We start from the raw sequence: 68,379 nt of genomic DNA, 5'->3' as shown, positions 1-68,379 counted from the left end.
TGGGTTTCATCCTCGATTCTCTTCAGGTCAAGTGGAATCTTCGTCCTGCCCAGGTGTGGACACTGTGGTTGTGAGAATGCAGCAGATATGGGACCAAGTGGTGGATAAATTGTCACTCTCTCAGGAAAAGGCCCAGCATTTTTCCAACCGGCATAGGACCATTGGTCCCCGGTTTAAAGTGCGTGATATGGTTTGGTTGTCGTCTAAGTATATTCCTATGAAGGTTGCATCTCCAAAATTTAAGCCAAGATTTATTGGACCTTATAGGATTTTGGAGACTCTTAATCCTGTTTCTTTTCGATTGGCTCTTCCAGTTACGTTCAAAATCCATAAGGTATTTCACAAATCACTGTTGAAGAGGTTTGTTGAGCCAGTAGTTCCTGTGGCGGCACCTCCTGACCCTGTATTGGTTAAAGGCAATATGGAATATGAGGTAGAGAAAATTTTGGATTCTCGTTTGGTTAGACGGAGACTCCAGTATTTGGTCAAATGGAAGGGTTATGGCCAGGAGGATAATTTTTGGGTCTCTGCCTCTGATATTCATGCCAATAAATTGGTTTGTGCTTTTCACCGGGCCCATCCTGATCGGCCTGGTGGCATGGATGAGGGTTCGGTGACCCCTCCTCAGGGGGGGTACTGTTATGAGCTCATTTTCTGCTCCACCAGTTGACAGTTCTCCTTCTGTTCTCCCTCTGGTGGTGACAGGAGGTAGTGAGGTTGGTTTAATTGGTAGTGATCTGCCACCTGGTGAGGAAGATAACGATTGGATCTCTGGAGTATCAGACTGGATATAAGACAGCCGATGCCCTATCCTGGTGCTGGTGATTCAGTCTGCTTCTCAGGTCTTCGACTCAGCTCTGTTCCAGTCTTCTCAAGTTAAGTTTGTTTTTGCTAATGTTCACACTTGCTCTTGTTGGTCAATTCAGTTTTCTGTGTGGTCTGCCAGGCCGGCTGGGCTGTGCTGAATTTTCATTCTTATTTATCTGTATTTGCCAATTTGCCTTTTTTTGTCCCTTATTAGATTGGCCTCTTTTTGCTCTGTCTCAGAATATTTCAGAGTGCTGATGTGGGAGAAGTCTAGTGACTTCAGGGTTAATTTTGCTATCAGTTGTGTTGGACATTATTTTTGGTAGGGTTTTTGGCAGATTGCAGACAGTGTCTTTCCTTTCCTGTCCTTTCTAGTTTGTTTGGCCCCATCGTTTGCTCAGCCTATTTTCTTGCCTTTGTTTGTGTTTTCATCTTGTTTCACTGTCAATACAAGTGGGGGGCTGTATTTCCTTTGGGGTCTGCTCTGGGGCAGTTAGTTTTCCACTTTTCCTGCTTTAGGCTTATTTAGCTCTCTGGTTGTGACGAGGCATCTAGGACCACTGTAGGAACGCTCCACGACTGCTGCTAGTTGTGTGGTTAGGATCAGGGGTCTGCAGTCTGCATAGTTACCAACCTTTTTGATTTTCTGAGACTTAGCTTGTGTTGTTTTTTATTTCCTCCTCGGCGACTCATTCATAACAAGTGTCCTTAAGAACACACTGACAACCCCAACTCACCACAGACCCAGATTTCCAATCCAAAACTGGATTATGAGTTTGCAACCAGGGAAAACCCAGAACAATAGTATCATGCAAATTATGCAGCACCAAAAATTTACAATTTTCTTGGTTGTCTGGGGCAACTCGCATTATCACCTGGGTCCAAAACTGAGGTTTATTCTCAAAGGAGTAGCATCAATATCCCTCAAAGGAATAGGCATCCGCAGAGGCGTCATGGAAAAACCAAGTTTAGCAAAGTCCATATCCATCAGATTCAACGCTGCTCCTGAATCCGCAAAAGCCTTAGTGGAAAACGTGGATAAGGAGCAGATCAGAGTAATTGCCAAAAGGAACTTAGGTTGTACACTGCCCACAGCAAATGTGTGTGCAAAACGTTTCTCTCGTTTAGGACAGACAGAAATAGTATGAGAGGCATCTCCACAGAAAAAACACAGCTTATTACGCCTTCTAAACTCCTGACGTTGCGCCCTAGACAAAAACCCCATCACATTGCATAGGTTCAGATGTTTCTTCAAAAGGTGGGAGCGCCTCCCGTGTAGTTTTACATTCACGTAAACGCCGATCAACTTGAATGGCTAATGACATAGAATCATCCAGACCAGAGGGAACAGGAAATCCCACCATAACATCCTTTACGGTCTCTGATAAACCCTTCCGAAAGAGAGCTGCCAAGGCACCATCATTCCATGTAGTAAGGACCGCCCACTTTCGGAATTTTTGACAGTATAACTCTGCAGAATCCTGACCCTGGTTTAATGCCAACAGGGTTCTCTCAGCTTGATCAACAGCACTAGGTTCATCATACAACAACCCCAATGCTTGAAAAAATGCATCCACATTAGTCAGAATAGGATTTTCAGGTGTCAGAGAAAACGCCCAATCCTGGGGATCACCGCGCAGCAAGGAGACGACAATTTTAACCTGCTGCACAGAGCTCCCCAATGAGTTAGGCTTCAAGGCAAGAAATAATTTACAATTATTCTTAAAATTCAGAAATTTAGACCGATCCCCAGAAAACACATCAGGAGTAGGGATCTGTGGAGATGCCTCTCATATTATTTCTGTCTGCCCTAAACGAGAGAAACGTTTTGCACACACATTTGCTGTGGGTGGTGTTCAACCTAAGTTTCTTCTGGCAATTACTCTGATCTGCTCCCTGTCCACATTTTCCGCAAAGGCTTTTGTGGATACGGGAGTGGCTCTGAACCTGATGGACTTGGATTTTGCTAAACGTTGTGGGTTTCCTATGACACCTTTGCGTACACCTATCCCTTTGAGGGGTATTGATGCTACTCCTTTGGCGAAGAATAAACCTCAGTTTTGGACCCAGGTGGTAATGCGGGTCGCCCCAGACCATCAAGAAAATTGCAGATTTTTGGTGTTGCATAATTTGCATGATACCATTGTTCTGGGATTTCCCTGGTTGTAAATCCATAATCCAGTTTTGGATTGGAAATCTGTGTCTGTGGTGAGTTGGGGTTGTCGGTGTGCTCTTGGTGACACTCCTGTTTTCTCCACCTCTCCCCTGTCGCATGATGTTCCTGACTATTTGGCTGATTTTTATGATGTATTTAGTGAGAATAAGTCTGCGTCTTTGCCTCCTCATAGGAGTTATGACTGTGCAATTGAGTTGAGCCCTGGGTGTAAATTTCCCAAGGGTCGACTTTTCAATTTATCTGTACCCGAGCACGAGACTATGCGATCTTATATTAAGGAGTCATTGGAGAAGGGTCATATTAGACCATCCTCTTCACCCTTGGGTGCTGGTTTTTTTTTCGTGGCCAAGAAAGATGGTTCATTAAGGCCTTGTATTGACTATCGTTCCCTCAACAAAATTACTGTTAAATATCAGTATCCGTTATCCCTGATTTCTGATCTATTCTCCAGAGTTAAAGGTGCTTGCTGGTTTACCAAGCTTGACCTCAGGGGGCGTATAATCTTATTCGTATTAAGCATGGGGATAAATGGAAGACGGCGTTTAATACTCCGGAGGGACATTTTGAGTACCTGGTGATGCCTTTTGGGCTCACTAATGCCCCTTCTGTCTTCCAGTGCTTCATGAATGATATTTTCCGGGACTTTGTGGATAAATTTTTGATCATCTATCTGGATGATATTTTGATCTTTTCCAGGGATTGGGACTCTCATGTGGAACATGTTCGGACTGTGTTCCGGATTTTGAGGAACAATTCCCTGTATGTTAAGGGATCGAAATGCCTTTTTGGTTTACAGAGGATTTCATTTTTGGGATTTATTTTGTCTCCGTCGACTATTGAAATGGACCCGGCCAAGGTACAGGCCATTTAAGATTGGGTTCAGCCCACTTCTTTGAAGGCCCTCCAGAAGTTTTTGGGTTTTGCTAATTTTTATCGCAAATTTATAGCTAATTTTTCTGGTATTGCCAAACCATTGACTGATTTGACTAAGAAGGGTGCTGATGTGCTGAATTGGTCTCCAGAGGCTGTTTCTTCCTTTCAGGAGCTGAAGAGGAGGTTCACTTCTGCTCCGGTTTTGCGGCAACCTGATGTCTCACTCCCGTTTCAGGTAGAGGTTGACGCTTCTGAGATTGGTGCAGGAGCTGTTTTGTCCCAAAAAGATCCTGTAACATCTAAAATGAATCCCTGTGCTTTCTTTTCCCGAAAGTTCTCCCCATCCGAACGCAACTATGATGTGGGGAATCGGGAACTGTTAGCCATGAAATGGGCATTTGAGGAGTGGAGACATTGGTTGGAGGGAGCTAAACATCAAGTCGTGGTCCTTACTGACCGCAAGAATTTGATTTACCTTGAGTCGGCCAAACGCTGGAATCCTAGACAGGCTAGATGGGCCTTGTTTTTCACACGTTTTGATTTTGTGGTCTCTTTTCTTCCGGGCACTAAGAATGTCAAGGCAGACGCCCTCTCTAGGAGTTTCTTTGCTGATTCTCCTATTGTGACCAAGCCTGCTACCATCTTAGGTGAGGGGGTATTTCTTTCTGCCATCTCGCCCGATTTGAGACGTGCCCTGGAAGAGTTTTAGGAGGACAAACCTGAGCATTGTCCCATTGGAAAATTGTATGTTCCTGACCAGTGGAGGAAGAGAGTAATGTCTGAAGTTCATTGCTCCGCATTGGCTGGTCATCCAGGTATTTTTGGTACTAGAGATTTGGTGAGTCAGTCTTTTTGGTGGCCCGCCTTGTCTCGTGATGTCAGGAATTTTGTGCAGTCCTGTGGGACTTGCTTCCGGTCTAAACCTTGTTCTCGCTCTAGTGGGTGGTTGATGCCTTTGCCTTTGCCCAGGAGGCCATGGACACATATTTCAATGGATTTTATCTCTGATATGCCTGTCTCTCAGAGAATGACTGTTATTTGGTTGATTTGTGATAGATTCTCTAAGATGGTCCATCTTGTACAACTCCCTAAGTTGCCATCTTCCTCAGAGTTGGTGCCCTTGTTTTTGCAACAGGTGGTTCGCTTGCACAGGATTCCTGAGAACATTGTATCTGACAGAGGAGTTCAGTTTGTTTCTAGATTTTGGAGGACTTTCTGTTCCAAGCTGGGAATTCAGTTGTCCTTCTCCTCTGCATTTCACCCTCAGACCAATGGGCAGACGGAGAGAACAAAGCAGACTTTGGAGTTGTATTTGAGATGTTTTATTTCTGCTGATCAGGATGATTGGGTTTCATTTTTGCCCTTGGCTGAATTTGCTTTAAATAATAGTGCTAGTTCTGCCACTTTGATGTCACCTTTTTTTTGTAACTTTGGGTTTCATCCTCGATTCTCTTCAGGGCAGGTGGAGTCTTCTGCCTGCCCAGGTGTTGACACTGTGGTGGAGAGAATGCACCAGATCTGGGACCAAGTGGTGGATAAGTTGTCTCTCTCCCAGGAAAAGGCCCAGCGGTTTTCCAATCGGCATAGGACCATTGGTCCCCGGTTTAAGGTGGGTGATATGTGGTTTGGTTGTCATCAAAGAATATCTCTATGAAGGTGGCTTCTCCAAAGTTTAAACCTAGATTTATTGGACCTTACAAGATTCTGGAGATTCTTAATCCGGTCTCTTTTCGATTGGCTCTTCCTGTTACATTCAAGATCCATAACGTGTTTCATAAGTCTCTGTGAAAGAGGTTTGTTTAGCCAGTAGTTCCTGTGGTGGCACCTCCTGAACCTATATTGGTTGAAGGTAATGTGGAATATGAGGTTGAGAAGGTACTGGATTCTCGTCTGGCTAGACGGAGACTCCAGTATTTGGTTAAATGGAAGGTTTATGGCCAGGAGGATAATTCTTGGATCTCTGCATCCGATATTCATGCCGAAAGATTGGTTCGTGCTTTTCATCGGGCCCATCCTGATCGCCCTGGTGGCGTGGATGAGGGTTCGGTGACTCCTCCTCAAGGGGGAGGTACTGTTATGAGTTCATCTTCTCCTTCACCTCTGATGTCTGATGAACTCCCTCTGCTGGTGAAAGGAGGTAGTGAAATTGATCTGGATGGGAAGAACCTGTCATCTGAACAGGTGGAGTGTAATTGGACATCTGGAATCTCGGAGTGGATATAAGGCAGCCGACGCCCTGCAGGGTTGCTGGTGATCCTTTCTGCTCTGAGCTCTGGTATCCAGTTTAGTTCCTGTCTACTAAAAGCTAAGTTTTTGCTCTGCTATTTTTCCATGAGATTTTGTCTGTTTACTTAGTGTTTGTGTTCAGCCTGCCCTAGTTGGGACGGGCTGAACTCCATTTTTGTCTCTGATCAGTTGATCTCTTTGCTCTGTCTTCAGAATATACCTGAGTGCTGATATAGTGATTTTAAAGTCTAGTGACTTCAGGGCCTTTTCTATCAGACATGTTGACATTATTTTTGACAGGGTTTTTGCGGATTGCAGCCAGCATCTTTTCTGTCCTTTCCTATCTAGTTAGTTGGGCCCCATCGTTTGCTCAGCCTGTCTTTCTGTCTGTGTTTGTGTTTTCATCTGTTTTTCACCGACAATACATGTTGGGGGCTGTCTATTGCTTTGGGGTCTGCTCTGGGGCAGTTTAGATTTCCCCCTTTCTTTCTTTAGGCTTATTTAGCTCTCCGGCTGTGTCAAGGGGTCTAGGGCACTGTAGGAACCCCCACGGCTGCTGTTAGTTGTGGTGAATAGGATCAGGGGTCTGCAGTCCGCTAGCTACCAACCTCTCCGGTTTTCTCGACTTAGCTTGTGTTTTTGTTTTTTCCTCCTCCGGTGACTCATTCATAACAGATACGGATGGATGCACACAAATAGGAGAATGAGTAATGAGCTGCAATTAAAGAAAAATATGTATGAGGCAGTGACGCATGCTGAGCGGCCTACAACCAGACGTAGCTGCAAGACACACTACAGCATGAGCTGCACTCACACACAGAGACCTCTCAGACAGCTGTGAACAGTGCAGATAACTGGGCACTAGCACTGAAAGGCTGCAGAGAGGCTTCGCTGTCTACTCCTATAGTGTTTGCAACCAACGTATATGGATACGGATGGATGCACACTAATAGGAGAATGAAAAATGAGCAGCAATAAAAGAAAAATATGTATGAGGCAGTGACACACGCTGAGCGGCCTACAACCAGATGTGGCTGCAGGACACACTACACAGCATGAGCTGCACTCACACAGACCTTGCAGACAGCTGTGAACACTGCTGCAAGGCAAAAGAAAGCTACAGTGGTTGATTATGTAGCCTGGGTAAAGCACAATATGATTTGGAAAATCGCTATCTCTAACTGTCCCTCAGAGTCTTGAACAGCAGCCTGTCCCTAATTGAATTCACAGCAGAGTGAACCCGAAATGGCGGCGGCGGCTTTTATAGTGCATCAAGACATCATTTCAGCAGCCAATCACTGCCATGCCATTAGTTAACATGCCTACATGCTTAACAAGATAACAAGATGTGCCCACATTTCTGAGGATTGTCATTGGCTGAATCAAATCAAACTGGCTCATAGCATTATGGGAACTTCTGATTCCGGTATTCGATATGATAAAAGTATGGGAACTCAGTATCGGAATTCCGATACCGCGAATATCGGCCGATACCCAATATTTGCGATATCGGAATGCTCAACACTACCCATGACTTCTGAGGGAGACCCAGCTTTCTCACACTGGGCCCTACATTACGCTGAAAAACTTGTTGGTAGACTTCTGACTTCATAATGCCATGCACACAGTCAAGCAGTCCAGTGCCAGAGGTAGCAAAGCAACCCCAAAACATCAGGGAACCTCCGCCATGTTTGACTGTAGGGACTGTGTTTTTTTCTTTGAATGCCTCTTTTCTTCTCCTGTAAACTCTATGTTGATGCCTTTACCCAAAAAGCTCTACTTTTGTCTCATCTGACCAGAGAACATTCTTCCAAAACGTTTTAGGCTTTTTCAGGTAAGTTTTGGCAAACTCCAGTCTGGCTTTTTTATGTCTCAGGGTAAAAAGTGGGGTCTTCCTGGGTCTCCTAACATACAGTCCCTTATCATTCAGACGCCGATGAATAGTACGGGTTGACACTGTTGTACCCTCAGACTGCAGGGCAGCTTGAACTTGTTTGGATGTTAGTCGAGGTTCTTATTCCAACATCCGCACAATCTTGCATTGAAATCTCTTATCAATTTTTCTTTTCCATCCATATCTAGGGAGGTTAGCCACAGTGCCATGCGTTTCAAACTTCTTGATGACACTGCGCACGGTAGACACAGGAACATTCAGGTCTTTGGAGATGGACATGTAGCCTTGAGATTGCTCATGCTTCCTCACAATTTGGTTTCTCAAGTCCTCAGACAGTTCTTTGGTCTTCTTTCTTTTCTCCATGCTCAATGTGGTACACACAAGGACACAGGACAGAGGTTGAGTCAACTTTAATCCATGTCAACTGGCTGCAAGTGTGATTTAGTTATTGCCAACACCTGTTAGGTGCCACAGGTAAGTTACAGGTGCTGTTAATTACACAAATGAGAGAAGCATCACATGATTTTTCGAACAGTGCCAATACTTTTGTCCACCCTCTTTTTTATGTTTGGGGTGGAATTATATCCAGTTTGGCTTTAGGACAATTCTTTTTGTGTTTTTTTCATTTAAGACAAATTAAATGAAGATAATAATACCAAAGAATTTGTGTTTGCAATCATTTTCAGGTAGAAACTGAGTATTATCTGACAGAATTGCAGGGGTGTCAATACTTTTGGCCACAACTGTACATAGAGCAGTTACGGGAGTAGCTACAATTATTACCTAATATCATAAAAGAGAGCAGGAAGCAGGGGCTTGTGGGAAATGTAATGTCACATTCAGGACCACCATCAGAGCATTACCATCCTTACTTGTGTTTGAGGCCCTGTCAGCAGAAGCAAGGAGGGGCCCTGGAGTGGCTTAGACACACTGGCAGCATGTCTCGCACAGTCTGGGCCTCATCTCTTTTACTTCTACACACCGGTCCCCAGGGGCAGAGGTGGCATTATGAGCTGGCTGTATCACTCCTGTCTGACATGGCAGCACTCATTGCAGCAGACTCCATGCACAAGGTCCTCAACACTAATTCTGTGCAGAGCTTGACGCCGCCTCCATCTTCTCTCACCTTCCTCCTACTCCTGACCTCGACAGCAGCAGCGACCGGTGCTCAGGAAGAACAGATTGGAGCCAGAAAAGGTCAGCAATTCTGTGCTGTCACCATGCTGCCTCCTAGTAGCTCTAGAACTAGGGCTGGACCCCCAGGCCCCACTATTCCTGTGGGAACAAGCTGCCAGCACTGCACTGCCCTACACTGTCCTGAATAACAATAGTACTGGTTAGAATTCTGCTGTGCAAGATATTTTCCCGTACTCACATCACCAAAGACAGTCTGGACCAGGGTAGGGGAAGGGGTGAACCAGTGTCTGCACTGGAAGATGAAACAGTCGCTCATAGTCTTCTGCTTTACTGGGGACTCGTGAAATTTGCCCTGGTTTTTTGCTGTCCTGGGTTGATGGGGCAGGTGGTGAAAGCCCTGCTGCAGCATAGGAAAGTATATACAGTATAATAATGTGAGTATGATAGTGGATGTATACAGTGTATGTCATATATAGTGTACAGTATATATGTTTCCTTGTTTGTTAATGAGTGTGTATGGTTATACTGCATATGATCCTTTTATATGTCATTGTAACGGGCTGGGTAGTGGAACCACTGTGCCAAAGCCCAAGAAATGACTAGGAGCTAACGACACCGAGATTGGAGGATAGACAAGGGAGGTGGTCCAGATGCTACTCCTGGACTGACCTTGGGTAGATGGCAACTGACCCCTAGGAACAGGAAGCTGGGGTGGCCAGATGGAATGTCCTACAGATTCAGGGAGGCAGAGTAAGATGACAGGAACCACAGATGAAGACAGGACCGGCTGTCAGAGAGATGAACACTGGCACATGCAACTGGACCTGCTGCCGCTGTGGTGAACACTGGTTGGTGCAACTGGACCGGCTGAACTTGAGGTGAGCACTGGCAGGAGCAGATGGCTCAGCTGCAGTTGAGGTGAGCACTGGCTGGAGCAGAAGGCTTGGCTGCCATTGAAGTGAGCACTGGCGGGTGCAAACAGACTGGCTGCCTTTGAGGTGAACATTGGCAAGTGAACTGGACCGGCTGCCATTGAAGTGAGCCCTGGCGGATGCATCTGGACCGGCTGCCATTGAGGTGAGCACTAGTCGGTACAACTGAACTGGCTACCATTGAGGTGACAAATGGAGGGTGCAGCAGGCTCGGATGCCATTGAGGGGAGCACTAGCGGGTGCAACTGGACCTTCTGCCATTGAGATGAGCACTGGCGGAAGCAGCGGGACTGGCTGCCATTGAGATGAGAACTGGTGGGTGCAGTGGAACTGGCTAACCTTGAGATGAGCACTGGTAGGTGCAACTGAGCCGGCTACTGTTGAGGTGAACACTGGCAAATGCAACTGGACTGTCTGCTGTTGAGGTGAGCGCTGGTGAGTGCAACTGGACCGGCTGCAAGCACTGTTGGGTGCAGCAGGCTTGGCTGCTATTGAGGTGAGCACAAGTGGGTGCAATTTTACCGGCTACTGTTGAGGTGAGCACTGGCGGGTGCAGCAGTCTCAGCTGCCGTTGAGATGAGCACTGGCAGGTGCAACTGGACCGGCTGCCGTTGAAGTAAGCTCTGGTGGGTGCAACTGGGCCGGCTGCAATTGAGATGAGCACTAGTGAGTGCAATTTGACCTGCTGCCATTGAGGTGAGCACTGGAGGGTACAACTGGACTGGCTGCCGTTGAGATAAACCCTGGCAAATGCAACTGGACCGTCTGCCGTTGAAGTAAGTACTGGTGGGTTTAACTGGGCCAGCTGCCATTGAGGTGAGCTCTAGCGGGTGCAGCTGGAGCGGCTGCCATTGAGGTGAGCTCTAGCGGGTGCAACTGGACCGGCCGCCGATGGGGTGAACCCTGGCGGCTGCAGCAGGCTTGGCAGCCATTGAGGTGAGCACTATCTGATGCAACTGGATCAGCTGTCGTTCAGGTGAGTGATGGCGGGTGCAGCAGGCTCGGCTTTATTGATGTGAGCACTAGTGGGTTCTACTGCCATTAAGATGAGCACTGGTAGGTGCAACTGGATCAGATGCTGTTAAGGTGAACCTGGCAAAAGCAACTGGACCAGCTGCCGTTGATGTAAGCGCTGGTGGGTGCAGCAGGCTTGGCTGCTATTGAGGTGGGCACTAGTGAGTGCAATTTGACTGGCTGCCATTGAGGTGAGCACTGACGAGTGCAGCAGGCTTAGCTGCCATTGAGATGAACACTGGTGGATGCAGCGGAACTGACTTCCATTGAGATTAGCACTGGTAGGTCAGCTGGACCGGCTGACGTTGAGGTGAACTCTGGCGAATGCAACTGGACTGGTTGCCATTGAAGTAAGCACTGGTGGGTACAAATGGGCTGGCTGCCATTGAGGCGAGCACTAATGGGTGCAGCGGGACCGGCTGCCGTTAAGGTGAACACACACTGGTGAGTGAAATTGGACCGGCTGCTTTTGAAGTGAGCAATGGTGGGTGCAGCAGACTCGGCTGCCATTGAGGTGAGAACTAGCGGGTGCAGCAGGCTTGGCTGCTATTGAGGTGAACTCTAGTTGGTGCAATTTAACCAGCTGCCATTGAGGTGAGAACTGGAGGGTGAAGCAGACTCAGCTGCTGGTGAAATGAGCACTGGTAGGTGCAACTGGACCCACTGTCATTGAGGAGAACATTGGCAAAGGCAACTGGACCAGCTGCCGTTGAAGTAAGCGCTGGTGGGTGCAACTGGGCCTGCTGCCACTGACGTGAGCTCTGGCGGGTGCAACTGGATCGGCTGCCATTGAGGTGAGCTCTAGCTGGTGTAACTGGACCAGCTGCCAATGAGGTGATCACTACCCGATGCAACTGGATTGGCTGCTGTTCATGTGAGCGATGGCAGGTGCAGCAGACTCAAATGCCATTGATGTCAGCACTTGTGGTGTTAGGCGTCGGGTTCCTGTCGCTGCACAGCAGGAATCCCGAGCTTTGCCTTCTGCGGTCTCCCATTCCTCTCCGGCCGCAGTGGGGCCTACTCAGCGGACTCGTCGATCCCAGCGCTCTGCTCACACCAGCATTGTAAGTTTGGTTGCTGCCGCCACCTCTGGTCCAGCTATAGCAACGCATGTTGGTCAGCAGCAAGCAACTCCGGGGACTAAGTCCTCCTGTCAGTCCACTGAGCATGCCCATGGGACGATCTCTCATTGGAGATCGGAGTTCACATGCTCAGGTCCTTCTCCAGCTCAGATTGGACCATCAGGAAGGTCAGGAAGGTCCCGGAAGGACACTGCTATAAAAGGTTCACATGGACGCTTGGCCATGCGCTAAAATAGACTTTTGTTGAGACTTGTGTGAGTGATGGCTGATGCATGAAACTGGTGACTGACTCATTAAATAACCCCTTCCTTTGATACGTATGTGTTAGGGTTAGTTTAGCCTGAGTCAGCCTCATGGTGGCAAAGCATGTGCCACAGTGCTCCAGTCCAGCACAAAGGTTAGCGCCATAGTGTCACCATATCTCCCATACCTCTGGGTGGTGCGAGTTTATCCACTGTTCCCCGTGACAGCTAACAGGGCACAGCACTTTCCTAGCGTCACTCTCTAGCGCCGCTTCAGCAGCTCTGTGCGCAAGTGAGTCTAGCAGGACTCTGACTCCATGTCTCTGGGCAGAGTTCTGTGACCACATCGCTTGCGCTCACATTATATTAGTGCGACCTTCTGAGGTAACAGGGTTCGCCTCGCACACTCTGAGTGAGGTAACCTGAGCATGCTACTATTCGCCGTTGTCTAGCAGCTGATTTCATCACTGCACGGTGGACCCCAGGCTGCGAATGCACCTCAATAACTTCTATATTGTTTGGTGCGTTCCGCCAGCCTAACAAGCGGGTGCAACTGGACCAGCTGCCATTGAGATGAGCCCTGGTAGGTGCAATTAGACTGGCTGCCATTGAGGTAAACATTGGCAGGTTCAGCAGGCTCACCTGCCATTGAGGTGAAAACTGGCGAGTGAAACTGGACCGGCTGCTTTCAAGCTGAGCTCTGGTGGCTGCATCAGGCTCGGCTGCCATTGAGGTGAGCACTATTGGGTAAAACTGGACCAGCTGTCATTGAGGTGAAAACTAGCGGGTGAAGCAGGCTTGGTTGCTATTAAGGTGAGCAATAGTGGGTGCAATTTGACCGGCTGCTGTTGAGATGAGCTCTGGCAGATGCAGCGGGACCGGCTGCCGTTGAGTTGAGCACTGGTAGGTGCAACTGAAGCAGCTGCTGTTGAGGTTAACACTGGCGGGTTCAGCAGGCTTGGCTCCTATTGAGGTGAGCACTAGTGGGTGCAATTTGACTGGCTGCCATTGAGATGAGCACTAGCAGATGCAGAGAAACCGGCTGCCTTTGAAATGAGCTCTGGCGGGTGCAACTGGACTGGATGCTGTTGAGGTGAAAACTGGCGGGTGAAACTGGACCGGCTACCTTTGAGGTGAGCACTGGTAGGTGCAGCAGGCTCGACTGCCATTGAAGTGAGCAGTAGCGGGTGCAACTGGACCTGCTGCTGTTGAGGTGAGCACTGGGGGGTGCAGCAGGATCCGCTGCCATTTAGATGAGCACTGGTGGATGCAGCGGGGCCGGCTGCCATTGAGATGTGCATTGATAGGTGCAACTGGACCATCTGCCATTGAGGTGAACAATGGCAAATGCAACTGGACAGGCTGCCATTGAAGCACTGGTGGGTGCAACTGGGCAGGCTGCCTTCAAGGTGAGCTCTGGCGGGTGCAACTGGACCGGCTGCCGATGAGATGAGCACTTGCGGCTGCAGCAGGCTTTGCGAGCACTACCCTATGCAACTGGATCGGCTGCTGTTCATGTGAGCGATGGCGGGTGCAGCAGGCTGAGCTGCCATTGATGTGAGCACTAGCGGGTGCAACAGGACCGGCTGCCGTTGAGATGACCACTGGTAGGTGCAATTAGGCCGGCTGCAGTTGAGGTGAACACTGGTGGATTCAGCAGGCTCGGCTGCCATTGAGGTGAGCACTGGTGGGTGCAACTGGACCGGCTGCTGTTGAGGTGAAAACTGGTGGGTGAAACTGTACTGGCTGCCTTTGAGGTGAGCACTGGTAGGTGCAACAAGCTCTGCTGCCGTTGATATGAGCACTGGTAGGAGCAGAGTGACCGACTGCCATTGAGGTGAGCTCTGGTGTGTGCAGCTCGACAGGCTGACCTTGAGATGAGAATTAGTAGGTGCAACTGGACCGGATACCATTGAGGTGAACACTGGCAAATGCAACTGGATCGGCTGCCGTTGAGGTGAGGGCTGGCGGGTGCAGCATGCTCGGCTGTCATTGAGGTGAGCATTAGCCGCTGCACCTGGACCGGCTGCCGTTGAGGTGAGCAGTGGTGAGTGCAACTGTACCGGCTGCCATTGAAGTGAGCAATAGCGGGTGCTGTTGTGAGTTCATTCTCTGGTCCATCAGTAATGAGTTCTCCTTCCAGACTCACTCTGGTGGTAACAGGAGGTAGTGAGGCTGATTTAATCAGTAGAGATCTACCACCTGATAATGAGGATGACGATTGGACCTCAGGAATCTTAGACTGGATTTAAGACAGCCGACGCCCTAGTCAGTGCTGGTGATTGCTTCTGCTTTCCAGGTCTTGGTTTTCAGCTCTGTTCCAGCCTTTTCAAGCTAAGTGTTTTTGCTAATGTTCACACTTGATTTTGTTGGTCTATTCAGTTTTTTGTGTGTTCAGCCAGCCCCGGCTGGGGCTGTGATGAATTTCTACTCTTATTTATCTGTATTTGCCAATTTGCTTTTAGTCCCTTACTAGATTGGCCTCTTTTTGCTCTGTCTCAGAATATTTCAGAGTGCTGATATAGAGGGAGAAGTCTAGTGACTTCAGGGTTAATTTTGTTATCAGAAGTGTTGGACATTATTTTTGTAGGGTTTTTTGGCAGATTGCAGACAGTGTCTTTCCTTTCCTATCCTTTATAGTTAGTTTGGGCCCCATCGTTTGCTCAGCCTATTTTCCTGCCTGTGTTTGTGTTTTCATGTTGTTTCACCGTCAATACATGTGTGGGGGCTGTCTATTCCTTTGGGGTCTGCTCTGGGGCAGCTAGTTTTCCCCTTTTCTTGCTTTAGGCTTATTTAGCTCTCCGGTGGTGACTAGGCCTCTAGATCATCGTAGGAATGCTCCACTGCTACTGCTAGTTGTGTGGTTAGGATCAGGGATCTGCAATCTGCATAGTTACCAACCTCTCTGGTTTTCTGGGACTTAGCTTTTTGTTGTCCTCCTTGGTGACCCATTCATAACAGGGTGCACCTGGACCTGCTGCCGTTGAGGTGAGCGCTGGCAGGTGGAGCATGCTTGGCTTCCGTTGAGGTGAGCACTAGCCGGTGCACCTAGACTGGCTGCCGTTGAGGTGAGCGCTGGTGAGTGCAACTCTACCGGCTGCCAACTGGGTGAGCACTGGTGAGTGCAGCAGACTCGGCTGCCATTGAGATGAGCTCTAGTGGGTGCAACTTGACCGGCTGCCATTGAGGTGAACACTGGCAAATGCAACTGGACCAGCTGCCATTGAAGTAAGCATGGTGGATGCAATTGGGCCGATTGCCATTGAGGTGTGCTCTGGCGGGTGCAACTGGGTGGGCTGCAGATGAGGTGAGCACTGGCAGCTGCAGCAGGCTTGGCTGCTGTTGAGGTGAGCACTACCCTATGCAGCTGGATCAGCTGCCGTTCATGTGAGCGATGGTGATTGCAGCAGGCTCGGCTGCCATTGATGTGACCACAAGCAGGTGCAACCTGACCGGCTCCCGTTGAGATTAGCACTGGTAGCCGCAATTAGACCGGCTGCAGTTGAGGTGAACCCTGGCGGATTCAGCAGGCTCAGCTGCCATTGATGTAAGCACTTGTGGGTGCAACTGAACCGGCTGCTGTTGAGGTGAAAACTGGTGGGTGAAACTGGACTGGCTGCCGTTGAGGTGAGCACTGGTGAGTGCAACTGGACCGGCTGCCATTGAGGTGAGCACTAGCGGGTGCAGCAGGCTCAGCTGTCATTGAGGTGAACACTGGCAAATGCAACTGAACCAGCTGCCATTGAAGTAAGAACTGATGGGTGTAGCAGGCTTGACTGCTATTGAGGTGAGCACTAGTTGGTGCAATTTGACCGGCTGCCATTGAAGTAAGCACTGGTGGGTGCAACAGGCTCGGCTGCCGTTGAGATGAGCACTGGCGGATGGAGCGGGACCAGCTGTCATTGAGGTGAGAACCTGTACGTGCAACTGGACTGGCTGCCGTTGAGGTGAACATGGCAAATTCAACTGGACCAGCAGTCGTTTAAGTAAGCACTGGTGGGTGCAACTGGGCTGGCTGCCTTTGAAGTGAGCACTAGTGGGTGCAATCTGACCGTCTGCCATTGAGGTATGCATTGGTGGTTGCAGTAGGCTCGGCTGCCGTTACGGTGAGCACTAGCAGGTGCAACTGGACCGGCTGCCACTGAGGTGAGCTCTGGTAGGTGCATAAGGCTCGGTTGCAATTGAGATGAGCTCTGGTGGGGGAAACTGAACCGCCTGCAGTTGAGATGAGCGTGGAGGTTGCAACTACACCAGCTGCAGTTGAGGAGAGCTCTGGCGGGTGCAACTGAACCGGCTGCTGTTGAGGTGAACAATGGCAAATGCAACTGGACTGGCTGCTGTTGAAGTAAGCACTGGTCGTTGCAACTGGGCCCGCTGCCATTGAAGTGAGCTCTAGCCGGTGTAACTGGACTGGCAGCCACTGAGGTGAGCACTGGCGGCCTAGTGGGTTCAGCAGGCTTGGCTCCCATTGAGATGAGCTTTGGGGGGTGCAGCAGGCTCAGCTGCCGTTGAGGTGAGCACTGGTGGGAGCAACTGGACTGGCTGCTGTTGAGATAAGCTCTGGTGGGTTCAATTGGACCACCTGCAGTTGAGGTGAGCCCTAGCAGGTGCAATTGGACCTGCTTGTTAGGCGTCGGGTTCCTGGCACTGCACAGTGGGAATCCAGAGCCAGACATCCTGCGGTCTTTCATTCTCCTCCGACCGCTCAGACTCCTGCTCAGCAATCTCGGCGAGCCAGGCATTCCCCTCAGACTCGTTCTGTGAGCCTGGATGTTGCTGCCACCTCTGGTGCAGCAATGGTAGCGCAACCTGCTTTGCAGGGAACTGCTCCAGAGGCTAAGTCCTCGTGCCGTGCTACTGGGCATGCCCACAACTTGTCCTCTCAGTGGAGAGCAGGGGTCACATGTTCAGGTCCTATGTCGGATCTGATTGGTCCTTCCCAAAGTACTGGAAGGTCCCGGAAGCGCTTGGCTATAAAAAGCCCGCATGGCGGCTCGGCCATGCGCTAGTGTAGCATATTATTCTGTGTGTGTATGGTGATGGATGCATGGACTGGTGTCTGACTCATTATGAAACCCCTACCCTCTGATATTACGAGTGGTGACCGAGTGTGAATAGTCAGCTCCAGGGTTGTGGCAAGCTACACGCCACTTGCTCCACACCTACACTAGCGTCCGTCGGCGCCCGGTCCTCGGCGCCGACGGTTGCGGCTTTTCTCTGCCGCTGCGCTGTATTAACAGCAACTATTGGTCTTCGCAGCTGCGACGCCACACGCAGGCCTCTGTGACACTAACAGGGCCTGTGCCTTTGCTTTTGTGTTCTCCAAGCCACTCTGTGTTTGTACGGAGTCGCCCTTAGCGTTCGGGTGACGTTAACCCGAGCGCAGTCCCACACCTACTAGGTGCATCTGCCATTGTTCAGCAGCGGTCTTGTCACCTACCGCTCGGTGGACCCCGGGCGGCGAACGCACCTACTATTATTTATATTTGGTGCGTTCCGCCGACCCTAACATTACACTAGCGCCAGGGTCTGTCTGGCAATGGCAGACGTGCAGCAGCTGCAGCGCTACATTAGGCAGCTGGAGAGCAGGTTGGCGGCTATTGAGAGCACCAACTCAGCTGCAAATGCTGTGCTAGCTGCTGCTCAGACAGTCGCTGAGGCAGTCTCACGTGCGCCCACACTTTTGCCCTTGCCGACAATGTCTCGCTTCCCGCTCCCCGATAAGTTTTCGGGTGATAGTGCCTCCTGTAGGGGATTCGTTAGTCAGTGCTCCATTCAGCTGGAGTTGCTGGCTGCATGGTTTCCTACAGAGCGGGCTAAGGTGGGATTTATTGTCTCCCTGTTGTCTGGCCGGGTATTACAGTGGGCCACGCCATTGTGGGAACGTGATTATCCCATGGTACAGGGAGCTGCTCAGCTCCTCGCGGCTCTGAAGCAAGTCTTCTTGGGACCACGGGTCACACACGATACGGCTCTCCAACTGTTATCCTTAACACAAGGGTCACTTTCGGTTAGCCATCATGCTGTCCAGTTTCGGACACTGGCTTCCGAGTTAGAGTGGCCGGACAAAGTGTTGGTCCCGGTGTTTTGGAGAGGCCTGGCTGAGCATGTAAAAGATGCTCTAGCTACTAGGGAAATTCCCACAAGTCTGGAGGAGTTGATCGCCGTTTCCACCCGCATTGATCTCCGCTTCACGGAGCGCGGTTTGGAATGAGCGCAACCCAGACGTAGGGTTAATTTGGCTCCCACCTTTACCGAGCCGCTGATATATCCCGCACAGGAGCTTCCTTCCTCTGAGCCTATGGAGGTGTTTCGCACCGGCTCTAAGTTGCATCCGATGCGAAGCTCTGTGCGCTGTTATCAGTGCCGACAGTTTGGCCACTCGGCTGGCACATGCCCTCAGCGGCCGAAAAGATGACCACATTCAGTGGCCGTAGGTGGTGGTCAATCCAAGGTGGGACCCTTTTCACCCAAACCGGTGTTCCGGGGTACATTAGATAGTGGGTCCTCCACCTGGGAGGCAGAGGTCACCCTGGATTCTGGGGCCGAGGGGAACTTTATGTCCTCGACTTTTGCCCAGAGACACGCTATCCCTCTGGTGTTACTCTCCCAACCTCTGACCATTAGGGTGGTAAATGGGGCACCGTTACCGTCTCAGGTGACCCATCAGACAGCCCCACTCGGACTCTCTATTTCACACTCACATCAGGAGACTCTGTCCCTGCTTATTATGCCCAATGGCATCGATCAGGTGCTCCTCGGAGTTCCCTGGCTTCGTTGCCGCTCCCCTCATATTGACTGGGCTTCGGGGAGGATAATGGGCTGGGGCAAGGACTGTGAGGGAAGGTGCCTGAGGGGCAGCGTTCAGTTGGCTTCCACTGAAGTGCCTGCGGATCTCTCCGCGCTCCCCAAACCCTACCACCAGTACGCGGACGTCTTCTCTAAGAAGTCTGCGGAGACGCTCCCGCCGCACCGTTCCTATGATTGCCAGATTGATCTCCTGCCAGGCACAGAGCCTCCCCGAGGCTGTGTTTACCCCTTATCACTCCCTGAGACGGAGGCTATGTCCCAATATATCCGGGAGAACCTGGCTAGGGGTTTCATCAGAAAATCTGTGTCACCGGCTGGTGCAGGGTTCTTCTTCGTACAGAAGAAGAACGGAGAGTTACGCCCCTGCATTGACTACCGAGGTCTCAATGCTATCACGGTTAAAAACAAATACCCCCTACCATTGATCTCGGAGTTATTTGACAGGTTGCGGAGGGCCCGGATCTTTACTAAATTAGATCTGCGGGGTGCATACAACCTGATCCGCATTCGTGAAGGAGACGAATGGAAGACAGCTTTTAATACCAGGGATGGCCATTACGAATACCTGGTTATGCCCTTTGGCCTTTGTAATGCGCCAGCTGTCTTCCAAGATTTTGTCAACGACGTCTTCCGCGACATGCTCTCTACCTCGGTGGTGGTCTATTTGGATGACATACTCATCTTTTCGCCAGATTTGACCACCCACCGGAGAGACGTCTGCAGGGTCTTCGACCGTCTGCGGGCGAACTCGCTATTTGCCAAGCTGGAGAAGTGCCAGTTTGAGCAGGAGTCCTTGCCGTTCCTGGGCTATATCATCTCGGCCCAGGGGCTGGCCATGGATCCTGCCAAACTACAAGCGGTAATGGACTGGCAGGAGCCCCATTCCCTCAAAGCGGTGCAGCGCTTTTTGGGGTTCGTGAATTACTACCGCCAGTTCATACCACACTTTTCCACACTGGTGGCTCCTTTGGTTGCTCTCACCAAGAAGGGGGCTAACCCCAATGCTTGGTCAGAACATGTCTCCAAGGCCTTCTCGGCTATAAAATCACATTTTGCTGGCGCTCCCATATTACATCGTCCCGATGTGGATAAGCCGTTTATCCTTGAGGTAGACGCTTCTTCCGTCGGTGCAGGAGCAGTCCTTTATCAAAAGGATGCTCAAGGTCGGAAGCATCCCTGCTTCTTCTATTCCAAGACCTTCTCACCGGCGGAGAAAAATTACTCCATCGGCGACAGGGAGCTGCTAGCCATGAAGTTGGCTTTTTCATTATGAAACCCCTACCCTCTGATATTACGAGTGGTGACCGAGTGTGAATAGTCAGCTCCAGGGTTGTGGCAAGCTACATGCCACTTGCTCCGCACCTACACTAGCGTCCGTCGGCGCCCGGTCCTCGGCGCCGACGCTTGCAGCTTTTCTCTGCCGCTGCGCTGTATTAACAGCAACTATTGGTCTTTGCGGCTGCGACGCCACACGCAGGCCTCTGTGACACTAACAGGACCTGTGCCTTTGCTTTTGTGTTCTCCAAGCCACTCTGTGTTTGTACGGAGTCGCCCTTAGCGTTCGGGTGACGTTAACCCGAGCGCAGTCCCGCACCTACTAGGTGCATCTGCCATTGTTCAGCAGCGGTCTTGTCACCTACCGCACGGTGGACCCCGGGCGGCAAACGCACCTACTATTATTTATATTTGGTGCGTTCCGCCGACCCTAACACTGCTGCCATTGAGATGAGCACTAACGGGTGCAACTGAACTGGCTGTCATTGAGGTGAGCTCTGGCTGGTGTAGCAGGCTCAGCTGCCATTGAGGTGAGCAATAGTGGATGCAGCAGGCTGAGATACAAGCACTTGAACCTGAGATCTGACTAGACTTAGGAAAACAAACTGATAGGAAGGAATGAAGGAAGGGTGCAGCAGGACTGGATGCTGTTGAGATGGGCACTGGTATATTCAAGTGGACCAACTGCCATTGAAGTAAGCACTTGTGGGTGCAGAAGGCTTTGCTGCCGTTGAGGTGAGCACTAACGGGTAGTGTTGAGCATTCCGATACTGCAAATATTGGGTATCGGCCGATACTGAGTTCCGATACTTTTTGCATATCGAATACCGGAATCGGAAGTTCCCATAATGCTATTACCCAGTTTGATTTGATTCAGCCAATGAGGAATCCTCAGAAGCGTGGGCACATCCTGTTAGGCATGTAGGCATGTTAACTAATGGCATGGCTGTGATTGGCTGCTGAAATGATGTCATGATGCACTATAAAAGCCGCAGCCACCATTTTGGGTTCACTGTGCTGTGAATTCAGTTAGGGACAGGCTGCTGTTCAAGACTCTGAGAGACAGTTAGAGATAGCGATTTGCTATATAATATTGTGCTTTACCCAGGCTACATTATCAACCACTGTAGCTTTCTTTTGCCTTGCAGCGCTGTTCACAGCTGTCTGCAAGGTCTGTGTGTGTGAGTGCAGCTCACGCTGTAGTGTGTTCTGCACCACCTTTGGTTGTAGTCAGCTCAGTGTGCGTCACTGCCTCATGCATAGTCCTTTTTTTGTTTTATTGCTGCTCATTTTTCTTGATTTTTCCTATCAGTGTGCTTTCATACGTATCCATCTACATAGGTTGCAAACACTATAGGAGTAGATAGCGGAGCCTTTCTGCAGCCTTTCAGTGCTAGTGCCCAGTTCTCTGCACTGTTCACGGCTGTCTGTGAGGCCTCTGTGTGTGAGTGCAGATCACGCTGTAGTGTGTTCTGCAGCCACCTCTAGTTGTAGTCCACTCAGCGTGCGTCACTGCCTCATACATAGTCCTTTTTTTGTTTTATTGCACCTCATTTTTCCTGATTTTTTCTCCTATTAGTGTCATTCCATCCGTATCCATCTACATTGGTTTGTTGCAAACACTATAGGAGTAGATAGCGGACCCTTTCTTCTGGCTTGTGGCCTGCAGCCCCAGCCAGGTTGGTATTAGCCTATTTTTTGTAGCCTCATCTATTGCATTGTAGGTTACCTTCCTGCATTGTAATAGCTACAAAAAGTGGGAATGTGGACAGAGCGGGAGACTTAGCTGGACACACATCAGGGGATCAGCTGACGTTACTGAACCCCAGTAACACAAGAACAAGTGTTGATTGTGCACACGGCACTTCTGAGCAGCAACTGGCAGTGTTGGAGGCCAGGGTAAATACTAGAGACAGAGTGGAGCCAGAGGCCTAATTGGAGCACGTTTAAAATCAGTTGTAGTCTACAACAAATATTAAACTTGATGAAATTAGGCCTCAGCCTACACCCTGATTGGCCCTGGTCTACAACACCACCAGTTGCTGCTCAAAAGTGCCATCTGCACAGTCAACATATGCTCCAGTGTTATTGGGGTTCAGAATTGTCATCTGATCCCCAGCTGTGTGCCCGGCAATTTCTCCTGCTCTGTCCACACTCACACAACTACAGATTTTAAACTTGCTCCAATTAGGCCTCTGTCTTCACTCTGTTTGTAGTATTTTCCCTGGGTTCTAGCACCACCAGCTGTTTCCCGGCATTGTCTTTGGCACAGGTACTCCGTCCTGCCCAGCCTGGTTCCAGCACGCCTGCTGTTTCCGGGTAGTGTCAACGTCACTTTGCCTCCAAAACTTTGTCATGTCGTGTTGCGGTCGGGTTAGCCGACTCTATGGTGCCTGCAGTTTAAGGGCTTTCTATGTGGGATGCGGGATCTGGTAACAAAGGCTGGTTCCGTAGTGCCAATAGGACAAGGACCCCCTGTAGGACTGAGGGTTTCGGTAACTGTGGCTGGCTCACGGCCTTGCAACTTTGTTTGTCATGGTTACCTTCTGCTACCCATCCGGGTTCCAGTACCGTCAGCTGGTTCTTGGCAGTGCCTTTGGCTTAAGTGCCTCCTTCTTGGTATCCGAGTTCCAGCAATGTCTGCTGGTCCTTGGTAGTGCTTTCTAGCACAGGTACCTCCTGCTTAGTAACCAGGTTCCAGCACCATCAGCTGATCCTCGGTAGTGCCATTGGCTCTTGTTCCTTCTGCTGCCCCTCCAGGTTCCAGCACCTTCAGCTGGTCCTCGGTAGTTACATGGACTCTTGTAGCTTCTGCTACCCATTCAGGTTCCAGCACCGTCAGCTGGTTCTCGGCAGTGTCTTTGGCATGGGTACTCCCTCCTGCCCAGCCTGGTTCCAGCACGCCAGCTGTTTCCGGGTAGTGTCAACGTCACTTTGCCACCAATACGTTGTCCTGTCGAGTTGCGGTCGGGTTAGCCGAGTCTATGGTGCCTGCAGTTTAAGTGCTTCCTATGTGGGCTGCAGGATCTGGCAATAAAGGCTGGTTCCGTAGTGCCAACAGGACAAGCACCCCCTGTAGGACTGTGGGTTTTGGTAACTGCGGCCGGCTCGCGGCCTTGCAACTTTGTTTTTCTTGGGTACCTTCTGCTACCCATCTGGGTTCCAGTACCATCAGCTGGCTCTCGGCAGTGCCTTTGGCTTAGGTGCCTCCTTCTCGGTATCCAAGTTCCAGCAACGTCTGCTGGTCCTTGGTAGTGCTTTCTAGCACAGGTAGCTCCTGCTTAGTAACCGGGTTCCAGTACCGTCAGCTGGTCCTCGGTAGTGCCATTGGCTCTTGTTCCTTCTGCTGCCCCTCCGGGTTCCAGCACCATCAGCTGGCCCTCGGTAGTTCCATTGGCTCTTGCAGCTTCTGCTACCCATCCGGGTTCCAGCACCGTCAGCTGGTTCTCGGCAGTGCCTTTGGCTTAGGTGCCTCCTTCTTGGTAACCGAGTTCCAGCAACGTCTGCTGGTCCTTGGTAGTGCTTTCTAGCACAGGTACCTCCTGCTTAGTAACCAGGTTCCAGCACCATCAGCTGATCCTCGGTAGTGCCATTGGCTCTTGTTCCTTCTGCTGCCCCTCCGGGTTCCAGCACCGCCAGCTGGTCCTCGGTAGTTCCATTGGCTCTTGCAGCTTCTGCTACCCATCCGGTTTCCAGCACCGTCAGCTGGTTCTCGGCAGTGCCTCCTTCTCGGTATCCGAGTTCCAGCAACGTCTGCTGGTCCTTGGTAGTGCTTTCTAGCACAGGTACCTCCTGCTTAGTAACCGGGTTCCAGTACCATCAGCTGGTCCTCGGTAGTGCCATTGGCTCTTGTTCCTTCTGCTACCCATCCAGGTTCCAGTACCATCAGCTGGTTCTCGGCAGTTCCTCAGCCTTCTTGTACCTTCTGCTACATTTCCAAGTTCAAGCTTTTGGAAATGGTTTTTGGTAATCACTCTGGATCTCCCTGACGACGACCCTGAAGTCGACGACCCTGAAGAACACCCCGAAGAAGACGACGACCACGAAAACGATGACCCTGAAGACGACGACCCAGAAGACCACCCCGAAGAAGACCAAAAGATGACCCTGAAGAAGATGACCAAGACGACAAAGAACATGAAGACAACCACCAAGATACAGAACAACAAGAGACCGAAGACCAAGAAGCAGAAGACCAAGAAGCAGAAGAACAAAAAGCAGAAGAATATTAAGCATAAGACTAAAAATCAGCAAAAGATATTATCTAAATTATAAGAAGAAGAAGACTAAGCAGTGTATGAGGGTGAGTCCGTTCCTCCTCGTGGTGCCCCTGGAAAATGCCTGCTGCTGCAGGCCAAACTGAACGCGGACAAATCCTGTTGTAAATCTTTTGTGACAGGCAGAACGGAAGGTGTAATCTTCAAACTTTTATAGATAACAACTACAGGAATGCCTGTCACAAATAAGAATATGATGAACAAGAAGAATAGGAAGAAGATGAAGAAGTAGAATATGAAGAAGAATAATAGTTGAATAAGAAGAATATGAAGAATGTAAAAAAAAAGGAATAATAGGAAGAAGGTGAAGAAGAAGATGAATAAGGTGAAGAAGTTGATGAAAAAGATGCTGCTCCTGCTGAGGATCATGAAGGAGAAAATGTGGGAGAAGTAAAAAAGAAGGTGAAGAGCATGGAAGTAGTAAAACATACATATCTGACAAAATATAAAAAAGGTTAACATAGTCAATATCTTTGTAACTCCAAACGTCTTAAAAAAAAATTAATTCCAGCTTTTCCATTTGATTGGGCTAAACCTCTATGCCTTTAATGTCTCCTCCACCTCCCCCAGTACATTCTACATTATTCTTAGTTGTTTTCCTTCATGTAGAATAACCCTACAAGGAAAGACAGGGTTTATTTTAATTCCGATATTTCTGTCCCATTGACTAGCATTGGCTTCCGGTATCGGAATCGGCGATATTCGATACTGTTTGGGTATCGGTCCGATCCAATATTTCATGATATCGGACAGTATCGCTCAACACTACTAACGGGTGCAACTGAACTGGCTGCCATTGAGGTGAGCACTGGCAGGTGCAGCAGGCTCAGCTGCCGTTGAGGTGAGAACTAGCGGGTGAAACTGGACTCGCTGCCGTTGAGAACTGGTGGGTGCAGCAGGCTTGGCTGCCATTGAGGTGAGCACTGGCGGGTACAGAGGCTGAGATACAAGCTCTGGGACCAGGAAGGAAGGAAAGCAACATCAATTCATTGCTTTGGAAGCAAGGCTTCTCTTCCACACTGGGAGGAGCTAAGACTGTCATTTGCATGCCATGGAAAAATTGCCAATGCGGCTCTCGCAAGGGCTCACCTCAATGGCAGCCAGTCAAGATGCACCCACTAGTGCTCATCTCAATGGCAGCTGAGCCTTCTGCACCCACCATTGCTATTGAGATGAAAACTGGTGAGTGAAACTGGATTGGCTGCCCTTGAGGGGGGCCCTAGGGGGTGCAACTGGACTGGATGACGTTGAGTTGAGAACTGGCGGTGCAGCAGGCTTGGCTGCCATTGAGATGAGCACTGGTGGATGCAACTGGACCAGCTGTCATTGAGGAGAACTGGCTGGAGAAACTGGACCGGCTGCCATTAAGGTGAGCACTGGTGGTTGCAGCAGGCTCGGCTGCCATTTGGGTGAGCACTAGCTAATGCAACTGAAACAGCTGCCGTTGAGGTGAGCACTGGTGGGTTCAGCAGGCTTGACTGCCATTGAGATGAGCACTGTGGGGTGCAGCGGGACTGGCTGCCATGGAGTTGAGCACTGGTAGGTGCAACTGGACCAGCTGCCATTGAGGTAAGCACTGGCAGGTGCATAAGACTTGGCTGCCATTGAGATGAGCACAGGTGGGTGCAACTGGACCGGCTGCAGTTCAGATGAGCTCTGGAAGGTGCAACTAGACCAGTTGCAGTTGAGGAGAGCTTTGGCGGGTGCAGCAGGATCAGCTGCCAATGAGGTGAGCACTGGTGGGTGAAACTGGACTGCCTGCTGTTAAGGGGAGAGCTGGAGGGTGCAGCAGGCTCGGCTGCTGTTGACATGAACAAGGGTAGGTGCAACTTGATCGGCTGCAGTTGAGATGAGCACTGGTGGGTGCAACTGGACTGGCTGCAGTTGAAGAGAGCACTGGCAGGTGCAGCAGGCTTGGCTGCAGTTGAGGAGAGCTGTTGTGAGTTCATTTTCCCCTTCACCTTTGATGTCTGATGAACTCCCTCTGCTGGTGAAGGGAGGTAGTGAAATTGATTTGGATGGGAAGAACCTGTCATCTGAACAGGTGGAGTGTGATTGGACATCCGGAATCTCTGAGTGGATATAAGGCAGCCGCCGCCCTGCAGGGTTGCTGGTGATCCTTTCTGCTCTGAGCTCTTGCATCCAGTTTAGTTCCTGTCTCCTAAAAGCTAAATTTTTGCCCTGCTATTATTCCATGAGATTTTGTCTGGTTTACTTAGTGTTTGTGTTCAGCCAGCCCTTGCTGTAACTGGCTGAATTCCATTTTTGTCTCTGATCAGTTGATCTCTTTGCTCTGTTTTCAGAATATACCTGAGTGCTGATATAGTGATTTTGAAGTCTAGCGACTTCAGGGCCTTTTTTCCTGTCAGACTGTTGGGACATTTTTGGTAGGGTTTTTGAGGATTGCAGCCAGCATCTTTTCTGTCCTTTCCTATCTAGTTAGTTGGGCCCCATCATTTGCTCAGCCTGTCTTTCTGTCTGTGTTTGTGTTTTCATCTGTTTTTCACCAACAATACATGTTGGGGGCTGTCTATTGCTTTGGAGTCTGCTCTGGGGCAGTTTAGATTTCCCCTTTCTTTCTTTAGGTTTATTTAGTTCTCCGGCTGTGACGAGGGGTCTAGGACCACCGTAGGAACCCCCCACGGCTACTGTTAGCTGTGGTGAATAGGATCAGGGGTCTGCAATCCGCTAGTTACCAACCTCTCCGGTTTTCTGGACGTAGCTTGTATTTTTGTTTTCTCCTCCTCCGGTGACTCATTCATAACAGAATCACCAGCCATACCGCAGATTCTACGGTAATAGCAGGAGAGAATTGTAGGAGGGAGAAAAAAAAAAAAGAGTGTCAGAATTTTTTTTTTTTGTGTATATTTTTTCCTCTATTTCTCTGAGGCCGTAGGGGTAATTTTTTCTTAATGGAGATTAAGCAATTGTCTGATCGTGTGGAGCAGCTCACTGCTGAAGTGCGGGGAATTTAAGCCTATTTCATGGTATGCAAATGCCAGAGTCTTAGTTCCTCCCAGTGTGGAAGAGAAGCCTTGCTTCCCACAGGAATGGATTGATGTTTGTTGCCTGGAGCAGGAGAGAGTGAGGGGATCTGCCTGTAATTGCCAAAAACTACATCTTTCCTGAGCCCTTAGAATGTGGAAGCCCAGGATGCCTGGAAGCAGTGTGGGAGGGCTAGTGGTGATTTGGAACTCATCATAGCTTAAAAAAGCTCTGCCTTGGAAGTGAGAAGGCCTTAGTCACCTCAGTTCCTTCAACTTTGCGCAGTGGTAATATCGTAGCCCATGAGGTTTAACCAAGGTGTCATTATTGCTAAATGAAATCTTTTCCCAATACCCTGCCGTGTTAACTTGAAATACAGTCAGCTTTGGCAATTTTTGTTGGTCTCTCAGGAGACTTAGTCTATGGTATGCAAATGACAGTCTTAGCTCCTGCCAGTGTGGAAGAAAAGCCTTGCTTCTCACAGCAATGGATTGATGTTTGTTTTCTGGAGCAGAAGGAGAGAGTGAGGCAATCTGCCTGTAATTGCCAAAAATTGTTTTTCCTGAGCCCTTAGCATGTGGAAGCACAGGATGCCTGGAAGCAGCGTGGGAGGGCTAGTGGTGATTTGGAACTCAACATGGCTTAAACAAGTTCTGCCTTGGAAGTGGGAAGCCCTTGATCACCTCAGTTGGTTCATCTTTGCGCAGTGGCAATATCGTAGCCCAATGAGGTTTAACTGAGGCGTGATTATTGGTAATTGAAAACTTTTCCCTGTACCCTGCCATGATGACTTGAAATACAGTCAGCTTTGGCAATTTTTGTTGGTCTCTCAGGAGACTTAATCCATTGTATGCAAATGACTGTCTTAGCTCCTCCCAGTGTGGAAGAGAAGCCTTGCTTCCCAAAGCAATGGGTTGGTGTTTGTTGCCTGGAGCAGAAGAAGAGAGTGAGGCGATCTACCTGTAATTGCCAAAAATTACATCTTAACTGAGCCCTTAGAATGTGGAAGCCCAGGATGCCTGGAAGCAGTGTGGGAGGGCTAGTGAGGATTTGGAACTCACCATTGCTTAAACAAGCACTGCTTTGGAAGCAGGAAGGCCTTGGTCACAACAGTTCTTTTAACTTTGCGCAGTGGCAATATCGTAGCCCATGAGATTTAAACGAGGCGTGATTATTGCTAATTGAAAACATTTCCCAATACCCCACCATGATGACTTGAAATACAGTCAGCTTTGGCAATTTTTTGTTGGTCTCTCAGGAGACTTAATCCATTGTATGCAAATGACAGAGTCTTAGCTCCTCCCAGCGTGGAAGAAAATCCTTGCTTCCTACAGCAATGGATGGATGTTTGTTGCCTGGAGCTGAAGGGGAGAGTGAGGCGATCTGCCTGTAATTGCCAAAAATTACATATTAACTGAGCCCTTAGAATGTGGAAGCCCAGGATGCCTGGAAGCAGCGTGGGAGGGATAGTGGGGATTTGGAACTCACCATAGCTTAAATAAGCTCTACCTTGGAAGCGGGAAGGCCTTGGTCACAACAGTTGTTTCAACTTTACACCGTGGCAATATCGTAGCCTATGAGGATTAACCTAGGTGTGATTATTAGAGTTGAGCGAAACGGGTCGAAAAATTTCAAAAGTCGCAGATTTTTGGCAGCGTCGGGTGTCATGAAATGAAACCGACCCTAGGATGAGGTCGGCCAAGAGGTCGGTGACTTACGCGCCAAAGTCGCGTTTCAAAAGTTTGTTTTGCGCTCTTTTTCAGCCAATCAGGATCCACGGACACTGTGGGCAACGTGATGACATAGGCACGGGTCACCACCATCTTTCAGAAGGTCATGCAAGTGATTGGCTTGCTTTGGTGGGCATCACAGGGGGTATAAAAGGGCGTGCACGCCGACCACCATCTTACTTCTGCCGATCTTAGCATAGGGAGAGGTTGATGCTGATTCTGTAGGGAGAGTGTTAGGCAGGGAAGAAGAAAAAAAAACTGCTTCTGCTGCTAGCGATTGTGCCTGTACAACACACCAGTCACTGTGTGTGCAGTGCAAGGGGAGGCTATATTGTGGTGTATGAGTGGTGTTGGTTGTTGGGCTGCCTTCTAAGGCTTCCTGACAGCTGCATTGCTGTTCACCCACTGCTCTGCAAACTGCTTTTTTTAAAAGCAATCCCAATTTTTTTTTTTGTCCTGCTGAGGTACTGAGCGTGCATTTTTTCACACCATACAGCGGTGTACGCTCCTCACACAGTACCGTGTAAGGGCTGTTATCACAGCCACAGTGAAGCTATCTGTGTCACTCTGTGAGAATAAGTCGAGGACATGGTCCGTTCTTACAGACCTGCACTCTAGGGAGATTCCTACTCTGCCCAATTCTACATACACCTTGTAGTTTGTGATATACTAGCCAATTTCTGCCTGTGACATAGCGCTGTGATATTCAGTGGGCCTCACACAATCCAAAAGTGTCCAGTGTCCACAAGTGTCTGCAGAAATTCAAAATCTCCCTTATCCTCTAGTCACTTTGGTCACAGCTGTGCCATGGAGCCTGTGACATAGCGCTCAGATATTCAGTGGGTCTCACACAATCCAAGTGTCCAGTGTCTGCAGAAATTCAAAATCTCACTTATCCTCTAGTCACTTTGGTCACAGCTGTGCCATCGAGCCAGTGACATAGCGCTCAGATATTCAGTGGGTCTCACACAATCCAAAAGTGTCCAGTGTCCACAAGTGTCTGCAGAAATTCAAAATCTCCCTTATCCTCTAGTCACTTTGGTCACAGCTGTGCCATCGAGCCTGTGACATAGCGCTCAGATATTCAGTGGGCCTCACACAATCCAAAAGTGTCCAGTGTCCACAAGTGTCTGCAGAAATTCAAAATTTCCCTTATCCTCTAGTCACTTTGGTCACAGCTGTGCCATCGAGCCTGTGACATAGCGCTCAGATATTCAGTGGGCCTCACACAATCCAAAAGTGTCCAGTGTCTGCAGAAATTCAAAATCTCACTTATCCTCTAGTCACTTTGGTCACAGCTGTGCCATCGAGCCTGTGACATAGCGCTCAGATATTCAGTGGGCCTCACACAATCCAAAAGTGTCCAGTGTCCACAAGTGTCTGCAGAAATTCAAAATCTCACTTATCCTCTAGTCACTTTGGTCACAGCTGTGCCATCGAGCCTGTGACATAGCGCTCAGATATTCAGTGGGCCTCACACAATCCAAAAGTGTCCAGTGTCCACTAGTGTGAGCAGAAATTCAAAATCTCACTTATCCTCTAGTCACTTTGGTCACAGCTGTGCCATCGAGCCTGTGACATAGCGCTCAGATATTCAGTGGGCCTCACACAATCCAAAAGTGTCCAGTGTCCACAAGTGTCTGCAGAAATTCAAAATTTCACTTATCCTCTAGTCACTTTGGTCACAGCTGTGCCATCGAGCCTGTGACATAGCGCTCAGATATTCAGTGGGCCTCACACAATCCAAAAGTGTCCAGTGTCCACAAGTGTCTGCAGAAATTCAAAATCTCACTTATACTCTAGTCACTTTGGTCACAGCTGTGCCATAGAGCCTGTGACATAGCGCTCATATATTCAGTGGGCCTCACACAATCCAAAAGTGTCCAGTGTCCACTAGTGTGAGCAGAAATTCAAAATCTCACTTATCCTCTAGTCACTTTGGTCACAGCTGTGCCATCGAGCCTGTGACATAGCGCTCAGATATTCAGTGGGTCTCACACAATCCAAAAGTGTCCAGTGTCCACAAGTGTCTGCAGAAATTCAAAATCTCACTTATCCTCTAGTCACTTTGGTCACAGCTGTGCCATCGAGCCTGTGACATAGCACTCAGATATTCAGTGGGCCTCACACAATCCAAAAGTGTCCAGTGTCCACAAGTGTCTGCAGAAATTCAAAATCTCACTTATCCTCTAGTCACTTTGGTCACAGCTGTGCCATCGAGCCTGTGACATAGCGCTAAGATATTCAGTGGGCCTCACACAATCCAAAAGTGTCCAGTGTCCACAAGTGTCTGCAGAAATTCAAAATCTCACTTATCCTCTAGTCACTTTGGTCACAGCTGTGCCATCGAGCCTGTGACATAGCGCTCAGATATTCAGTGGGCCTCACACAATCCAAAAGTGTCCAGTATCCACTATTGTGAGCAGAAATTCAAAATCTCCCCTGTCCTATAGACACCTTGTACCTTGTTTTACATTACTATATAGTTTGTTGGATTTTGTCTACATTTCTACCAAAAATGAGGAAGGCTGGTGGAAGAGACCGTGGAATTGGGCGGGGGTTGGCAGCTGGTAACGATGGTGTTGGTGGTGGATCTGATGGTAGTGGCAAGAGCAAAATAGGACCGAATGCAGGAGGTGTTGAGCCTGCGTCATCGTCTGGCTCCATAAGGCTTCGAAGGCTTAGTTTTCTAGAAGTTGGCAAACCGCTTTTAAAGCCAGAGCATCAGGAAAAAGTTTTGTCTTACATTGCTGACTCAGCCTCCAGCTCTATCGCCTCCTCTTCTTCAGTTGTAAAAAGTAAAAGCACTGAGTCGTCATTGGAGGCTCATGTTCATGAACCACACCTTTCCTTGTGTCCTTCACCCCAATCAAGATTGAAGGATGACGCAGGCCATACTACTGATTACTCCATGGAGCTGTTTTCACATACCATGCCTGGATTATCAAGTCAAATGGTGAATTACCCAGGCCAAGATGAATCTGACATGGAGTGCACTGATGCACAGCCGCTGATGGATGATTCTGCTGGTACATTCACTCAGAGCACTACATTGTCCTCGCAGTGTACAGAGCCAGATTCTGACCCTGATGAGACTCAGGTGCCCCTTCCCGCACACTATACCACCATACACGGTGACACAGAGGAAGGTGCACATGACAATAAAGAGGAGGTGATGGATGACCCAGTTGTTGACCCAGATTGGCATCCATTGGGGGAAGAGGGTGCTGCTTCCAATAGCTCAGATGAGGAGCATCCACAGCAGACATCGACATCGCAACAGCTGTTATCTGGCAGGCCCGGAGCACTCCAAAGACAGGTTCCAAAAATCAAAAGAGTTGCTGGACAGCTTGTCCAGAGGGTCAAAAGATCACAGCGTGCTAGGCCGCAAAATGTCTGCCAAAGTAGGAAGAGTGCAGTGTGGCACTTTTTTGAACAAAATCCTCATGATCAGGCCAAGGTTATCTGTAAGAAGTGCGCAAAGACCTTTAGCCGAGGGAAAAATCTGAAAAATTTGAATACCAGTTGCATGCTTAGACATTTAAACACCATGCACTTGCAAGCGTGGACACAACACCAAACCTCAAGTGCCACATGTGCAACTGATCACAACGAAGGTAGTCAGCAACGCTATATTGTTTCCCCCACTGTAAGCCCACCGGTTAGCACAGCAGCAATTGTTGAGGTGTCGTTGCTAGGCCACAGCAGTCAGGGAATCCCACTGTTATATCAACGAAAGACTGATTCTAGGCCATCAGAAAGAACACCAACTCCATCACCATCATCAACCCTCTCTCAGTCCGCCCTGTCCACCGCTACTTCCGCCATATGCAGCTCTCAAGTCCAGCTCACCCTCCCAGACACTATGAGTAGGTCAAGCAAGTACTCAGTCTCTCATCCGCGTACACTGGGTTTGAACGCCCTCATTGCCAAACTAATCTCGTTTGAGATGATGTCCTTTCGGTTGGTGGAAAGCGCAGCTTTCCGCAAACTCATGGCCTATGCAGTACCACGCTATGACCTACCCAGTCGCCACTTCTTCTCTCGCAAAGCCATCCCAGCCCTCCACCATTATGTGAAAGACCGCATTGTCCATGCACTCAAGCAGTCAGTGAGCGGAAAGGTGCACCTCACAACTGATGCATTGTCCAGTCGGCATGGCCAGGGCCGTTACGTGTCCATCACTGCGCACTGGGTTAATGTGGTGGATGCAGGGTCCACAGGGGACAGCGGTGGTGGGACAGTGCTGCCTAGCCCACGGTATAGGAAACAGTTGGCTGTAGGCGTTCCACCCTCCTCCTCCTCCTCCAGAAGCGAAAGGTCGTCCACAGAGCGCAGTTGTACGAGCACTCCATCTGCAGCTGCCACTGTTGCACACGAGGTGTCCCCCTATCGAGCAGCTAGTGGAAAGTGTCAGCAGGCTGTGTTGCAGATGATGTGTTTGGGCGACAGACACACCGCCGAGGTGCTGGCCGAGTACTTGAAGCGACAAACTGAGTCATGGCTGGGCAGTGTACATCTTGAGGCAGGCAAGGTAGTTAGTGATAATGGCCGTAATTTTGTGGCAGCCATAGCCCTTTCAAAACTCAGCCACATACCTTGCTTGGCTCACACCTTGAACCTGGTGGTGCAGTGCTTCCTCAAAAATTATCCGGAGTTAACAGCCCTGCTCCAGAAGGTGCGAAGACTGTGCGCGCACATCCGCCGGTCGCCTGTACACTCCGTTCGTATGCAGAAGCTGCAGCGATTGCTCCACCTTCCCAACCACCGCCTCATTATCGACATTGCAACAAGGTGGAACTCCACCCAGCACATGGTGGAGCGGCTGTGCGAGCAGAGGCAGGCCATAATGCATTTGTGGGAGGATACACGGCCAGGCACTTTGAGAGCAGACATGGAGTTGACAGGTGTGCAGTGGTCGAAGCTGAAAGACCTCTGTAAAGTCCTTCAGTGTTTTGAGGAATGCACACGGCTGGTAAGCGCAGACGACGCCATCCTAAGCATGAGCATCCCACTTATGCGTCTGCTCATGCAAACTTTGACGCACCTTAAGGAGCAGGCTTCTGCAGCCAATGTTGATGAGGAGGAAGAGGAGGAGGGAATCCTTGATGACATTCAGCCATTGTCTGCTCAGGGACCTATCCTGGACGAGGTGGAGGAAGAAGAGGAGGAGGAGGAGGAGGATGATGGGGATGATTACTTAGGGGAGGAGGATGCATCTCGTGGGGCAAGTGAAAATGTTGGCGTGGCAAGGTCTGGTACAGGGTTTGTGCGTGACTGGAGGGATGTGGATTTGCCAGAAAGTGCTCCTCCAACCAGCACTCGCAGTGCATCACTGACACCGGGAACATTGGCCCACATGTCAGATTATGCCTTGCGGATCCTAAAAAGGGACCCCCGCATTGCCAAAATTATGAACGATGACGACTGCTGGTTGGCCAGCATCCTGAATCCACGCTATAAAGGCAAATTACAAAACATCATGCCACAGGAGAACCTTGACCTAATATTGGCTAATAAACAAGCAACTCTGGTAAATCGGTTGCTTGAGGCATTCCCAGCACACAGCAGCGGTGATGGTTCTCACACGAGCCGTACGGGCCGGGGGCAGCTTGGCAGAGGTGTTCATGGTGCACACAGCAGAAGTGGCGTTGGAGACAGGGGTTTCATGACAATGTTGTGGACTGATTTTTCAAGTACCGCTCACACAACTGGTAATACTGCATCGATGGAAAGTGACAGGAGACAGCAGTTGTCAACTATGGTTACAAACTACTTTTCCTCCCATATCGATGTTCTCCCACACAAGTCATTCCCCTTTGACTATTGGGCCGCTAAACTGGACACCTGGCCTGAATTGGAACAATATGCCTTACAGGAGCTCGCTTGCCCAGCTGCAAGTGTGCTATCGGAAAGAGTCTTCAGTGCAGCTGGATCAATCCTGACAGAAAAAAGGACCCATCTGTCAACCCAAAATGTGGATGATCTAACCTTCATTAAAATGAACCACGCATGGGTTTTCAAGGATTTTGTCCCACCTTCCCCTGATGACACATAGGGTGACAGAAAAATGGCTTGCTTTGGTCCACCTCTTCCTGGGACTTGACCTATTTCACCTTTTGCATCAGCTGAATGTCCAACATCAACATATGCCACTTTCTAAAACTCCCTAACTGTGCTGCCTCCCCCCCCATGGCCGGGGTCACCACCTAGCGCACGACACCGTGCGAGTGCCGTTGCCCTGGACAGGTGGGTAGGCCGACTCTTGGGCGCGGGCACTGGCACAGGGTCCCTCATAGTGCAATCAAGTGTCTCTGACGGTGGTGGTGCACACCCGCCGTCAGACACACCGCCGTACTATGAGGGGCCCAGTGCCAGTACCGACACCCATGAGTGGGCCCCCTTGCTTGGGCAGGGCCCCAGCATTTGCAATCTTTACCTCTCCCTGCTCCTCCGCTGTGTAGTCTGGGCCGTCAAATCCATACTGTGCCTGACACCGTTTGAGCCTGCCTCCTGATGTATAGACATTTATTTTGAATGTGTACGCTATCCATACATGTTATCTGGGGATACGGTACCCTTTCTAACCTTTGTGCAATCACGTGCAATCCATACTGGGCCTAACACCGTCTGAGCCTGACTCCTGATGTATAGACATATATTTTGAATGTGTACGCTATCCATACATGTTATCTGGGGATACGGTACCCTTTCTAACCTTTGTGCAATCACGTGCAATCCATACTGGGCCTAACACCGTCTGAGCCTGCCTCCTGATGTATAGACATATATTTTGAATGTGTACGCTATCCATACATGTTATCTGGGGATACGGTACCCTTTCTAACCTTTGTGCAATCACGTGCAATCCATACTGGGCCTAACACCGTCTGAGCCTGCCTCCTGATGTATAGACATATATTTTGAATGTGTACGCTATCCATACATGTTATCTGGGGATACGGTACCCTTTCTAACCTTTGTGCAATCACGTGCAATCCATACTGGGCCTAACACCGTGTGAGCCTACCTCCTGATGTATAGACATATATTTTGAATGTGTACGCTATCCATACATGTTATCTGGGGATACGGTACCCTTTCTAACCTTTGTGCAATCACGTGCAATCCATACTGGGCCTAACACCGTCTGAGCCTGCCTCCTGATGTATAGACATATATTTTGAATGTATACGCTATCCATACATGTTATCTGGGGATACGGTACCCTTTCTAACCTTTGTGCAATCACGTGCAATCCATACTGGGCCTAACACCATCTGAGCCTGCCTCCTGATGTATAGACATATATTTTGAATGTGTACGCTATCCATACATGTTATCTGGGGATACGGTACCCTTTCTAACCTTTGTGCAATCACGTGCAATCCATACTGGGCCTAACACCGTCTGAGTCTGTTTCCTGATGTATAGACATATATTTTGAATGTGTACGCTATCCATACATGTTATCTGGGGATACGGTACCCTTTCTCACCTTTGTGCAATCACGTGCAATCCATACTGGGCCTAACACCATCTGAGCCTGCCTCCTGATGTATAGACATATATTTTGAATGTGTACGCTATCCATACATGTTATCCGGGGATACGGTACCCTTTCTCACCTTTGTGCAATCACGTGTAATCCATACTGGGCGTGAGAATGGCTGGCGAGCTGTTAAGCAAGCTACAGCACCTGTGGTTTGCACACGTAAGTTTTTCATTTTTTCAGGAATGACGGTTAGGCCTAATTCCGGAACTGCGGTTGACCTGCACTTACTGGGAAATCATTGTTCTCGGGTAATAATTGTAATCAGTGATCCCCGTCACTAACGTTGTTCAGCGGGTTATCTGCACCTGTAAGCGACAAACGCTGGCCTTTTCAGTGTAGTGCACATGCAGCCACGGACATGTAAGGGCATGACACACCAGTTACTGGCCAATCTCATGTGCCAGAGCCTCACGTGTCCCTCTAGTAAGCCGGACTCGGACCGCGGGGCATGACGGAGTCTCGTTCATTAACGGAATTAAGATTGCAATGTGTGCATCTGTTCTGTAGCTGGCATGGTTGAGGTTTCCTAGGTGGAGTCGAATTTAACCGTAGGCTCCACTCCTGGTGGTGCCCTTCTGGACATTCCTTTAAGGTTCAGCTTTGCAACCATACTGCCCACGTAAAACAAACACTTTGCCTTCATGAACGCTGTTTGGAGGGTCATGACTCGTGGTAATAACGCCGCCCAATCAGTTAACCTGCTAGAGAGATCGTTCGTTGCTCCCAAGCATGACATCACACTCCCTAGGAAGAAGGTAATACCACTGTGGCGACCGTACTCCTGGGTGCGACACAAGTGCACTGATGCCCAGCCACTGCTCGATGAATCTGCTGGTACATTGACCCAGACCACTACATTCCCCTCGCACGCTACACGGCCTGAATCTGACCCTGATGAAACTCAGGTTACCCTTCCCATATACAGTTCCATCTTACACGGTGACAAAGAGGAAGCTGCAGATGAAAGTGCAGGTTCGGCCCACCCGCCATCAGACACACCACCGTACTATCAGTGGCCCTGTGCCAGTGCCGTCGCCAACGAGTGGGCCCCCCCTGCTTGCTCAGGATCACAGCACTTGCAAAGTTGAAATACTGTGCAGTGAGATGGAAGATGGGGACGACGAGGATTCCAGACAAGTACAGGGATTCCCTAGCTAGGAGACTTATTTGATTGTTTTCAATGTTGGGACAGCAATTTTTGGGGAGCACTATGCTCTGGAGAATGATAGATGGGGCCCACCATACACTGGAACATTCCAAAGGTGGACATCAGACACTGGAGCAGCATTTACAGGGCCCATTATACACTAGAGCATTAGAAATGGGGCCCATTATGTTTGGAGCATTATTTGGGCCCATAAGACAGTGGAGCTTCATCCATGGGGACCAACATATACTGTAGCATTATGTGGAGCTCATCATATACTGTTTCAAACATTATATGGGACCAATGATTCTGTATGGAGAAATAGATGGGCCTCGTCATGAGATGTAAAAAGTGAAGTATTTTTCATTGTACTATACCGCTATTTCTCTGCCGTATCGGAGCATGATGAGTTGTGGTATGTGTTAAAGGGGCGCTCTTTCGCCCAGGGCACATGAAAACCTGGAGCCAGCCGTCCCCCCCACAGACTGTAGCCAAATAACCCCCATTTTTCAGTGCGTAACTTGTATTATGAAGTTAATTAAGGTTGACAAGCTTAAGTAAGAAGAATTGATGCTTTTGGCATTCAAATGGGCACTGTTGGTGTGTTTCCTGTCCTCCTCTCACTGCCGACTTTTATTCCCCATTGACTTACATTGGGTTTCGTGTTTCGGGACGACCCCAACTTTTCCCTATAATCGGACGATCTTGCTCGACCCGACTTTTGGAAAAGTCGGGTTTCACGAAACGAAACGCGACCCTAAAAAACCAAAAGTCGCTCAACTCTAGTGATTATTGCTAATTGAAAACTTTTCCCAATACCCCGCCATGATGACTTGAAATACAGTCAGCTTTGGCAATTTTTGTTGGTCTTTAAGGAGACTTAATCCATGGTATGCAAATGACAGTCTTAGCTCCTCCCAGTGTGGAAGAGAAACCTTGCTTCTGACAGTAATGGGTTGATGTTTTTTTCCTGGAGCAGAAGAAGAGAGTGAGGCGATCTGCCTGTAATTGCCAAAAATTACGTCTTAACTGAGCCCTTGGAATGTGGAAGCCCAGGATGCCTGGAAGCAGCGTGGGAGGGCTAGTGGGGATTTGGAACTCAAAATAGCTTAAACAAGTTCTGCCTTGGAAGCGGGAAGGCCTTGGTCACAACAAGTCTTTCAACTTTGCGCAGTGGCAATATTGTAGTCCATGAGGTTTAACCGAGGCGTGATTATTGCTAATTGAAAACTTTTCCCAATACCCTGCCATGTTGACTTGAACTACAGTCAGCTTTAGCAATTTTTGTTGGTCTCTCTGGAGACTTAATCCATGGTATACAAATGACTGTCTTAGCTCCTCCCAATGTGGAAGAGAAGCCTTGCTTCCCACAGCAATGGATTGATGTTTGTTGCCTGTAGCAGAAGAAGAGAGTGAGGCGATCTGCCTGTAATTGCCAAAAATTACGTCTTTCCTCGGCCCTTAAAATGTGGATGCCCAGGATGCCTGGAATCAGCATGGGAGGGCTAGTGGTGATTTGGAACTCAACATGGCTTAAACAAGCTCTGCCTTGGAAGCGGGAAGGCCTTGGTCACCATAGTTCCTTCAAATTTGCGCAGTGGCAATATCATAGCCCATGAGATTTAAACGAGGCGTGATTATTGCTAATTGAAAACATGTCCCAATACCACGCCATGATGAATTGAAATACAGTCAGCTTTGGCAATTTTTGTTGGTCTCTCAGGAGACTTAATCCATGGTATGCAAATGAAAGTCTTTGCTCCTCCCAGTGTGGAAGAGAAGCCTTGCTTCTGACAGCAATGGGTTGATGTTTGTTTCCTGGAGCAGAAGAAGAGAGTGAGGCAATCTGCCTGTAATTGCCAAAAATTACGTCTTAAGTGAGCCCTTAGAATGTGGAAGCCCAGGATGCCTGGAAGCAGCTTGGGAGCGCTAGTGGGGATTTGGAACTCACCATAGCATAAATAAGCTCTGCCTTGGAAGCGGGAAGGCCTTGCTCACCTCAGGTCCTTCTACTTTGCGCAGTGGCAATATCGTAGCTCATGAGGATTAACCGAGGCGTGATTATTGCTAATTGAAAACTTTTCCCAATACACCGCCATGATGACTTGAAATATAGTCTGCTTTGGCAATTTTTTGCTGGTCTCTCAGAAGACTTAATCCATGGTATGCAAATGACAGTCTTAGCTCCTTCCAGCGTGGAAGAGAAGCCTTGCTTCCCGCAGCAATGGATTGATGTTTGTTTCCTGGAGCAGAAAGAGAGAGTGAGGCGATCTGCCTGCCAAAAGTTATGTCTTTCCTGAACCCTTACCATGTGGAAGCCCAGGATGCCTGGAAGCAGCTTGGGAGGTCTAGTGGTGATTTGAAACTCACCATGCATTAAGCAACCTCTGCCTTGGAAGCGGGAAGGCCTTGTTCATAACAATTCTTTCAACTTTGCGCAGTGGCAATATCGTAGCCCATGAGGTTTAACCAAGGCGTGATTATTGCTAATTGAAAACTTTTCCCAATACCCCGCCATGATGACTTGAAATACAGTCAGCTTTGGCAATTTTTGCTGGTCTCTCAGGAGACTTAATCCATTGTATGCAAATGACAGTCTTAGCTCCTCCCAGTGTGGAAGAGAAGCTTTGCTTCCCACATCAATGGATTGATGTTTGTTGCCTGTAGCATAAGAAGAGAGTGAGGCGATCTGCCTGTAATTGCCAAAAATTATGTCTTTCGTGGGCCCTTAGAATGTGGAAGCCCAGGATGCCTGGAAGCAGTGTGGGAGGGCTAGTGGGGATTTGGAACTCACCATAGCTTAAACAAGCTCTGCCTTGGAAGCAGGAAGGCCTTGGTCACAACAGTTCTTTCAACTTTATTAAGTGGCAATATTGTAGCCCATGAGGTTTAACTGAGGCGTGATTATTGCTAATTGAAAACTTTTCCCAATACCCTGCAATGATGACTTGAAATACAGTCAGCTTTGGCAATTTTTGTTGGTCTCTCAGGAGACTTAATCCATGGTATGCAAATGAAAGTCTTAGCTTCTCCCAGTGTGTAAGAGAAGCCTTGCTTCCCACAGCAATGGATTGATGCTTGTTGCCTGGAGCAGAAGGAGACAGTGATCTGCCTGTAATTGCAAAAAATTATGTCTTTCCGGACCCCTTAGCATGTGGAAGCCCAGGATGCCTGGAAGCAGCTTGGGAGGTCTTGTGGTGATTTGGAGCTCACCATGGATTAAACAAGCTCTGCCTTGGAAGCGGGAAGGCCTTGGTCACTTCAGGTCCTTCAACTTTGCGCAGTGGCAATATCGTAGCCCATGAGGATTAACCGAGGTGTGATTATTGTTAATTGAAAACTTTTCCCAATACCCCGCCATGATGACTTGAAATACAGTCAGCTTTGGGAATTTTTGCTGGTCTCTCAGGAGACTTAATCCATGGTATGCAAATGACAGTCTTAGTTCCTCCCAGTGTGGAAGAGAATCCTTGCTTCCCACAGCAATGGGTTGGTGTTTGTTGCCTGTAGCAGAAGAAGAGAGTGAGGCGATCTGCCTGTATTTGCCAAAAATTATGTTTTTCCTGGGCCCTTAGAATGTGGAAGCCCAGGAAACAGTGTGGGAGGGCTAGTGGGGATTTGGAACTCACCATAGCTTAAACAAGCTCTGCCTTGAAAGCAGGAAGGCCTTGGTCACACCAGTTATTTCAACTTTGCGCAGTGTCGATATCGTAGTCCATGAGGTTTAACTGAGGCGTGATTATTGCTAATTGAAAACTTTTCCCAATACCCCGCCATGATGATTTGAAATACAGTCAGCTTTGGCAATTTTTGTTGGTCTCTCAGGAGACTTAATCCATGGTATGCAAATTAAAGTCTTAGCTCCTCCCAGGGTGGAAGAGAAGCCTTGCTTCCCACAGCAATGGATTGATGCTTGTTGCCTGGAGCAGAAGGAGACAGTGATCTGCCTGTAATTGCCAAAATTTATATTTTTCCTGGGCCCTTAGAATGTGGAAGCCCAGGATGCCTGGAAGCAGCGTGGGAGGTCTACTGGTGATTTGGAATTCACCATGGATTAAACAAGCTCTGCCATGGAAGTGGCAAGGCCTTGGTCACCTCAGGTCCTTCAACTTTGTGCAGTGGCAATATTGTAGCCCATGAGGATTAACCGAGGTGTGATTATTGCTATTTGAAAACTTTTCCCAATACCCAGCCATGATGACTTGAAATACAGTCAGCTTCGGCAATTTTTGATGGTCTCTCAGGAGACTTAATCCATGGTATGCAAATGACAGTCTTAGCTACTCCCAGTGTGGAAGAGAAGCTTTGGTTCCCACAGCAATGGATTGATGTTTGTTGCCTGTAGCAGAAGAAGAGAGTAAGGCGATCTGCCTGTAATTGCCAAAAATTACATCTTTCCTGGGCCCTTAGAATGTGGAAGCCCAGGATGCGTGGAAGCAGCGTGGGAGGGCTAGTGGGGATTTGAAACTCACCATGGATTAAACAAGCTCTGCCTTGGAAGCGGGAAGGCCTTGGTCACCTCAGGTCCTTCAACTTTCCGCAGTGGCAATATCGTAGCCCATGATGATTAACCGAGGCGTGATTATTGCTAATTGAAAACTTTTCCCAATACCCTGGCATGATGACTTTAAATACAGTCAGCTTTGGCAATTTTTTTTGGTCTCTCAGGAAACTTAATCCATTGTATGCAAATGACAGAGTCTTAGCTCCTCCCAGTGTGGAAGAGAAGCCTTGCTTCTGACAGCAATGGGTTGATGTTTGTTTCCTGGAGGAGAAGAAGAGAATGAGGTGATCTGCCTGTAATTGCCAAAAATTATGTCTTAACTTAGCCCTTAGAATGTGGAAGCCCAGGATGCCTGGAAGCAGCGTGGGAGGGCTAGTGGGGATTTGGAACTCACCATAGCTTAAACAAGCTCTGCCTTGGAAGCGGGAAGGCCTTGCTCACAACAGTTCTTTCAACTTTGCACTGTGGCAATATCGTAGCCTATGAGGTTTAACCGAGGCGTGATCATTGCTAATTGAAAACTTTTCCCAATACTGCGCCATGATGACTTGAAATACAGTCAGCTTCGGCAATTTTTGTTGGTCTCTCAGGAGACTTAATCCATTGTATGCAAATGACAGTCTTAGCTTTTCCCAGTGTGGAAGAGAAGCTTTGGTTCCCACAGCAATGGATTGATGTTTGTTTCCTGTACCAGAAGAAGAGAGTGAGGCGATCAGCCTGTAATTGCCAAAAATTACATCTTTCTTGGGCCTTTAGAATGTGGAAGCCCAGGATGCCTGGAAGCAGCGTGGGAGAGCTAGTGGGGATTTGGAACTCACCATAGCTTAAATAAGCTCTGCCTTGGAAGCTGGAAGGCCTTGGTCACCTCAGGTTCTTCAACTTTGCGCACTGGCAATATCGTAGCTCATGAGGATTAACCGAGGCGTGATTATTGCTGATTGAAAACTTTTCCCAATACACCGCCATGATGACTTGAAATACAGTCAGCTTTGGCAATTTTTGCTGGTCTCTCAGGAGACTTAATCCATGGTATGCAAATGACATTCTTAGCTCCTCTCAGCGTGGAAGAGAAGCCTTGCTTCCCACAGCAATGGATTGATGTTTGTTGCCTGGAGCAGAAGGAGAGAGAGAGGCGATCTGCCTGTAATTGCCAAAAATTATGTCTTTCCTGAGCCCTTAGCATGTGGAATCCCAGGATGCCTGGAAGCAGCTTGGGAGGTCTAGTGGTGATTTGAAACTCACCATGGATTAAACAAGCTCTGCCTTGGAAGCGGGAAGGCCTTGGTCACCTCAGGTCCTTCAACTTTGCGCAGTGGCAATATCGTAGCCCATGAGGATTAACAGAGGCGTGATTATTGCTAATTGAAAACATTTCCCAATACCCAGCCATGATGACTTGAAATACAGTCAGCTTTGGCAATTTTTGTTGGTCTCTCAGGAGACTTAATCCATGGTATGCAAATGACAGTCTTAGTTTCTCCCAGTGTGGAAGAGAAGCCTTGCTTCCCACAGCAATGGATTGATGTTTGTTGCCTGTAGCAGAAAAAGAGAGTGAGGCGATCTGCCTGTAATTGCCAAAAATTATGTCTTTCCTGGGCCCTTAGAATGTGGAAGCCCAGGATGCCTGGAAGCAGCTTGGGAGGGCTAGTGGTGATTTGGAACTCACCATGGATCAAACAAGCTCTGCCTTCAGGTCCTTCAACTTTGCGCAGTGGCAATATCGTTGCCCATGAGTATTAACCGAGGTGTGATTATTGCTAATTGAAAACCTTTCCCAATACCCCGGCATGATGACTTGAAATACAGTCAGCTTTGGCAATTTTTGTTGGTCTCTCAAGAGACTTAATCCATGGTATGCAAATCAAAGTCTTAGCTCCTCCCAGTGTGGAAGAGAAGCCTTGTTTCCCACAGCAATGTGTTGATGTTTGTTGCCTGGAGCAGAAGAAGAGAGTGAGGCGATCTGCCTGTAATTGCCAAAAATTACATCTTAACTGAGCCCTTAGAATGTTGAAGCCCAGGATGCCTGCAAGCAGCGTGGGAGGGCTAGTGGGGATTTGGAACACACCATAGCTTAAATAAGCTCTGCCTTGGAAGCAGGAAGGCATTGGGCACAACAGTTCTCTCAACTCATAGTCCATGAGATTTAAACGAGGCATGATTATTGCTAATTGTAAACTTTTCTCAATACCCCGCCATGATGACTTGAAAGACAGTCAACTTTGGCAATTTTTGCTGGTCTGTCAGGAGACTTAATCCATTGTATGCAAATGACAGTCTTAGCTTCTCCCTGTGGGGAAGAGAAGCCTTGCTTCTGACAGCAATGTGTTGATGTTTGTTGCCTGGAGCAGAAGAAGAAAGTGAGGCGATCTGCCTGTAATTGCTAAAAATTATGTCTTTCCTGAGCCCTTAGCATGTGGAAGCCCAGGATGCCTGGAAACAGCTTGGGAGGTCTAGTGGTGATTTGGAACTCACCATGGATTAAACAAGCTCTGCCTTGTTAGCGAGAAGGCCTTGGTCACCTCAGGTCCTTCAACTTTGCGCAGTGGCAATATCGTAGCCCATGAGGATTAACCGAGGCGTGATTAGTGCTAATTGAAAACTTTTCCAAATAGCCGGCCATGATGACTTGAAATACAGTCAGCTTTGGCAATTTTAGTTGGTCTTTAAGGAGACTTAATCCATGGTATGCAAATGACAGTCTTAGCTCCTCCCAGTGTGGAAGAGAAGGCTTGCTTCTGACAGTAATGGGTTGATGTTCTTTTCCTGGAGCAGAAGAAGAGAGTGAGGCGATCTGCCTGTAATTGCCAAAAATTACGTCTTAACTGAGCCCTTAGAATGTGGAAGCCCAGGATGCCTGCAAGCAGCGTGGAGGGCTAGTGGGGATTTGGAACACACCATAGCTTAAACAAGCTCTGCCTTGGAAGCGGGAAGGCCTTGGTCACCTCAGGTCCTTCAACTTTGCACAGTGACAATATCGTAGCCCATGAGTATTAAACGAGGCGTGATTATTGCTAATTGAAAACTTTTCCCAATACCCCGCCATGATGACTTGAAATACAGTCAGCTTTGGCAATTTTTGTTGGTCGCTCAGGAGAATTAATCCATTGTATGCAAATGGCAGAGTCTTAGCTCCTTCTATTGTGGAAGAAAATTCTTGCTTTCCAGAGCAATGGATTGATGTTTGTTGCCTGGAGCAGAAGGGGAGAGTGAGGCGATCTGCCTGTAATTGCCAAAAATTACATCTTAACTGAGCCCTTAGAATGTGGAAGCCCAGGATGCCTGAAAGCAGCGTGGGAGGGCTAGTGGGGATTTGGAACTCACCATAGCTTAAATAAGCTCTGCCTTGGAAGTGGGGAAGGCCTTGGTCATAACAATTCTTTCAACTTTGCACAGTGGCAATATCGTCGCCCATGAGGGTTAACCGAGGCGTGATTATTGGTAATTGAAAACTTTTCCCAATACCCCGCCATAATGACTTGAAATACAGGCAGCTTTGGCAATTTTTGTTGGTTTTTCAGGAGACTTAATCCATGATATGCAAATGGCAGTCTAAGGCTGGTTTCACATTAGCGCTTTTTAAGCGCACGCACGGCTGGGGGTAGCTCCGCCCCCGAGCCGGCTCTCTGCCCGGCGTGCCCGCCCCTTGCTTGTAGCGCCGCCTCCTAGCGCACAGCGGCGCCTGCGATCGGCGCACCCTATCTTTAGCATAGGGTGCGCAGGCCGTGCGCTAGTTGCGCTTTGACCTGCGCTGCGCACTTTTGACGGTGCGCCGAGCGCGCCAAAATCAAACTTTTTGGATTTCGGCGTGCTCGGCGCACTGTCAAAAATGCGCAGCGCAGGTCAAAGCGCAACTAGCGCACGGCCTGCGCATGATCTGTGCACCCTATGCTAAAGATAGGGTGCGCCGATCGCAGGCGCCGCTGTGCGCTAGGAGGCGGCGGTACAAGCAAGGGGCGGGCACGCCGGGCAGAGAGCCGGCTTGGGGGCGGAGCTACCCCCGGCCGTGCGTGCGCTTAAAAAGCGCTAATGTGAAACCAGCCTTAGCTCTCCCCAGTGTGGAAGAGAAGCCTTGTTTCTGACAGCAATGGGTTGATGTTTGCTTCCTGGAGCAGAAGAAGAGAGTGAGGCGATCTGCCTGTAATTGCCAAAAATTACGTCTTAACTGAGCCCTTAGAATGTGGAAGCCCAGGATGCCTGTAAGCAGCGTGGGAGGTCTAGTGGGGATTTGGAACTCATCATAGCTTAAACAAGTTCTGCCTTGGAAGCCGGAAGGCCTTGGTCACAACAGTTCTTTCAATTATGCGCAGTGGCAATATCGTAGCCCATGAGGATTAACCGAGGCGTGATTATTGCTAATTGAAAACTTTTCCCAATACCCTGCCATGATGACTTGAACTACATTCAGCTTTGGCAATTTTTGTTGGTCTCTCAGGAGACTTAATCCATGGTATGCAAATGACAGTCTTAGCTCCTCCCAGCGTGGAAGAGAAGCCTTGCTTCCCACAGCAATGGATTGATGTTTGTTGCCTGTAGGCGAAGGAGAAAGTGAGTCGATCTGCCTGTAATTGCAAAAAATTGTCTTTCCTGAGTCCTTAGCATGTGGAAGCCCAGGATGCCTGGAAGCAGCTTGGGAGGTCTAGTGGTGATTTGGAACTCACCATGGATTAAACAAGCTCTGCCTTGGAAGCGGGAAGTCCTTGGTCACCTCAAGTCCTTCAACTTTGCGCAGTGGCAATATCATAGCCCATGAGGATTAACCGAGGCGTGATTATTGCTAATTGAAAACTTTTCCCAATACCCCAGCATGATGACTTGAAATACAGTCAGCTTTGACAATTTTTGTTGGTCTCTCAGAAAACTTAATCCATTGTATGCAAATGACAGAGTCTTAGCTCCTCCCAGTGTGGAAGAGAAGCCTTGCTTCTGACAGCAACGGGTTGATGTTTGTTTCCTGGAGCAGAAGAAGAGAATGAGGCGATCTGCCTGTAATTGCCAAAAATTATGTCTTAACTGAGCCCTTAGAATGTGGAAGCCCAGGATGCCTGGAAGCAGCGTGGGAGGGCTAGTGGGGATTTGGAACTCCCCAAACAGCAATGGATTGATGTTTGTTGCCTGGAGCAGAAGGAGACAGTGAGGTGATCTGCCTGTAATTGCAAAAAATTACGTCTTTCCTGAGCCTTTAGAACATGGAAGCCCAGGATGCCTGGAAGCAGCTTGTGAGGTCTAGTGGTGATTTGGAACTCACCATGGCTTAAACAAGCTCTGCCTTGGAAGCGGGAAGGCATTGATCACCTCAGTTCCTTCAACTTTGCGCAGTGGCAATTTCGTAACCCATGAGGTTTAACCGGGGCGTGATTATTGCTAATTGAAATATTTTCCTAATACCCTGCCATGATAACTTGAAATACAGTCAGCTTTGGCAATTTTTGCTGGTCTCTCAGGAGACTTAATCCATGGTATGCAAATGACAGTCTTAGCTCTTCCCAGTGTGGAAGAAAAGCCTTGCTTCTCACAGCAATGGGTTGATGTTTGTTTCCTGGAGCAGAATGAGAGAGTGAGGCAATCTGCCTGTAATTGCCAAAAATTATGTGTTTCCTGAGCCCTTAGAATGTGGAAGCCAAGGATGCCTGGTAGCAGCGTGGGAGGGCTAGTTTTGATTTGGAACTCACCATGGCTTAAACAAGCTCTGCCTTGGATGCGGGAAGGCCTTGGTCACCTCAGTTCCTTCAACTTTGCGCAGTGGCAATATCGTAGTTCATGAGGTTTAACCGAGGCGTGATTATTGTTAACCCCTTCCTGACATCAGACATACTATCCCATCTTTGGGACCCGGGCCCCTATGCCCATGGACGGGATAGTACGTCTACCGCGATCAGCGGCGCCCACGCTGATCGCGGCCAGGTGTCAGCTGATTATCACAGCTGACACCCGGCACAATGTGTCAGGGGCGGTCACGTACCGCCCCAGACACATTACCCCCTTGCACACCGCGATCAAACATGATCGCGGTGTACCAGGAGTTAAAGGGAAGCATCGGCAGGGAGGGGGCTCCCTCCGTGCTTCCCTGAGCCCCCCACGGCAGCGCAATGTGCAGCGCTGCTGCCGGGGGCTCCTTTCCTGCAGGCCCCCGAATCCAAGATGGCGACGGGGGCCTGCAGGAAGCTGGCTTCCTCAGTGCCTGCAAAGCGCAGGCATGAGAAAGCCTTGTGCACTGCCTGTGACAGATCGCTGATCTGTCACAGTGATCTGTGATGTGACAGATCAGCGATCTGTCACAGAACAGTGATGTCCCACCTGGGACTATTTAATAAAGTTAAAAAAAATTAAAAAAAAGTGTTAAAATAATTTTAAAAAAATCGCCAAATAAATTAGAAAAAAAAAAAAAATATTCCCCCAAATAAATCCATTTTTTGAAAATAAAAAAAAAACAAACAATAAAAGTACACATATTAGGTATCGCCATGTCCGTAACGACCCGCCCTATAAAACTGTCCCATTAGTTAACCCCTTTAGCGAACCCCTTAAAAATAAAAATAAAAAACGAAGCAAAAAATAATGATTTATTATCATACTGCCAAACAAAAAGTGTAATAACACGCGATCAAAAAGACGCATATAAAAATCCATGGTACCGCTGAAAACGTCATCTTGTCCCGCAAAAAATGAGCCACAACACAGCATCATCAGTGAAAAAATAAAAAAGTTATAGCTCGCAGAATAAAGCGATGCAAAAATAATTATTTTTTATAAAAAATAGTTTTCATTGCATAAAACCGACAAAACATAAAAAGACGACCTAAATGAGGTATCGCTGTAACCGTACTGATCTGAAGAATAAAACCGCTTTATCAATTTTACCGCACGCGGAACGGTGTAAGCGCACCGCCCCCAAAAGAAATTCATGAAACGCTGGTTTTTGTTCATTCTGCATCCCAAAAATCGGAATAAAAAGCGATCAAAAATGTCACGTGCCCGGAAATGGTACCAATAAAAACATCAACTCGTCCCGCAAAAAATAAGACCTCACATGACTCGATGGGTCAAAATACGGAAAAATTATAGCTCTCAATATGTGGTGATGCAAGAACTATTTTTTCAATAGCGTCTTTTAGCGTGCGACAGCCGCCAAACATAAAAACCGCCATAAATAGTAAATTAAACCCCCCGTTATCACCCCCTTAGTTAGGGAAAAATAATAAAATTAAAAAAATGTATTTATTTCCATTTTTCCATTACGGTTAGGGTTAGGGCTAGGGTTAGGGCTAGGGTTAGGGCTAGGGCTGAGATTAGGGTTAGGGGTGTGTTGGGGTTTGGGTTGGAGTTAGAATTGGGGGTTTCCCCTGTTTGGGCACATCAGGGGCTCTCCAAATGCAACATGGTGTCAGATTTCAATTCCAGCCAATTCTGAGTTGAAAAAGTCAAATGGTGCTCCTTCCCTTCCAAGCTCTGACATGCGCCCAAACAGTGTTTTACCCCCACATGTAGGGTATCAGCCTACTCAGGACAAATTGCAAAACAATTTTTGGGACCCAATTTCTCCTGTTACCCTTAGGAAAATAAAAAATTGGGGGCAAAAATATCATTTTTGAGGAAAAAAATGAATTTTTTATTTTCACGTCCGAGCGTTATAAACTTCTGTGAAGCACTTGGGGGTTCAAAGTGCTCACCACACTTCTAGATAAGTTCCGTGGGGGGTCTAGTGTCCAAAATGGGGTCACTTGTGGGAAGTTTCAATAGTTTAGGTACATCAGGGGCTCTCCAAACGCACATGACACCCGCAGACCATTACATCAAAGTCTGCATTCCAAAACGTCACTGCTTCCCTTCCGAGCCCCGACGTGTGTCCATACAGTAGTTTTCTCCCACATATGGGGTGTCAGCGTACTCTTGACAAATTGGACAACAAATTTTGGGGACCAATTTCTCCTGTTACCCTTGGTAAATAAAAAAATTGGGGACTAATTGATCATGTTTGTGGAAAAAATAAGATTTTTTTATTTTCATGCCCGGGCATTATAAACTTCTGTGAAGCCCTTGGGGGTTCAAAGTGCTCACCACACATCTAGATAAGTTCCTTAGGTTGTCTCGTTTCCAAAATGGGGTCATTTGTGGGGGGTTTCCACTGTTTAGGTACATTAGGGGCTCTCCAAAGGCAACATGACACCCGCAGAACATTCCCTCAAAGTCTGCATTCCAAAACGTCACTACTTCCCTTCCGAGCCCCGACGTGTGTCTATACAGTAGTTTTCTCCAACATATGGGGCGTCAGCGTACTCAGAACAAATTGGACAACAACTTTTGGGGTTCAATTTCTCCTGTTACCCTTGGGAAAATAAAAAAATTGGGGACTAATTGATCATGTTTGTGGAAAAAATACGATTTTTTTATTTTCATGCCCGGGCATTATAAACTTCTATGAAGCCCTTTGGGGTTCAAATTGCTCACCTCACATCTAGATAAGTTCCTTAAGGGGTCTAGTTTTCAAAGTGGGGTCATTTGTGGGGGGTTTCCACTGTTTAGGTACATTAGGGGCTCTCCAAAGGCAACATGACACCCGCAGACCATTCCATCAAAGTCTGCATTCCAAAACGTCACTACTTCCCTTCTGAGCCCTGACGTGTGTCCATACAGTAGTTTTCTCCCACATATGGGGTGTCAGCGTACTCAGGACAAATTGGACAACAACTTTTGTGGTTCAATTTCTCCTGTTACCTTTGGGAAAATAAAAAATTGGGGACTAATTGATCATGTGTGTGGAAAAAATACGATTTTTTTATTTTCATGCCCGGGCATAATAAACTTCTGTGAAGCCCTTGGGGGTTCAAAGTGCTCACCTTACATCTAGATAAGTTCCCTAGGGGGTCTAGTTTTCAAAATGGGGTCATTTGTGGGTGGTTTACACTGTTTAGGTACATTAGGGGCTCTCCAAAGGCAACATAACACCCGCAGACCATTCCATCAAAGTCTGCATTCCAAAACGTCACTACTTCCCTTCCGAGCTCCAACGTAGATAAGTTCCTTGGGGGGTCTAGTTTCCAAAATGGTGTCATTTGTGGGGGTTTCCACTGTTTTGGTACATCAGGGGTTTTCCAATCGCGACGTGGTGTCCGATCTCAATTCCAGCCAAAAACGTCAAATGGCGCTGCTTCCCTTCCGAGCTCTGCCATGCGCCCAAATAGTGGTTTACCCCCACATGTGGGGTATCAGCGTACTCAGGACAAATTGCACAATAACTTTTAGGGTCCTGTTACCCTTGGAAAAATAAGAATTGAGGGTGAAACGATCATTTTTGTGGAAAAAATATGATTTTTTAATTGTACGGCTTTATGTTATAAACTTCTGTGAAGCCCTTGGGGGTTCAAAGTTCTCACCACACATCTAAATAAGTTCCTTAGGGGGTCTAGTTTCCAAAATGGTGTCATTTGTGTGGGGTTTCCACTGTTTTGGTACATCAGGGGTTTTCCAATCGCGACATGATGTCCGATCTCAATTCCAGCCAAAAACGTCAAATGGCGCTGCTTCCCTTCCGAGCTCTGCCATGCGCCCAAATAGTGGTTTACCCCCACATGTAAGGTATCAGCATACTCAGGACAAATTGCACAATAACTTTTAGGGTCCTGTTACCCTTGGGAAAATAAAAATTGGGGTGAAAAGATCATTTTTGTGGAAAAAATATGATTTTTTAATTGTACCGCTGTACGTTATAAACTTCTGTAAAGCCCTTGTGGGTTCAAAGTTCTCACCACATATCTAGATAAGTTCCTTGGGGGGTCTAGTTTCCAAAATGGGGTCACTTGTAGGGGGTTTCCACTGTTTAGGTACATCAGGGACTCTCCAAACGTGACATGGCGTCCGATCTGAATTCCAGACAATTTTGCATTGAAAAAGTCAAACGGCGCTCCTTCCATTCTGAGCTCTGCCATGCGCCGAAACAGTCGTTCCCCCCCACATATCAGGTATCAGCATACTCAGGACAAATTGCACAATAACTTTTGCAGTCCAATTTCTCCTGTTACCCTTGGTAAAATAAAAAAAATTGAACCTGAAGTATTTTTTTTTTTTTTTAAAATTTAGATGTTCATTGTTTTTTAAATATTCAAAAAAATTCCTGTGACGCACCTAAAGGGTTAATAAACTTCTTGAATGTGGTTTTGAGCACCTTAAGGGGTGCAGTTTTTAGAATGGTGTCACTTTTGGGTATTTTCTATCATATAGACCCCTCAAAGTGGCTTCAAATGTGATGTGGTCCGTAAAAATAAAATGGTGTTGCAAAAATGAGAAATCGCTGGTCAATTTTTAACCCTTATAACTTCCTAACAAAAAAAATTTGGTTACAAAATTGTGCTGATGTAAACATGTGGGAAATGTTAGTTATCAAGTTTTTTGGTTGCCATATCTCTGTGATTTAAGGGCATAAAAATTCAAAGTTGGAAAATTGCGAAATTTTCAAAATTTTTGCCAAATTTCCGTTTTTCTCACAAATAAACGCAAGTTATTTGAATGAAATTTGACCACTAACATGAAGTACGATATGTCACGAGAAAACAATGTCAGAATCACTGGGATCCATGGAAGCTTTCCAGAGTTATGACCTCATAAAGGTACAGTGGTCAGAATTGTAAAAATTGGCCCGGTCATGAGCGTGCAAACCACCCTTGGGGGTGAAGGGGTTAATTGAAAATTTTTCCCAATACTCCGCCATGATGACTTGAAATACAGTCAGCTTTGGCAATTTTTGTTCGTCTCTCAGGAGACTCAATCCATGGTATGCAAATGACAGAGCCTTAGCTCCTCCCAGTGTGGAAGAGAAGGCTTGCTTCCTCCAGCAATGGATTGATGTTTGTTACCTGGAGCAGAAGAAGAGAGTGAGGCGATCTGCCTGTAATTGCCAAAAATTATGTCTTTCCTGAGCCCTTAGAATGTGGAAGCCCAGGATGCCTGGAAGCAGCGTGGGAGGGCTAGTGGTGATTTGGAACTCACCATGGCTTAACCCCTTCCCCTCCAAGGGTGGTTTGCACATTCATGACCGGACCAATTTTTACAATTCTGACCACTGTCCCTTTATGAGGTCATAACTCTGGAATGTTTCCATGGATCCTGGTGATTCTGACAATGTTTTCTCATAACATATTATACTTCAGTGGTAAAATTTCATTCAAATAACTTGCGTTTATTTGTGAAAAAAATGGAAATTTGGCGAAAATGTTGAAAATTTCGCAATTTTCCAACTTTGAATTTTTATGCCCTTAAATCACAGAGATACAGCACAAAAAAAACTTGATAAGTAACATTTCCCACATGTTTACTTTACATCAGCACAATTTTGGAACCAAATTTTTTTTTTGTTAGGAAGTTATAAGGGTTAAAAATTGACCAGCGATTTCTCATTTTTGCAACACCATTTTGTTTTTACGGACCACATCACATTTGAAGCCACTTTGAGGGGTCTATATGATAGAAAATACCCAAAAGTGACACCATTCTAAAAACTGCACCCCTTATGGTGCTCAAAACCACATTCAAGAAGTATATTAACCCTTTAGGTGCGTCACAGGAATTTTTTGAATATTTAAAAGAAAAATGATCTAACTTTTTTTCACAAAAAAAATACTTCAGGTTCAATTTTTTTTATTTTACCAAGGGTAAAAGGAGAAGTTGGACTGGAAAAGTTATTGTGCAATTTGTCCTGAGTACGATGATACCTGATATGTGGGGGGAACCACTGTTTCAGCGCATGGCAGAGCTAAGAAGGGAAGGAGCGCCATTTGACTTTTTCAATGCAAAATTAGCTGGAATTCAGATCGGACGCCATGTCACATTCGGAGAGCCCCTGATGGACCTAAATTGTTAGGCGTCGGATTTCCGGCGCTGCACAGCGGGAATCCCAAGCCTTGCCTCCGACGGTCTCCCATTCCTCCCCAGCCGCAGAGGAGCTTGCTCATCAAACTCATCGGTCCCGGTGCTCTGTCCAGACCAGCTCCGTGGGTTTGCTTGCTGTTGCCACCCCTGGTTCAGCTTTGGCAATGCATGCTGCTCAGCAGCAAGATCCTCCAGGGACTAAGTCCTCATATCGGGCCACTGAGCATGCCTGTGGAGTGATCTCCCATTGGAGATCAAAGGTCATGTGCTCAGGTCCTGCTCGTGTTCGGATTGGCCCATCCGAGAAGCAAGGAGGATCACGGACACCTGCGGCTATAAAAGGTTCGCATGGCCGCTTGGCCATGCGCTAAGATAGACTCAAATAGTTTCGTGTGTATGATGATGGATGCATGTATCTGGTGTCTGACTCATTATGAAACCCCTACCCTTTGATACGTCTGTTGTTAGGGTTTAGGGACTGAGTCAGCGCCTGCTAGTGGCTAGCCTGTAGGCCACAGTGCATACCGGCCGTCTGCACACTTGCACACGCCATTTATTTGATCCCTGTTGGTATCGCAGTCGCGGTGCCGGGCGCTAGCGGTCTAGAGGGACTTCAGTCCTGCTGTCTAAGGGCTGAGTTCTGTGACGTTACGCTAGCGCTTACCCTGCCGAGCTCTGTGAGCGAAAACAGGCTACGGCATCAATTATTTGCGGTAATGCGGCTCTAAGTCATAAGAGTTCGCCTCGGTACACCTTGGGTGAGGTTAACCCCGTGTGTGCCGTTATTTCACCGCCATATCGCGTCCACCATTACCGAGCAGCAGTTAACACCTCTGCACGGTGGACCTCGGGCTGCGAACGCACCTAAACACCATCTTATTATTTGGTGTGTTCCGCCAGCCCTTAACATTATCTTAGCGTCAGGGTCTGGACGATAATGGCGGATGAACAACGACTGCATAGGTACATCCAGCAGCTGGAGGGTAGGTTGGCAGCGCTAGAGCGTTCCACCTCAGCTGCGGATGTTACCTCGGTCGCCGTTCAGGCAGCTACAGAGGCTGTCGCTCGTGTCTCCACGGCCAGTCCTGCCCCGACCTTGTCCCGCCTCCCGCTGCCCGAGAAGTTCTCAGGGGATAGTGCTTCGTGTAGGGGTTTCGTGAGTCAGTGCTCCATTCACCTAGAGCTGCTAGCTACACGATTTCCCTCTGAGCGGGCCAAGGTGGGATTTATCATCTCCCTCCTGTCGGGCAGGGCCTTGGAATGGGCCACTCCACTGTGGGAGCGTGGGGATCCCCTGGTACAGAGTGCCACCCACTTCTTGGTCGCTCTGAAACAGGTGTTCCTGGGACCTCAGGTCACACGATACGGCACTCCAGTTGCTGGCGCTAACCCAGGGTTCGTCTTTGGTCAGCCAGTATGCCATCCTATTCAGAACTCTGGCCTCTGAGCTGGAGTGGCCAGATAAGGTGCTCATACCCATATTCTGGAGAGGCCTGGCTGATCATGTCAAGGACGACCTGGCCACCAGGGAGGTGCCCATCACCCTAGAGGAGCTCATTACAGTCTCCACCCGGATTGACGTTCGCTTCACTGAGCGAGGGTTGGAGCGCTCCAGGTCCCGCCAACGCTATAAGTTGGCTCCAAATTTTGCCAGACCGCTGGAACCCCTCGGCCCACCGCCTGAGCCTCCAGAGGCCATGGAGGTGTCCCGCACAGGGTCCAGGGCCCGGTCCGTGCGGGTACCCCCAGTCTGCTTCCGTTGTCGGCAGACTGGGCACCACGCTAACCAGTGCCCACAGCGGCCGGGAAACGCCCCCGTCTAGTGGTTATCGGAGGGGGCCTACTAGACACAGCTAATTTCTCCTCCAAGCTCCTGTTTAAAGGGGCGTTAGAGTTTGAGTCTTCCACTCTCATCTTCCCTGGTGGTCTAGTGGTTAGGATTCGGCGCTCTCACCGCCGCGGCCCGGGTTCTATTCCCGGTCAGGGAATATGGATTTTTTTTTATTTTTTACTAGTTTCAAATGTATTTTTTTGAGGTGAATTATGGTATAAAATGGGAAAAGTGCCATCTGCTGCTACAGTCGGGGTTCCTTACAAATGAAAACATGGCGCTTGACGCACAAAGATACGATAAGTCTCTGTCAACGCCCGATTCATCGTTTTTTGGTGAGTTTTTTAGTGTTTTACGGCTTTTCCGTCTTCGCCTTTTTTAATTCTCTTTTATATGTGTTCGTCTTTCATATTCGGACGGGGTTTGAGGTTTCCAGATGGTTTCCCATTTTGCTGTAAATGTTCCTCAGCCTTCTGCCTCCCTTACTGATTTGACGCTGTTTTTTGTGGCATAATAATATTGTGAAATGTGAATTTTTTTACCTTAAACAAAAAAAGGTTGAAGGCAATAATAAAGAGCATTTTTTGGACTTTTTGCAAAATTCATGAAGCCCGAGCGCCATTTTGAAAAATTTGGAGGAAAGAAAAACCCCAGGCTATAAATGCAAGACAAGAAAAGTGGCTTAAAGGGGTTGTCCAGGCTCGGGGTTCACTGCAGTCGCTCTATGTGACCTGGGAGTTGTCACAAGTGTCAGGATTAGGGCCGGGAGCCAGGAATCGAGTGACGCACGTCTAGTCGTCATGTGACTGGAAGTATCCACATCACACACCTGCTGTCACATGCGGCCCCGGCCCTTAGTGATGGGCATCTGGCTCTTTTTGGTGATCTGGCTCACTCGGCTCTGCTCACCAAAAAGAGCCGGCTCTTCTTGCAAAAAGTGCAACTTTCCCTACTTTTATCACTCCAATCTCTCAACTATAAAGCCTGGGCCTCAGTATACAGCTGTACAGGGGTCTAGTGAAGGCTTTTTAGCCATTTTCTCAGAGTGTAAGCTCCTGGGATCAGGCCCTCACTCCTGCCTGTATTGCTGATTTGTGTTCTCTAATATCTGATATTTGTCCATGTGGTTTCTACATTAGTCAGTGCTGTGACATCTGCCGGCACTGATTATTCTAAGGCCATGTGCACACGCTGCAGATCCACAAGTGATTTACAGTATAATGTTATTCTATGGGAGAAAAACCGCTGTGCACATGCTGCGGAAAAATCCAAGTGGAAACGCAGCAGTTTATTTTCCACAGCATGTCAATACTTTGTGCGGATTCCGCAGCGTTTTTACACCCATTCCATTATAGGAATCCGAAGGTGTAAAAACGCAGGCCAAATCCGCACAAAATCTGCAATAAATCCGCATAAAAACCGCACGGATATAGACCTGCGGATTCTGCCAAGAGATGATGATTCCGCACAGAAAATTCCACACAGCAATTCGCAACATGTGCACATACCCTTATAAGTAAATCCTTGGAGACATGTTCCAGGTTCTTACAGAGTAACTCTGATATCTGCACCATACATGGCACCCCTTACCTACCAATTCTGGCATGCATGGCCCCCTCATCCCCCAATCCTGGTATGCCTGGTCCCCTCACCCCCCAATCCTGGTATGTATGGTCCCCTCACCCCCCAATCCTGGTATGTATGGTCCCCTCACCCCCCAATCCTGGTATGCATGGTCCTCTCACCCCCCAATCCTGGTATGCATGGTCTCCCCTCATCCCTATCGTAGGATGTATGGTCCCCTCATCCCCAATCCTTGCATACATGGCAACCCTTACCTACCAATTCTGGTATGCATGGTACCCCTCACCCCCCAATCCTGGTATGCCTGGTCCCCTCACCCACCAATCCTGGTATGTATGGTCCCCTCACCCCCCAATCCTGGTATGCCTGGTCCCCTCACCCACCAATCCTGGTATGTATGGTCCCCTCACCCCCCAATCCTGGTATGCATGGTCCCCTCACCCCCCAATCCTGGTATGCCTGGTCCCCTCACACCCCAATCCTGGTATGCATGGTCTCCCCTCATCCCTATCGTAGGATGTATGGGCCCCTCATCCCCAATCCTTGTATACATGGAACCCCTTACCTACCAATTCTGGTATGCATGGTACCCCTCACCCCCCTATCCTGGTATGCATGGTACCCCTCATCTCCCAATCCTGGTATGCATGGCCCCCCTGTCATCCCTATTCTGGTATATATGGTCCCTTCATCCCCCCATCCTGGTATGCATGGCACCAAATTCCTCATCCTGGAATGCATGGCCCCCTCTCCCCCCAATCCTGGTATGCATGGTCCTCTCACCCCTAATCCAGGTATGCATGGTCTCCTCACCCCCTATCCTGGTATCCATGGTCCTCACCCCCCTATCCTGGTATGCATGGTCCTCTCACCCCCCAGTCCTGGTATGCATGGTCCTCTCACCCCCCTATCCTGGTATGCATGGTCCTCTCACCCCTCAATCCTGGTATGCATGGTCCTCTCACCCCCCTATACTGGTATGCATGGTCCCCTCACCTCCCTTTTGTGGTATGCAAGGTCCCCTCACTCCCCTTTCGTGGTATGCATGGTCCCCTCACCCCCCTTTCCTGATATGCATGGTCCCCTCACCCCCAATCCTGGAATGCATGGTCCCCTCACCTGTTATGAATGGGTCACCGAGGAGGAAAATAAGACCAAGCCAAGTCACAGAAAACCAGAGAGGTTGGTAAGTACGCGGATTGCAAACCCCTGATCCTAACCACACAACTAACAGCAGCTGTGGAGCATACCTACGATGATTCTAGATGCCTCGTCACAGCCGGAGGACTAAATAAGCCTAAAGCAAGAAAAGGGGAAATCTAAAACTGCCCCAGAGCAGACCCCAAAGGAATAGACAGCCCCCACACATGTATTGACGGTGCGACAAGATGAAAACACGAACACAGGAAAATAGGCTGAGCAAATCATGGGGCCCACACTAGCTAGAAAGGACAGGAAAGGAAAGATACTGTCTGCATTCACGCCAAAAAACCCTGCAAAAATGTACAACACTTCTGATAGCAAAAAATACCCTGAAGTCACTAGACTTCTCCCACTATAATAGCACTCTGGCATATTCTGAGAACAGAGCAAAAAGAGGCCAATCTAATAAGGGACAAAAAGCAAACTTGCACATACAGTGACATAAGAGTGGAAATTCAGCACAGCCCCAGCCGGGGCTGGCTGACCACACAGAAAACTGAATAGACCAAACCAAATCAACTGTGAACATTAGAAAAGATAACTTAGCTTGAGAAGGCAGGAACTGAGCTGGAAATTAAGACCTCAGGAGGCAGGAAAAAAATCACCAGCATGGGAATAGGGAGTCGGCTGTTTAAATCGAGTCTGAGACTCCAGATGTCCACTCCTCTTCCTTATTATCAGGTGGCAGATCTCTGTTAATTAGATCAGCTTCACTACCTCCTGCCACCACCAGAGGGAGCCCGTAAAGAGGCCTCACAACTCCTCTGTCAGCACAACCAGCTCCCTCACCAGAAACCAGAGGCAGACCAGAAAATGAGTTCACAACAGTACCCCCCCTTGAGGAGGGGTCACCGAACCCTCATCCACGCCACCAGGCCGATCAGGATGGGCCTGGTAAAAAGCACAAACCAATCTATTGGCATGAATATCAGAGGCAGAGACCCAAGAATTATTCTCCTGGCCATAACCCTTCCATTTGACCAAATACTGGAGTCTCCATCTAGCCAAACGAGAATCCAATATTTTCTCTACCTCATATTCCACATTGCCTTAAACCAATACAGGGTCAGGAGGCGCCGCCACATTAACTACTGGCTCAACAAACCTCTTCAACAGAGATTTGTGAAATACGTTATAGATCTTAAACGTAACTGGAAGAGCCAATCGAAAAGAAACAGGATTAAGAATCTCCAAGATCTTATAAGGTCCAATAAATCTTGGCTTGAACTTTGGAGACGCAACCTTCATTGGAATATTCTTAGACGACAACCAAACCATATCACCCACTTTAAACCGGGGTCCAATGGTCCTATGCCGGTTGGAAAAACGCTGGGCCTTTTCCTGAGAGAGTGACAACTTATCCACCACTTGTCCCAAATCTGCTGCATTCTCTCTACCACAGTGTCCACACCTGGGCAGGCTGAGGGTATGTGCACACGCTGCGGATTGTAGTGCGGATTTGGCAGCACAGATTTTGTAAAATTCGCAGGTAAATCTGCAGGTCAAAAGACCTGCAGTTTTACCTGCGGATTGCTCTGCGGCTTTGCCCTTCGGTTTTTCATCTCCACAATGGAGGAGATGGCAAACTGCAGCGGAATCCGCAGAAAAAATTGATGTCAATTCTTTCTGCGGTTTCAAAACCGCAGAAAAACTGCACGGAAAAATCTGCACCGTCTGCACTGCGGTTTTTTATTCCCATAGGGAATAATGGTACTGTACACCGCAGCAAAAACTGCTGCGGACCCGCAGCGGCCAAAACCGCTGCGGAACCGCAGCAGAATCCGCAGAGTGTGCACACACCCTGAAGATTCCACTTGCCCTGAAGAAAATCGAGGATGAAACCCAAAGTTAAAGAAAAAGGGCAACATCAAAGTGGCAGAACTAGCTCTACTGTTTAGCGCGAATTCGGCCAAGGGCAAAAATGAGACCCAGTCATCCTGATAAGCAGATAAAAAACATCTTAAATAGGACTCCAAAGTCTGCCCATTGGTCTGAGGATGAAATGCAGTGGAGAAAGATAACTGAATTTCAAGATTGGAACAAAAGGCTTTCCAGAATCTGGAAACAAACTGGACTCCTCTCTCCGACACAATGTTCTTAGGAATCCCATGCAACCGAACCACCTGTTGTAAAAACAAGGGCACCAACTCTGAGGAAGATGGCAACTTTGGGAGTGGTACAAGATGGACCATCTTAGAAAATCTATCACAAATCACCCAGATAACAGTCATTCTCTGAGAGACAGGAATATCAGAAATAAAATCCAGCACCTAAGGGTGAAGAGGATGGTCTAATATGACCCTTTCTAATCACTCCTTAATATAGGATCGCATAGCATCATGTCCGGGTACTGATAAGTTGAAATGCCGACCCTTGGGAAATTTACACCCAGGCATCAACTCAATTGCACAGTCATAACTCCTATGAGGAGGCAAAGACGCAGACTTACTCTCACTAAATACTTCAGAAAACTCAGCCAAATAATCAGGAATATCATGAGACTGAGGAGAGGTGGAGAAAACAGGAGTGTCCCTAAGAACACACTGACAACCCCAACTCACCACAGACACAGATTTCCAATCCAAAGCAGGATTATGAGTTTTCAACCAGGGGAACCCCAGAACAATAGTATCATGCAAATTGTGCAGCACCAAAAATTTTCAATTTTCTTGGTGGTCTGGGGCAACTCGCATTATCACCTGGGTCCAAAACTGAGGTTTATTCTCCACCAAAGGAGTAGCATCAATACCCCTCAAAGGAATAGGCGTCTGCAGAGGTATCATAGGAAAACCACAATGCTTAGCAAAGTCCAAATCCATCAGATTCAAAGCTGCTCCTGAATCTATAAAAGCCTTAGCGGAAAATGTGGATAAGGAGCAGATCAGAGTAATTGCCAAAAGAAACTTAGGTTGTACACTGCTCACAGCAATTGTGTGTGCAAAACTTTTCTCTTGTTTAGGGCAGACAGAAATAGTATGAGAGGCGTCTCCACAGAAAAAACACAGCTTAGTACGCCTTCTAAACTCCTGACATTGCGCCCTAGACAAAACCCTATCACATTGCATAGGTTCAAATGTTTGTTCAAAAGATGGCAATGCCTCTCGTGTAGTTTTACGTTCACGTAAACGCCAATCAACTTGAGTGGCTAATGACATAGAATCATCAAGACCAGAGGCAACAGGAAATCCCAATATCATATCTTTTACGGTCTCTTATAAACCCTTCCGAAAGAGAGCTGCCAATGCACCATCATTCCATGTAGTAAGGACCGCCCACTTTCGGAATTTTTGACAATATAACTCTGCAGAATCCTGACCCTGGTTCAATGCCAATAGGGTTTTCTCAGCTTGATCAATAGCATTAGGTTCATCATACAACAACCCCAAGGCTTGAAAAAATGCATCCACATTAGTCAGAACAGGATTTTCAGGTGTCAGAGAAAACGCCCAATCCTGGGGATCGCCGCGCAGCAAGGAGATGACAATTTTAACCTGCTGCACAGAGCTCCACGATGAGTTAGGCTTCAAGGCAAGAAATAATTTACAATTATTCATAAAATTCAAAAATGTTGACCGATCCCCAGAAAACACATCAGGAGTAGGGATCTTTGGTTCAACAGAATGTGACTGAGCGAGATAGGCGGAAATTCCCTGCACTTCAGCAGCGAGCTGCTCCACACGATCAGACAATTGCTTAATCTCCATTAGAGAAAAAAATCCTCTTACGGCCCCAGAAAAAAGAGGAAAAAATACATAAAAAAAAATTCTGACACTTTTTTCTTTTTTAACAATTCTTTCCTGCTTTTGAGTACCCTAGAATCTGCGGTATGGCTGGTGATTCTGTTATGAATGGGTCACCGAGGAGGAAAACAAGACCAAGCCAAGTCACAGAAAACCAGAGAGGTTGGTAACTACGTGGATTGCAGACCCCTGATCCTAACCACACAACTAACGTCAGCCGTGGAGCGTACATACGATGATTCTAGACGCCTCGTCCCAGCCGGAGGACTAAATAAGCCTAAAGCAAGAAAAGGGGAAATCTAAAACTGCCCCAGAGCAGACCCCAAAGGAATAGACAGCCCCCACACATGTATTGATGGTGAGACAAGATGAAAACACGAACACAGGTAGGAAAATAGGCTAAGCAAACAATGGGGCCCACACTAGCTAGAAAGGACAGGAAAGGAAAGATACTGTCTGCATTCACGCCAAAAAACCCTGCAAAAATGTCCAACACTTCTGATAGCAAAAAATGCCCTGAAGTCACAAGACTTCTCCCACTATATCAGCACTCTGGCATATTCTGAGAACAGAGCAAAAAGAGGCCAATCTAATAAGGGACAAAAAGCAAACTGGCACATACAGTGACATAAGAGTGGAAATTCAGCACAGCCCCAGCTGGGGCTGGCTGACCACACAAAAAACTGAATAGACCAAACCAAATCAAATGTGAACATTAGCAAAGATAACTTAGCTTGAGAAGGCAGGAACTGAGCTGGAAACTAAGACCTCAGGAGGCGGGAAAAAATCACCAGCATGGGAATAGGGAGTCAGCTGTCTAAATCCAGTCTGAGACTCCAGATGTCAACTCCTCTTCCTCATTATCAGGTGGCAGGTCTCTGTTAATTAGATCAGCTTCACTACCTCCTGCCACCACCAGAGGGAGCCCGGAAAGAGACCTCACAACTCATCTGTCAGCACAACCAGCTCCCTCACCAGAAACAAGAGGCAGACCAGAAAATGAGTTCACAACACTCACCCCCCTTTTCTGGTATGCATGGTCCCTTCACCCCCCTATCCTGGAATGCACGGTCCCCTCACCCCCTATCCTCGAATGCATGGCCCCCTCACCCCCTATCCTGGAATGCATGGTCCCCTCCCCACCCTTTCCTGGTATGCATGGTCCTCTCACGCCTAATCCTGGTATGCATGGTCCTCTCACCCCACTATCCTGGTATCCATGCTACCCCTCACCCCCCAATCCTGGTATGCATGGTCCTCTAACCCCCTATCCAGGTATGCATGGCGCCACAACTCGCCCTCTCCTGACTTCACGGCGAATACCTGATCGGTAATCTTTTGTGCCGTGATGTGAGGAGAGGGCGGGTTGTTGGGCCGGAATTGGCACCTGTGCATTCCTCTCTTTCTGGCACCATTTTCTTGAAGACACACTGCAGTGTGTCTTCCACAAAATGGCGCCGGAAAGCACGGAATGCGCAGGCGCCGATTCTGGCCCAACAACCCGCCCTCTCCTATCATCACCTCCAGATGCAAGACCCCGCGGCAACACCGAATCGGTAAGGTGTTGTGCCGGAGATCACGGTATGCGTTCAGTGCTTACGCATACCATGATCTCCTTGGGGGAGTGCGTCTACCGTGATCTCGTGGGGGGTGTGTCACTCTGGAGCCAGACTGCGCAGGTGCGTCACACTTGCGTAGTCTATAAAGGCTACAGAGTGATGCTTAGAGCGTTATTTTATACATATTTATATTATTACTTTCCCACTGTAAAGCAGCAGGAACTACAGAAAATAATGAGAGGGATAAGATGGCTGTTAATGACTCAGTGCCTCTGCTCATCCTGCAGCTGCCGGACATCCACTGTTGTGTCAGACACAGTAACAGTCTCTGTGACTGCACATTGTGATCTGTCACAGATCATGTGTTCACTCACTATACTGAGAAGCCAATCACAGTACAGCTATGTGTTCATGTGGGAGGAGCCCAGTCGCAAGTCAAAGCCTTGCCAGTCACTCCCCACTAGTACACACTGCTGTAAGTCTCCTCCCCAGCTCCTCCCAGCTCCTCCCAGCCAGGCAGGAAGAAGCTACGAAAACGGCAGGGGGGAAAAAAAAATTTGGCTCAGCTCCCAGTGGTGAGCCGACTCCATGAAAGAGCCGACTCTTTGTCTCGGTTCGTTCACGAACGACACATCACTACCGGCCTTAGAGAATCCTGACAGCTAGCACACGGTGTACATGGTGAGGACTCACAAGTAGAGTTGAGCGAAATGGGTCGAAAAATTTCAAAAGTCGCCCACTTTTGGCAAAGTTGGGTTTCATGAAACGAAACCCGACCCTAGGATGAGGTCGGCCACGAGGTCGGCGACTTACGCGCCAAGGTCGCGTTTCAAAAGTTTGTTTTGCGCTCTTTTTCAGCCAATCAGGATCCACGGACACTGTGGGCAACGTGATGACATAGGCAGGGGTCACCACCATCTTTCAGAAGGGCATGCAAGTGATTGGCTTGCTTTGGTGGGCGTCACAGGGGTTTTAAAAGGGCGTGCACGCCGACCGCCATCTTACTTCTGCCGATCTTAGCATAGGGAGAGGTTGCTGATTCTGTAGGGAGAGCGTTAGGCAGGGAAGAAGAAAAAAAAACTGCTTCTGCTGCTAGCGATTTTGCCTGTACAACACACCAGTCACTGTGTGTGCAGTGCAAGTGGAGGCTATATTGTGGTGGATCAGCAGTGTTGGTTGTTAGGCTGCCTTCTAAGGCTTCCTGACAGCGGCATTGCTGTTTCCCCACTGCTCTGCAAACTGCTTTTTTAAAAGCAATCCCAATTTTTTTTTTTGTCCTGCTGAGGTACTGAGCGTGCATTTTTTCACACCATACAGCGGGGTACGCTCCTCACACAGTACCGTGTAACGGCTGTTATCACAGCCTCAGTGAAGCTATCTGTGTGTCACTGTGGAAGGATAAGTGGAGGACTTGTTCCGTTCTTACGAGCCTACACTCTAGGGAGATTCCTATTCTGCCCAATTCTACATACACCTTGTAGTTTGTGATACACTAGCCAATTTCTGCCTGTGACATAGCGCTCTGATATTCAGTGGGCCTCACACAATCCATAAGTGTCCAGTGTCCACAAGTGTCTGCAGAAATTCAAAATCTCCCTTATCCTGTAGTCACTTTTTTCACACCTGTGCCATCGAGCCTGTGACATAGCGCTCTGACATTCAGTGGGCCTCACACAATCCAAGTGTCCAGTGTCCACAAGTGTCTGCAGAAATTCAAAATCTTCCTTATCCTGTAGTCACTTTTTTCACACCTGTGCCATCGAGCCTGTGACATAGCGCTCTGATATTCAGTGGGCCTCACACAATCCAAGTGTCCAGTGTCCACAAGTGTCTGCAGAAATTCAAAATCTCCCTTATCCTGTAGTCACTTTTTTCACACCTGTGCCATCGAGCCTGTGACACAGCACTCTGATATTCAGTGGGCCTCACACAATCCAAAAGTGTCCAGTGTCCACAAGTGTCTGCAGAAATTCAAAATCTCCCTTATCCTGTAGTCACTTTTTTCACACCTGTGCCATCGAGCCTGTGACATAGCGCTCTGATATTCAGTGGGCCTCACACAATCCATAAGTGTCCAGTGTCCACAAGTGTCTGCAGAAATTCAAAATCTCCCTTATCCTGTAGTCACTTTTTTCACACCTGTGCCATCGAGCCTGTGACATAGCGCTCTGATATTCAGTGGGCCTCACACAATCCAAGTGTCCAGTGTCCACAAGTGTCTGCAGAAATTCAAAATCTCCCTTATCCTGTAGTCACTTTTTTCACACCTGTGCCATCGAGCCTGTGACACAGCACTCTGATATTCAGTGGGCCTCACACAATCCAAAAGTGTCCAGTGTCCACAAGTGTCTGCAGAAATTCAAAATCTCCCTTATCCTGTAGTCACTTTTTTCACACCTGTGCCATCGAGCCTGTGACACAGCACTCTGATATTCAGTGGGCCTCACACAATCCAAAAGTGTCCAGTGTCCACAAGTGTCTGCAGAAATTCAAAATCTCCCTTATCCTGTAGTCACTTTTTTCACACCTGTGCCATCGAGCCTGTGACATAGCGCTCTGATATTCAGTGGGCCTCACACAATCCAAGTCTCCAGTGTCCACAAGTGTCTGCAGAAATTCAAAATCTCCCTTATCCTGTAGTCACTTTTTTCACACCTGTGCCATCGAGCCTGTGACATAGCGCTCTGATATTCAGTGGGCCTCACACAATCCAAGTGTCCAGTGTCCACAAGTGTCTGCAGAAATTCAAAATCTCCCTTATCCTGTAGTCACTTTTTTCACACCTGTGCCATCGAGCCTGTGACATAGCGCTCTGATATTCAGTGGGCCTCACACAATCCAAGTGTCCAGTGTCCACAAGTGTCTGCAGAAATTCAAAATCTCCCTTATCCTGTAATCACTTTTTTCACACCTGTGCCATCGAGCCTGTGACATAGCGCTCTGATATTCAGTGGGCCTCACACAATCCAAAAGTGTCCAGTGTCCACAATTGTCTGCAGAAATTCAAAATCTCCCTTATCCTGTAGTCACTTTTTTCACACCTGTGCCATCGAGCCTGTGACATAGCGCTCTGATATTCAGTGGGCCTCACACAATCCAAGTGTCCAGTGTCCACAAGTGTCTGCAGAAATTCAAAATCTCCCTTATCCTGTAGTCACTTTTTTCACACCTGTGCCATCGAGCCTGTGACATAGCGCTCTGATATTCAGTGGGCCTCACACAATCCATAAGTGTCCAGTGTCCACAAGTGTGTGCAGAATTTCAAAATCTCCCCTGTCCTATAGACACCTTGTACCTTGTTTTACATTACTATATAGTTTGTTGGATTTTGTCTACATTTCTACCAAAAATGAGGAAGGCTGGTGGAAGAGGCCGTGGAATTGGGCGGGGGTTGGCAGCTGGTAATGATGGTGTTGGTGGTGGATCTGATGGTAGTGGCAAAAGCAAAATAGGACCGAATGCAGGAGGTGTTGAGCCTGGGTCATCGTCTGGCTCCATAAGGCTTCGAAGGCTTAGTTTTCTAGGAGTTGGCAAACCGCTTTTAAAGCCAGAGCATCAGGAAAAAGTTTTGTCTTACATTGCTGACTCAGCCTCCAGCTCTATCGCCTCCTCTTCTGAAGTTGTAAAAAGTAAAAGCACTGAGTCGTCATTGGAGGCTCATGTTCATGAACCACACCTTTCCTTGTGTCCTTCACCCCAACCAAGATTGAAGGATGACGCAGGCCATACTACTGATTACTCCATGGAGCTGTTTTCACATGCCATGCCTGGATTATCAAGTGAAATGGTGAATTACCCAGGCCAAGATGAATCTGACATGGAGTGCACTGATGCACAGCCGCTGATAGATGATTCTGCTGGTACATTCACTCAGAGCACTACATTGTCCTCGCAGTGTACAGAGCCAGATTCTGACCCTGATGAGACTCAGGTGCCC

At 48.2% G+C, this 68,379-nt stretch overlaps 23 non-coding genes and 3 pseudogenes across 23 annotated transcripts; all 26 read left to right on the top strand.

The window, feature by feature from the left end:
* The first annotated feature begins 28,003 nt into the window (after positions 1-28,003).
* On the top strand, positions 28,004-28,144 carry LOC141062685 (U4 spliceosomal RNA). The gene has a single exon (XR_012224428.1). It is a non-coding gene; the product is annotated as a U4 spliceosomal RNA (small nuclear RNA).
* Positions 28,145-28,425: 281 nt separating this feature from the next.
* Positions 28,426-28,567, top strand: LOC141062436 (U4 spliceosomal RNA). The gene has a single exon (XR_012224204.1). It is a non-coding gene; the product is annotated as a U4 spliceosomal RNA (small nuclear RNA).
* A 283-nt stretch (positions 28,568-28,850) lies between these two features.
* Positions 28,851-28,992, top strand: LOC141062536 (U4 spliceosomal RNA). The gene has a single exon (XR_012224294.1). It is a non-coding gene; the product is annotated as a U4 spliceosomal RNA (small nuclear RNA).
* A 9,960-nt stretch (positions 28,993-38,952) lies between these two features.
* Positions 38,953-39,041, top strand: LOC141062780 (U4 spliceosomal RNA; annotated as a pseudogene).
* Positions 39,042-39,324: 283 nt separating this feature from the next.
* LOC141061972 (U4 spliceosomal RNA) lies at positions 39,325-39,465 on the top strand. Its single transcript, XR_012223784.1, has one exon. It is a non-coding gene; the product is annotated as a U4 spliceosomal RNA (small nuclear RNA).
* A 283-nt stretch (positions 39,466-39,748) lies between these two features.
* On the top strand, positions 39,749-39,889 carry LOC141062503 (U4 spliceosomal RNA). Its single transcript, XR_012224264.1, has one exon. It is a non-coding gene; the product is annotated as a U4 spliceosomal RNA (small nuclear RNA).
* A 283-nt stretch (positions 39,890-40,172) lies between these two features.
* LOC141062494 (U4 spliceosomal RNA) lies at positions 40,173-40,315 on the top strand. The gene has a single exon (XR_012224256.1). It is a non-coding gene; the product is annotated as a U4 spliceosomal RNA (small nuclear RNA).
* Positions 40,316-40,591: 276 nt separating this feature from the next.
* Positions 40,592-40,732, top strand: LOC141061137 (U4 spliceosomal RNA). Its single transcript, XR_012223027.1, has one exon. It is a non-coding gene; the product is annotated as a U4 spliceosomal RNA (small nuclear RNA).
* A 283-nt stretch (positions 40,733-41,015) lies between these two features.
* Positions 41,016-41,156, top strand: LOC141062563 (U4 spliceosomal RNA). Its single transcript, XR_012224318.1, has one exon. It is a non-coding gene; the product is annotated as a U4 spliceosomal RNA (small nuclear RNA).
* Positions 41,157-41,434: 278 nt separating this feature from the next.
* On the top strand, positions 41,435-41,575 carry LOC141062221 (U4 spliceosomal RNA). The gene has a single exon (XR_012224009.1). It is a non-coding gene; the product is annotated as a U4 spliceosomal RNA (small nuclear RNA).
* A 275-nt stretch (positions 41,576-41,850) lies between these two features.
* Positions 41,851-41,991, top strand: LOC141062059 (U4 spliceosomal RNA). Its single transcript, XR_012223862.1, has one exon. It is a non-coding gene; the product is annotated as a U4 spliceosomal RNA (small nuclear RNA).
* A 278-nt stretch (positions 41,992-42,269) lies between these two features.
* On the top strand, positions 42,270-42,410 carry LOC141062030 (U4 spliceosomal RNA). The gene has a single exon (XR_012223836.1). It is a non-coding gene; the product is annotated as a U4 spliceosomal RNA (small nuclear RNA).
* A 283-nt stretch (positions 42,411-42,693) lies between these two features.
* Positions 42,694-42,834, top strand: LOC141062695 (U4 spliceosomal RNA). Its single transcript, XR_012224437.1, has one exon. It is a non-coding gene; the product is annotated as a U4 spliceosomal RNA (small nuclear RNA).
* A 285-nt stretch (positions 42,835-43,119) lies between these two features.
* Positions 43,120-43,260, top strand: LOC141061692 (U4 spliceosomal RNA). Its single transcript, XR_012223529.1, has one exon. It is a non-coding gene; the product is annotated as a U4 spliceosomal RNA (small nuclear RNA).
* Positions 43,261-43,543: 283 nt separating this feature from the next.
* On the top strand, positions 43,544-43,684 carry LOC141061713 (U4 spliceosomal RNA). Its single transcript, XR_012223548.1, has one exon. It is a non-coding gene; the product is annotated as a U4 spliceosomal RNA (small nuclear RNA).
* Positions 43,685-43,967: 283 nt separating this feature from the next.
* On the top strand, positions 43,968-44,108 carry LOC141062113 (U4 spliceosomal RNA). Its single transcript, XR_012223911.1, has one exon. It is a non-coding gene; the product is annotated as a U4 spliceosomal RNA (small nuclear RNA).
* Positions 44,109-44,366: 258 nt separating this feature from the next.
* On the top strand, positions 44,367-44,507 carry LOC141062570 (U4 spliceosomal RNA). Its single transcript, XR_012224325.1, has one exon. It is a non-coding gene; the product is annotated as a U4 spliceosomal RNA (small nuclear RNA).
* A 285-nt stretch (positions 44,508-44,792) lies between these two features.
* LOC141062773 (U4 spliceosomal RNA) lies at positions 44,793-44,914 on the top strand (annotated as a pseudogene).
* Positions 44,915-45,197: 283 nt separating this feature from the next.
* On the top strand, positions 45,198-45,338 carry LOC141062359 (U4 spliceosomal RNA). Its single transcript, XR_012224134.1, has one exon. It is a non-coding gene; the product is annotated as a U4 spliceosomal RNA (small nuclear RNA).
* A 282-nt stretch (positions 45,339-45,620) lies between these two features.
* LOC141062413 (U4 spliceosomal RNA) lies at positions 45,621-45,761 on the top strand. Its single transcript, XR_012224183.1, has one exon. It is a non-coding gene; the product is annotated as a U4 spliceosomal RNA (small nuclear RNA).
* A 286-nt stretch (positions 45,762-46,047) lies between these two features.
* LOC141062618 (U4 spliceosomal RNA) lies at positions 46,048-46,188 on the top strand. Its single transcript, XR_012224367.1, has one exon. It is a non-coding gene; the product is annotated as a U4 spliceosomal RNA (small nuclear RNA).
* Positions 46,189-46,961: 773 nt separating this feature from the next.
* On the top strand, positions 46,962-47,102 carry LOC141062255 (U4 spliceosomal RNA). Its single transcript, XR_012224040.1, has one exon. It is a non-coding gene; the product is annotated as a U4 spliceosomal RNA (small nuclear RNA).
* A 281-nt stretch (positions 47,103-47,383) lies between these two features.
* On the top strand, positions 47,384-47,523 carry LOC141062467 (U4 spliceosomal RNA). Its single transcript, XR_012224231.1, has one exon. It is a non-coding gene; the product is annotated as a U4 spliceosomal RNA (small nuclear RNA).
* Positions 47,524-47,970: 447 nt separating this feature from the next.
* LOC141062649 (U4 spliceosomal RNA) lies at positions 47,971-48,111 on the top strand. Its single transcript, XR_012224396.1, has one exon. It is a non-coding gene; the product is annotated as a U4 spliceosomal RNA (small nuclear RNA).
* A 283-nt stretch (positions 48,112-48,394) lies between these two features.
* On the top strand, positions 48,395-48,455 carry LOC141062788 (U4 spliceosomal RNA; annotated as a pseudogene).
* Positions 48,456-56,441: 7,986 nt separating this feature from the next.
* Positions 56,442-56,513, top strand: TRNAE-CUC (transfer RNA glutamic acid (anticodon CUC)). Its single transcript has one exon. It is a non-coding gene; the product is annotated as a tRNA-Glu (tRNA).
* Positions 56,514-68,379: the final 11,866 nt, after the last annotated feature.

This window comes from Dendrobates tinctorius, unplaced genomic scaffold, assembly GCF_039654945.1.
Source record: "Dendrobates tinctorius isolate UK_male_01 unplaced genomic scaffold, ASM3965494v1 ptg000245l, whole genome shotgun sequence".
NCBI classification, from domain to species: Eukaryota; Metazoa; Chordata; class Amphibia; order Anura; family Dendrobatidae; genus Dendrobates; species Dendrobates tinctorius.
Note: the sequence above shows the minus strand (reverse complement) of the source record. Positions and strands in the feature narration are given on the sequence as shown.